This window comes from Misgurnus anguillicaudatus, chromosome 9, assembly GCF_027580225.2.
Source record: "Misgurnus anguillicaudatus chromosome 9, ASM2758022v2, whole genome shotgun sequence".
NCBI classification, from domain to species: Eukaryota; Metazoa; Chordata; class Actinopteri; order Cypriniformes; family Cobitidae; genus Misgurnus; species Misgurnus anguillicaudatus.
Genome location: NC_073345.2, coordinates 3,717,294 through 3,775,743, shown reverse-complemented (window position 1 = coordinate 3,775,743; position 58,450 = coordinate 3,717,294). Strand labels below are relative to the sequence as shown.

At 37.9% G+C, this 58,450-nt stretch overlaps 1 protein-coding gene across 4 annotated transcripts; it reads right to left on the bottom strand.

The window, feature by feature from the left end:
• Positions 1–4,198: 4,198 nt before the first annotated feature.
• Positions 4,199–57,522, bottom strand: sh3pxd2b (SH3 and PX domains 2B). Of its 4 annotated transcripts, XM_073871042.1 has the most exons (15): positions 57,249–57,522; positions 39,984–40,067; positions 28,237–28,312; positions 24,739–24,815; positions 16,813–16,904; positions 16,050–16,075; positions 15,811–15,846; positions 12,788–12,922; positions 12,607–12,707; positions 11,837–11,924; positions 8,151–8,268; positions 7,902–8,074; positions 7,655–7,701; positions 7,101–7,226; positions 4,199–7,018 (listed from the first exon to the last, which is right to left on the bottom strand). In XM_073871042.1, the coding sequence occupies exons 1-15, from the start codon at positions 57,315–57,317 to the stop codon at positions 5,540–5,542; spliced, it is 2,727 nt and encodes a 908-aa protein (XP_073727143.1). In that variant the 5' UTR covers positions 57,318–57,522; the 3' UTR covers positions 4,199–5,539. The 4 variants fall into 4 exon arrangements, with proteins under 4 accessions (XP_073727143.1, XP_073727144.1, XP_073727145.1 ...); XM_073871043.1 differs by lacking the exon at positions 15,811–15,846; XM_073871044.1 differs by lacking the exon at positions 11,837–11,924 and having other exon boundaries at positions 12,606–12,707; positions 57,249–57,521.
• Positions 57,523–58,450: the final 928 nt, after the last annotated feature.

Below are 58,450 nucleotides of genomic sequence, written 5' to 3'. Positions count from 1 at the left end.
TCTGGGAAGTGATATGAAAAGCATGCTGCACAGTTGAGATGGCCTGGGAGATGAGCAGCCCATTGAGAATTCAACACCTGCCGACTCCACAGGTGGACACGGCAGGCGAGCTGTCTTGTCTGTTAAAGCGCACCAATTATCCAATTTATGATTTTACATTTCCTTTGGTGTGTAGGTGTGTAAAAGGCCCTGTCCCAAATTGCACACTCCGGACTTGTGGTTCTCCCCAGAGTCCACACTTTTGATGACATAACGTAGTCCAGACTTTAGGGACCCTTGATGCGAGTCCACGTGGGTGCACCGGAGTCGTATTTTGGGACAGACTCGAGCATCACACTGGTATATAGGTAGAGAAGTTGCCCGTCCGTCGTCTGATTGCCCTTTTGCAAGGACTGGTAAAGTGCGCGAAGCCTGCTGCAGTGCGGGCTTCGCTGAAGACCGCATCAAGGGGGGAAAGCAGGCGCTGATGAGCACACTTCAAAGCTTAAAATTGACAGATGGGACACCCTACGGACTCGTAGACTAAGCGAGAACGCGCAATTTAAGGCCACGAGAACGAAAGTCCACATGAAGTGCGCCATTTGGGACAGGGCCTTAGTAAATGTTAATGATATGCAAAAGGTACAAATCCCAAAGTAAATGATGCAGCGAGTTTTTGTCTCCAATGTAAATCTCTTTTCTTGGCAACAAACATGGATTGTAGGCAACAGTTTACTTCCTGGGCCTGTTGACGCTTCTGACTCATACTTTTCTACGCTCACAAATACAGACATGGTTTCATGTTTTAGAATCCTTACCTTACCAATCCTTACCTGTCAATCTTTAATGGACAAGTTTGGTATTTTACACTTAAAGCCTCTTTTCAGATTGTTTATGATGAAATAGAACGGTTTTGACTGAAATTTGGACATATGATGCTGGCCTGAAAATTTTGGGGTGTTTGTTGTATCATCTCCCACCTCTACAATGGGTGTATAGGTGCATAGGAACAATCCTTCCTAAAATGCATTAAACTTTCGTTTACAAAGACGTGAAAATCACCGAGGGGTCAGGGGTGTTCACTGATATGCTCACACAAAAATCGCTGCAAAAGACGAATTCCAACAGGCTTTATCGTAGTTTTTGTCCAACTCCATTGACTTGTATTAGTTGTGCTGTGAGGTATTACTCCACGCCGGGAACTTTGTTTGTATTCTTGCAATTGGCAAAGGTGGATTATCGCCACCAACTGGGCTGGAGTGTCTATTATTCAAGCTCTCAGAGGAAGAATATACGGGTGTGAGGCGTTTGGAAAAATAGGTCCACAAGTTTACAACGAATGCTAAAACAGCTGTTGGAGAGCGTCTATTGCAGCGATTTTTGAGTGAGCATATCAGTGAACACCCCTGACCACTCAGTGAGTTTCACGTCTTTGTAAACGAAAGTTTAATGCATTTTAGGAAGGATTGTTCCTGTGCACCTATGCAGCCATTGTAGAGGTGGGCGATGATACAACAGAAACCGAAAATTCTCGGGCCAGCATCATATGTCCAAATTTCAGTCAAAACCGTTTTATTTCATCATAAACAATCTGAAAACAGGGCTTTAAGTGTAAAATACCCAACTTGTCCTTTAATGAATGACAATCACCATGTTGTCCATTCGAAATAATACACGTTTGCCCTGAATCAACAGCCTTAGCCTCCTCTGGGCAAGGTAGACTGTCAACAACACCAACCAATTGATGTACCACTGCAAGTTGTTGCCTCATGTTAGATGCATCCATCAAGACAACCGCACATTTTGAAACCTGCTCCAAGGGAAAACCGGCCTATAGAAAGATATATGCCTGAACGTTATGATCACGCCGCCATGCCCACCTCAGAATTTGATCTTGTAGCCAGTGCTGTAGTGGCCTCATATGCATCAATCCCAACGGGACTGCAGCCATACGTCCCTCTGAAAGTGCATGAGCGGGGCTGAACCCCGTCTGAAGTTCTTTAAACACCACAGCATTGACTTAGCTCACTTGTTGGAGGTCAAATCCCACTCCAGACTGAGAATAGAGATGCTCTGCTCAGGGGAGAGCTTGTATTTTCCCAAAAAGGTCTTGATTCTGGTCCCTGTGTGTGCATAATAAATGAGTTAGGATCAGCCATTTATTGGTAATTCATTATGTGATTGCCCCGCTCTTTTAGAGAAGCAAAAGCAGCCTCTATAACTTTTCTAAAGACGTGAGGTGACAGGCCCAGACCAGACAAGGGGGGACCTTGTACTGATATGCTCACCCCTCAAAAGCAAACAAAAGAAATGGTCTGTGTCAAGGAAGGATTGAAACATGAAATTATGCTTCCTTCAGCTTGATTGCCGCAAACCTATCCGGGTGATGCACCCATGAAAGGACGGGAGCTTGCGGAAGGCCCGGTCCAATCCCTTAAATTCAGAATTGGTCACAATCTGCCCCCCTTTCTTGAGTGAAATATAGTACTAGACCTGCTTTTTCTAAAGGGTGGTAGTCAGGGAAGCTCCTGTGTCCCCTGACAGTGCCACCTCAGTGGAAGACTCCAAGAGAGTGTTCATGTTGTGAACAGACTGAGTGCTGGGCAACATACACATTGCTGGGGAACTCAAGATAACCCTTCGCCCCTTTGCCGTCGAGGACAGTGAGGGAGGATGAGCCAACAAACCTGCTATCTGCCACGATGAGCACTGGCCATTATTTCATCAATTCGTCAAGTACTTTCAGAAAGAGCAACCCCAGCCTTGGACGCCAAGATGGTTTGTCTGCCTCTGAGAGTAGCAGTGGTTCAGTGTATTCTTAAGCCAACAAACAAACAGGTTGTTCTGTTTTCTGATTCTCTGTGTTTCTGTTCCAATATATCTGCTCTTGTATGTGTGGCCCCATAATTGTTGTGTATAGCTAATTTCTTTCTCTTTTGACATACGGCATCATTAATTTTATACCAGTATAAATAAAACAAAAAATCAATGCAGAGCATTGTTAAACTGGAATAAACAGAAGCCAGTAAAACGTCTCATTCCTATAACTATGTTTTCTTTTTACCATCAGTAAATAAATGCTTGTTTCTTACCTCATAATGAATCTCACAGACAGCTGACTGCCCTGCAAGCAAGCCTACAATGGCCCTTTATGGGCCCACTTAGGGCTAGCTTAAGGGCCCCGCACAGGTTTGCTCATTGGCAAAACGTTGCATGGGCAGCCCTCACTTAGCCATCCAGCAGTGTTCATTTAACTCTGGGGATTTTGCTGTATGAGGGCTTCCTGGGGTCTAAGTGAGGGCTGCCTATGCAGGGCCAGTGTTAAGGGGTCAACGTTTCGCCAGTGAGCAAACCTGCATGGGGCCCTAAGGCTGTGCCCATAAAGGGCCATCGTAGGCTTGTTTGCATGGTGATCATCTGATGCATTACATTGGAAACACTTTAGAAGTTCTGATTGGTTTAATTCTACAGGATTCAGATACGTGTGCGTGTGTCACGAACTGTGATTGGTTGTTTGACATGTCAGTCAGATGGGCGGTCTATGACCAACCAAAACAGCAGCAGACCTTCAGTCAGTCATCAGTCTGAGACCATCACAACCTTCAAGAAACCACTTGAGAAAATCTTCATCTGTATACACTTGACTAATCATTTAGATGCGGTTTTCCGGACAGGGTTTATCCCAGTCCCAGACTAAAGTGCATGTTTGAGCTGGCTTAATTTAAAAACATCTTGCACTGACATATTAACAAATATATGTGTGCCAAGATGCACACCAGCATTGTGTTTTTGTAAGATTTGTTTGTAAAAACGAACTAAATGTCCTAATATAACTAAGGCCATGGATTAATCTTAACCCTGTCCGCCCTACTGAAATAAACAATTAAACCATTACAGAAAATTCTAATGGTTTCCATTAAAATACCAATAGGAACCATTAGCTTTTACCATTAAAACCACTACACTGTAGTGTGTTTTGGCCATATTCCATTAGAACCAATAAAACTCCCAATAAAACCAAAATAATTTCTGTGATGTGTCTATTGGTTTTTTTTAGCAGGGCGGGAAGCCCCTTATTGTGAAACGTTGATCAAATATTTAGTGCTGTTCACGCCCAGCTTAAAAACTAAAGATAGTTTTGTGTTCTTTCCTTATGGCTGGCTCTTAAAGCATTCACCTATACATTAAATATTAGAGGCTTATAAATGTAATGAAACCATTTTTGTCAATTTGAAATGTTTATTTGGTTTACATCAAGTAAAAAAGATGAGTCAAAACATAAAATATAATCACGCAAAACAAGCGTCACAACTCAAATGCTTAAAAAATACATAGTCAACAGATCAGTCATCATTTCCTTTAACTTTTTGTTCACAAACAGAAAAACGTTTGAATATCCAATGTGAATTTCCTTATACACTTGCATACGATCCTCTTCTGTGTATGATTGCCGCGTTGTAAATACAGTGGATGAATGAATGAATGGCACACATTGATATATACCTGCAGTTATCCTCTCATAACCTTTCATTCATTCATTCATTCAGAGACACAGATGTGTTTGACTGCAACCAGGAGTTGATGTGTAAAACCAGAGAAAGAGTTCTGCTGCTCCCAGTATTGTCAACAAGTCCCACCAGGCACCTATTTAACACTGATTCACTATCCAGATTACCAAAGAAATGGACGACAAAAACACTTTAAAACACAAAGTAACAATGACTACACGTTTTTAATTGTAGCGTTAATAATAAACGCATCTATCGAAATCTAAGCTTGAAACCAGTCAAGCATGAAAACATTTGACTGTAAACTAAGCACCTTTGTCATGTAATGAAAATAGTTTTGGGCAATACTTGTATATAAAGTAATGAAGATATGATTGTGGTTCGGATGTAAACCCATACACTCTTATTTACAATTGGACACTGGTAGAGAAAAACAATGGGGTTCAGATTTTGAATGATTGTTGGCTAATGTTACCGTACTTTAAACCTTAAAGCCATTTTCTCATGTCTGTTACTTATTCGACACCTTCTCTTACCAACTCAATGTCTATGGCAAATCTGAAAAGTGCAAATGGACACAAAATCAATAGTCCTTATTTTATGCAAAGGCTGATAAATAAAGAAATAAAAGGATTTGTCAAGTTTGTAGTGTTAACACATAAAAGCATATAATAAAAGAAACACAAATGTTAGGACTACATGATTCCTAATAAAGTGTTAAAACTACAAGGTGTTAAAAAAAGTCTCTGGGTTTTGTTTCTGCTATTTGAGCTCTAATCTGATATTTGTAAGGATTTCTAGTACGAGTAATACAGAATTAAGCTGATATACCTGCTTGCAAAACGCTGCGAGTACTGAGCAGTGAAAGGTCAGTTATATATTGCTAGTCATTTAAACCCTCAGCGATACACACATACATATATATACTGTATATAGGTAAAGGTTTGGTTAACACAAGAACGGTTAGGTAACATAAAAAAAAGGATGGAATGTGATAAAAAAGGTACCCATAAATAAAAGCTGTTAATTAAATAAGGTTTGTGTCAGAGTACCTAAGGTTTCTTGGTCAGGTAATTTGAAGGGATCCAGCCCTCCATCATTGGCTCACGACTGACACTTTTACAAAACCACCAGCCACTGCCCTGCTTCTCCAGCACTTCAAAAACGGCGCCCTCTTTGAAGCCAGGCGTCTGCTCGTCTCCGTCAAAGTCGGCCACGGCCAGGAAGAGCTCCTCTTTGGCCGTCTCCTTGATGAGAGGTGGCAGTTTATCTTTTGGGGGTCCCGGTTTCTCGGTTTTAATAAGAGGCTTGGGTGGCACAGGCACAGGCACTTTGGGCTTGGCTTCATCCTTTAAAGCTGGAAGAGCGAAGGCTTTGGTTTTGGGCGGTGGGGGTCTGATTTGAGGAGGGGCGGTTGGTTTGGACTCCTGAAAGTCTTTCTCTGGAGTCCTGGTGTCCGTTGGACTGGCTGGTTCAGAACTCTTCTTCGGTGGAGGAGGTCTTCTAGGAGCCACAGAGGGCCTTAGTGGTGGCTCCTTCATTGGCGGTTTCGACATCGCTGACGGCTCGTGCCCGTTTTGTTGTTTCAATGGGAATTTTGCCTCTTCGTTCGATCGTCCATTGTTCGGGGGGATAGCGGGTGCATCGGATGAGGCGTCGTTCTGTTGACCGGGATCACTCTGGTTGCTGCCATGCTCCAAAGGCTTGGACGGGCGAAGTTTACTTCTCAGGTTTGTGATATCCAGCTCACTCTTGGCTAAAGGCTCCGGTTTGGCCGCAGGGGTAGGCTTCGGTCTGACGACCGGCTTCGGTTTTAGAAATGGGGCCGGAGCTGGGACGACACACTCCGGTTTCTCGTCGCGCGAATCTGGCTTGGGTTTGGGAGGCTGCTTCGGCACATGCTTCAGGTTAAACTTTTTCACCTCTTTGGCCGAAATTTTGTGGCCGCACTCCAAGCCCATCTCGTTGCGCAGGTACAGTTGCTTGTTCTTCTCCTCTTTCTTTAGCTCCGGGGGTTTGTCAGGTTTGACGGGAGGCGCTTTTGGTGCTACCAGTGGGACGATGACCCCTGGGGCTGGTGGTTTGGGTGGGAGAGGTTTGGCCAGGTCTAGGTTTGCTCTTGGTTTGTCCTCTAGTTCCAGACTCTTGTTGATGGATTCTCTCCTGGGCGGTAAGGCTGGCTTCTCTTCGGCCGTGGGTGAGGATGGAGGTGGGGGTAAGGGCCCAGAAAAAGGGGAGCTGCTCTTGACCGCATTGGACTTCCATTCTCTCGGCTTGGGGCGGCTTGAAAAATCTGAGTTGGATGAGGGTTCCTCTGGCAGGGGCTTGGACCAACTATCTTCCGAGTTGTCGTTATTGCTCACGGTGTCTTCAAGTTTAAGTTGAGCCATCTCACCAGGCAGCGGGGCCAAAAAGTTAGGCCTAGAGGCGTTACTGGTCTTCTTGTATTTATCTATGAACGTGACCGGAGCCCAGCCCTCCTTACTGTCTATCTGAATGTACCACCAACCGCTCGAGTTCTTTTCAATGACCTGGACGTATGGGAAAAAAATGTTGAGATCCATGTGTTGAAGATGGATGCATTCATCTGAAATGTGACTGAAATTCAATGACCTCAACTTTGACTCCGGCCTGGAAGCTAATACCGTCAGGGATGGTGGTCTGAAAGTCAGCTATAGTGTAATATTCCTCCTCTACTTGTGGGGGCACTGGAGGTTTAGGAAGATTCACTCCTCGTGGCTGTGCAAGCAATTAAAGACCATTAAGTTAAGCAAGATAAGCAAATAAAAGAGAGTTCCCAACATCAGATTCCTGATTCCTCATGTTGTTATTATAACTCTGAGAAAATTCTGATAGTTGTTGTTGTTCTCTTTGTACACCTGTAACTGTGTCATGCATGCATTTTACACAGAATAAAGTTGGTATGCTCCAAAGCACCTTAACCTGATTACAACAGCAGTAGTGGGAAGCAGGATGAATGTAAAGGCAGCACATGTCAGATCTTTAAGTAAACACTTTTTTTTGGCTGTATTTTTAATTTGCAGTGTCAATTTGCACAATTTAAAAGGTAATGAAAAGTTTTTTGTGTCAGATAATTTTTCACGAGTTTAAAACCCCCTGCTTCAGAAGAAAACCAATGCAATTGTTAAAAAAAGAATGAGTCTTACTATAGTGAGGTCTCGACGTGGTGGAGGTCTCTGTCGTGAGCCTGCTTCTGTCAAGAGATCAGTGAAGAGTTCAAACCTGCTTCTGATTGCTAAACACTGAATATCTTCCCTTTTACTTCATCACTTCTCTATATTGTTTCTTCTGAAATGTATTTTCTGTAAAGCTGTTTGTTTATAGAAATCAATCTTATTTCTCCATATTTAATGTCTTTATATTGATGTAAAAGTATGTTAAAGATGATCTTACTGTGTTTAGTCTCTGTTAGCGGTGTGAATCTGTCTCTCTGGTTGTGCTGTTTTCCAGCCGTGTCCAGATCATTAGCGCTGGCGTGAACCGGACCACCGGCTGACATCTTCTGACCCAACACGTCAGATTTCTTTAGATAGGACGCCGGCGCCCAGCCTTCTTTACCTTCATACCTGAGACAAGCAACAGAGATGATGTTCAGATATCGATTGTCTTTCATCTTTAGAGGATTTGTGTGTTAGTTTTTACCTGATTTTCCACCAGCCTTCTAAGTTTTTCTGAATGACTTCAACAGTCATGCCTCTCTCTAAATCGATCTCATCTTCATCACGTGCAGCGTATGGATAGATCGCTGTGTACTTCTCCTCTGTCAACATCAAAGATTCAGAATTAAATCAACCACTGGCGCATATGTAGCTGTATGTTTTATTTCTGTTTTTTTTTTCATTCGAGCATATAAATAAAAGATGATCTGTGCTTACAACAAACTCATGCAGTGGTAAATATAGTGTGATACAGTATTCATTGAAAGTGCTGCTGGTTTGATTTGATCTTTGGTTTTTATGAGGATCTGATGATAACTGTAACTCATACTGTATAAAGGTCTATACAAAATCACAATCTAAACCCATTACTGTATGTGGCAACAACAGCTTTAAATGCTTTGTTTAAGGGTTCCCACACCTAAGTTAACTTCAAATTCAGGGACCTTTCAAGGACTTTCCAGGTCCAATACCCTCAAATTCAAGGATTAAATGGGGGGACACATTGTATATAGTTCATTGTATCTATATAGTATAGATACACTGTTAAAGTTCCTTTTTCGAGGGAACTTGTGCTGCATCAGTGCGGTGACACTTTGGGGACGCCTCCAAGTGCGTCTGAATGTGTATATCAAATTCAACCAATGATGAGGCTTAATGACAAAGACAGGGTTGCCAAAGACGACGTTACAGGGACGCAGGTAGTAGAGACGCAGCGTTTCGTTCCCTTCTCAGTGAACAACAGTTACAAACGAGACGTTTTCATTTGTCAAACACAACTATACAAAAAAGCATTTTAGTATGAATCAACATTCGCATACAGAAGATGTAAGCATTTAAAGCGAACAGTTTAGCACGAGTGCTTAAAAATCTAGAATTTTTATGATATTATCCTACACTACACAGGGAATAATATGGATTTTTTTCTAGAAAACTTCTTGCATAAAATAGATTTCAAGCACTTTCAATGATCTGTATCTATGTATGTATATTTTCAAAAACTTTTCAGGGCCTTGAATTTTCCCCCAGATTCACAAACTTTCAAGGATTTCAAGGACCCGTGGGAACACTGTTGTTTGTTTGTTCATAGCAATTCTATGCCTGCAACAAACATTCATTTCATTTCATCAGATTCCTTTACAGATCTTCAGATAAACTTTACTGTAATATTCACTCACACAACACTGACAGACTCTTATGGGAATATTAACCAATTCAGTACTAGAATACATTTTTATGTCTAATGTGTAAAACGTATATGACATCATAAAAACGTTAGCATTAGCACTTTTGTCAGTTGCATTTAGTTTAATTTTCTAATATACTTTATAGAAGTGCACAGTCTTTCACAAACAACCATCAGACAGCTAAAGAAAGCACTGAAACAACAAGTCAACACATACATCTCCTCATCTTAATAATATGAAGGATTTTCAAGATGAATAATGTTCAGGACATGAAAGAGGGAAACATGCGTTATATAGCATCACACTCACTGAAGAATAAACTCTTTATGACATGTGCAGTTCTTTTCATAAACATAAAAATAAAAACATGCATACAATTCAACAAAAAGAAGACTGATTATTACACAGCGCTCTGGAATGCTTGATTCTGATTGGTCAGTGGTGACATTCCCAGATGTATTATTCCCAAACAACATCCATCTGAAGTTAATGACACAGCCTCATCTTGACAAGTGCAGTTAAATAAATGTGCAAAGTAAAATTAATAACATACATGAGATTTTATTAACAAACTGGATGATGGTCCTGGGGTGTGTTTCCCAAACAACGATGTAACTCACTGCTGAACCACCATATTAAGATCCATAGTTGGAGAAACAAACTACCTTGTCAAGACTACCTTCCCGAAAGCATAGTAACTTTGTCGCACATTCATCGTTTGAACCATGTTGGTTCGACAACATAGTTGATGATGGGAGGTGAAGTACTAATTAATCTGTGCAAATCAAATTAATGTCAGATTATTGCTGTAAATAACGTACATTGCATCAGAAGATTGATTTAGTTATTGTGATTTAGTTCTCTGCTGTTTTATTTCAAGATATTTAAGTCATGCGCAAGTTCCATCCTACATCATTCCTCCTAGGGATTCCTCAGGGTCTTAAAAAGTGGCAATTGTCTTTATTCCTTGTGGTGACGTATATCCGAGTAAAACCGCTTCTTAAATTAAATAAGGCAGGCCTGGACTTGAATTTGAGGAACTGATTGGATCGTTTGAAGTTGGGTTGTGTTGCTAATTGCTAGTCGCTGCAGTCTGTTCCCGGACACTGCCCACTTGCCATACCATATGACCAGAAGTAAAGAGAGATGGTTTTGAGGAGGGGAGGAGATTTACAGTTTTGATTAAAGATTATGAAGGTTTTAGCCTGGTTAAAACCAGACCATTCTCAGTAGTAACTGAGTTATGTTCTGGCAAAGCTTCATAGACAAATCATTTCCAAAGGGGCGTCACCAACAGATGTCGCTCAAATGCCTCTGTGTCCAATTGGATAGACCTAAAACCAATCACATCGATGAAGGAGATGACATATGCAGAGTTATATCAGACTTTTGCCGGATCCAGTCGGTAAGACAGCGATAACATCTTTTTTTTAGATATGAAGGCTTCGAGTGTTGTTCTTTGCTCTGCTTTTAACGAAAAGGAAAAGTTTAAATTGCTTGAAACAGATGTGATAGCTGATTCGAACGAGTGATGATCCACGACGGCATCCATCTTTGTATTGTACAAAATCTGCTTCACCGTCGCGTAAAGCCCGCCCCAACGTTTCTGATTGGTGCCACGATTTCGACGGATTAGAAATGGGCTTGAATGGTCTCTTTGCCAGACTACTTGCAGAGAGCAAATCTAAATTTGCCGGAAGTTGTCTGGGTTTTCCCAGGATATGAAAATAATAATAATCATTTGTAAAAAAATACCACAATATTACAAAACAAATTACAGTTTTTCATTTTAATTTCATTGCGACTTTAAAGCTTGTAGATCTGCGCACATGCACAGTTTTCAAATACAGCGCTTACTTCAGTTTACAAACTTAAAGACGTAAAATGGACTTTGTATATATGTAGAATGATGGATATAGAATGCACTACACGTTTTAGCTTATTTTGTTCAAAAGCATGATCAAGGTATGTCTAAATATTATAATAACAAAGAACTATGCTTCTAACCACACCAAACTGTCGTTGGGAAACACCAAAACGTTGAACTTTGTCAGTAACGACGAAACTTACGACAGTAGTTGGCTAACAATGCTTTTGGGAAGCCCACCCCTGTTTGAGCTTGACATGCCATGACTTGGCTTAAAGCCGTTAGGAAATGATTTCTCCTTGTGTAGGAAAAATCCACATTTGCTACTCAAATCTATCAAATCAATATTTTTCATACCTATTTTCACTGTGTTAGCATGATAGCATGTTACAGCTGTGTAATAAACATGATCATGCACAGCCAGCCGGTTGTTATTCTCTTCTTTGTGTCAGGATCATAACTCTATCAGGACTAATCCTGCAAAAACAAGCGGCTGGCTGTACATTATCCCTGAGGTATATAATGCAAAAGAGTCATGCTGTTGTCGTCATGCATACAGCAGATCATACGTGCGGGGTGAGTAAAGATCACAGTCATGAAACAGAGCGTCCTCTCCACCTCGACTGAAGCCCGTTGTGAACAGATCTCCTAAAGTACGTCTGCGAGTGACGCGTCTCGGCAGTGACCAGAATCTCCGGCACACTCCAGCGGAGAGCAAGCAGACACACATGTGTGAAAATAATCTTCAGGTCTATTTACAATGGATATCTAATGTTGTATACCATACCATCACAAACACACAAATTGCCTATGACAATGTGAATGTTAGTGATGTGGGAAAGCTACACCTAATACTGAAATCAAACCTTTTGACTGCTACCACATTAAAGTTTCTTGAAAGATAAAATGGCTCAACTCTGCAACAAGATGATTTCAACATTTTATGAAAATAACACATAAGATACTTGCCTGTCCAGCACAATGATAGTGCCGTTGTTTTTAACAACTGTATGTGATGTGATTTTTCATCTGTTGTTATTAAGGTTGCAAGGTGAGGAAAGTTTCTGGTAAATTTCCATGGGAACTTAATTTGGGGAATTTTTTAATCTAGGGTGTTTTTTTTCATATGTACAGTAATAGTGATGCTTGCCTTAAGCAAACACTGCCCTTATCTGTCACTGGTCAGACAAAGGGGTAAGCACTGCTTTAACCTGAGGTTGACATGTTGGGGTATTCAAATAAACCAACAGAACAATGTTTCTTTACACTCGTTAAGGAAATGGCTGAACGAGTATAGATGAATACATCAGCACTTTTTATTTTAAGCTGTTTTATGTATTTGATGTGATGAAGGTGAAAGAGGTTTGATGAAGAGCTGGATATTTACCTTCGTCCGCGGGCATTGAGAACTCATCGGGGTCATCTTGAGCTTCCAGACATGTGGCCGGTACCCAACCCTGAGCGTCCTCTGTACTTACAAACCACCAACCTGTGACGAAACCATTCACCAAACGCCTTCAATATCAGTCTACAGGTTTAGAGTCAGTGAGCATTGTGTTAAGATCTTACCGGACTCGTTCTTCTCAATCACCTCCACCACCTGGCCCACATACAGACTGATCTCAGAGCTTTCCTGTTTCTCATAGTCCGTGACAGCCACATACTGATCCAAGAGCAGCGGGTCAGCCGACGACGAGTCTCCTCCTGAAGTGACACAGTGGACATGTTACATCCAATCACCACAGGACAATCCAGAAGACAATAATACGCATTAATCAGTCCGCCGCCATGTTGATTTTGATGCTGTCTGGGCTGGACGTCCAGAGCGTGTGCTTTAAACCTATTGTTTGTACCAGGATGCCGGTCACCCAGCCATCAAAACACAGAAAACACATCATCCCACACATCTCCACAAAGAACCTCAGAAATCATGGACTGCTCAAACAAGAAGGGACATATGACCTAATTAGACCCAATATCACGCAAATACGTGACTATTTCACGTATGGACCAACGTGAAAATGTCACGTTTTGCCGGGTTTGAACGTGAGCATGTCACGTTTTCTGTTTGTGTCACTTTCACGTTTCACGTTGGTCCACACGTGAAACAGTCACGCATTTGCGCGATACAGGGTTGCCTAATTTGAGATGAGAACAGCACATTGTGTACATAATATCTGTTTTGGATATAAGCCTGCTGGCGAATCGCCAACTTCTCGTGTTGTAAGCATGCCCACCCCACCTCAAAACACCAATACAATATTTTATGACAACAACTATGTATACATTTTCAGTTTGTATAGATCATAAGAGTATGTCCCATGTATTTTCTCTGTTATATTTTTAAAGACTTATTAACTTGTGATTGACTTGGCTATGTGATAGTTCATTGTGCAAGTATTGTTAAATGTAAAACCCCATATGAAACCCCAAAGTTGTGTACAACAAATGTTATTTAGCTTGTGTTGATTCTAGTCAATGTGCATAAAAAACTAAACAGAGAAATGTATTCATGCCTTGCGTTTTTTGTAATCTGTATGAATTGGAGATATGAACTTAGTTATAGGACTATATTAGTGTTTTAAAGAAAAGTAGGCATGCTCCCAACATTAAAAATTTATGATTAGCCAACAGGCTAATTACAAAACAGATGGACGATTTTCACGAAATCCAGACTTAAAAGGTGTCCGGCATCAGATTTTTTTAAAAAGCCATTGAAGCCAATTTTTTGCACATATAAGATTAAGATCTGAACTTACTATAACCATTATTTTTAGAGGATTTAAAAAATATTTCTTATACAATTATTTACGTTTTTTAGATTATCATTATAAAAAATTATCATTACCGCAACATGATATTACATTAAATATATGCATTTACAAACTCATGTTTCGGTAATGAGAACTAAAACGTTTTCTAGGTACTATGACAAACAAAATTTCAACTTTTATCTGGAGAGAAAAAAAGGAACTCCTAACCTGGTGGCCATCTTGAGTGTCACAGTCAATTATGTCCCTTCCATCTTTTTTTTTTTTTTTGAAAATGTTAGTTCCTCGAGGGCTTAAACAAAGATTGAAAATTGTTGCGGAGGATGAGAAAATTGGTCTTGGAGACATTTATTTTCCTTATTATTGTCTCTACATTTATCAATGATCACCAAATACCACATGTTTCTTTACTGTAAATGTTTATAGTATAACATGCACTGAAGCTTTTATTTTTTAGATTTTTTAATTATAAATATTTCAATGTCAAAGAACCCAAATCCAGACACGTTATGGTAATGAAAATGTTCCCCTTAAAAACAAAATTGGTTTCTATGATGTCATTTGAAATCATGTGCATAATAGTACATGAAGAGATGTTTGTGACTGCATGCTTCTTATTTGGATACTCTTACTTTGCATTTACTTTTTTATCAAAAAGTTTCATGACACCTCATAAGTCTAATTTCGCGAGAATCACCCAGATACTATGTACACAATGTGCCATTCTCTTCCCAAAATTAGGTCACATGTCCCCTCTCACCTCAACAATCATGATTTCCGAGGTTCTTTGTACTGTAGAATATTGTAAAACGATGTATGACCAGCATCCTGATCCAAAACAATAAGGACGTCCATCCATCACAGCATCGTTTTGAATTCAACATGGCGGTGGACTGAATAAAGTGATTGATCTGAAGGGATGAAAGGCCACAACACTGCTACAGTAAATCATCTTATTAATTATACTACAAAGCACATTAAATATTAGAAGCTAAACCGTAGTTGATGGTATAAATCACACCGATGCAGCACACACGGATTAGTTTAGTGATCGCTAGGAAATCATTGAAGCGGCTTGTGCTCCAGCTAAACTCATATCTGCTGCTCACGTCTGTGAATGACTTCAACAGAGAATCATCATACATCTCCATACACATATACTGTATGAAGGTCTGAAAATTATTTATTATAATAATCTATGCAACTTAAAAGTAGAAATCACCCAAAAATATTCATTCAAAATGTCAAATTGAATAGGTCTGTCAGAATTGACAAGTACTGTATTGCTAACATTTCTGACTGTGTCCTACAGATAAAAGAAAGTCCTATGTATAAGAGTATTTTTATTTTGGGGTGAACGCATGTGGTTTACTATGACTGACAATGGAAACGCTGCTGAAATCATTCACAGACAAAGCGATTATATCTAGTCAAAACACACAGACAGGTAAGACACTGAGGATGCCGAAATGATTCTGTGTTCCTCAAACAATGATGTGAACATTTAAATCACAAGGTGAAAGAGAGCTCAGTATATTTATAGAGAAATATCTTTCTTTACTTTCACAATATCATGAACATATTGATTTGCTCTCTTTTACCTTGTGAAATAATATTCAGATTTGCTTTATAAGCACCATTATAATAATAATAATAATAAGTTAATGATGATGAAATGCTAGATGAAAACGTCTTGGTCCTCCTGTAACCCACCACCAGCACCAGCACACGGTCATCATGCACATCACACAGGACTTATATGAGCTTGACCATCTAATGAGCACACCCAGAGCATTGCTAAAACAAAGTGTCTGTCACTACCTCTCTTAATGAAAGAAGTCGCTCGCTCCACAATGCCTGATGAAAATGAGAGCAGGAGGATGTCAATGTTTAGAGACGAGAGCAATGAGGGCATCCACGGCACACAGCTGATATAATATCTCACGTGTCATGAAGGTCATGAACACCAGAGGGCGCACAATGAACACGGTCAACTAAAGCTCTGATCATCATGTGCCTTTCATTTCACTTTTATATAATGATCATCACGATGCTCTTACCTGACTTCTTCTTTCCACTGGGTTCCCTGCAAACATAAAGACGTACCAGTTAGATATTATTTCACTGAAGCTGTTTTCAGATAAAAGCATCTGCTGTTCAATGCTTTAATGTGAATACTTTTAACAAAAGTGAAGTGGTTTGAAACCATTTCAGGACCATTTATGCTTTTTAGTGCACAGCACAACACACGGCTGTACATTACTGAAGCAATAAATGTCACATTTCATCATCTAACAGATTCAGTTACAGAGTCCGAGCTGGATTGTGTCTGATAGGTTTGACATCAACCTCATCCTCGTGTGTTACTGACATACTGAAGGCTTTAGCTGATAAAATCATTTATAATCTCTGTAAGGATAATGGACCACAAACAAGCACTGCTGACATCATCATCATCATCATCATCATCATCATCATTTGCTTCGGCTCATATATGTCTCCCTCCTTATATATTCCTTATGACTATAATAATAAATAGCAAAGTGTCTTTCTGTCAGGCTGTAAAAGCTAATGGTGATTTTATTAAAGAGCTATGGTTGTATTTAGCAGTGATGAATTTAAAGGTCAGATGGACACAAGAGTGCCAACTCAAGCACGCTTGTGCAAACAAACAGATGGTTCACAGAGGGTGAACGGTTGGTTTTATATAAACCCAAAAACGAGTAGCTTCTGAAACAAACTCTTGTCATATACGACTGAATACTGAATCGCTGCGAAGATAAACCACTCATTCAGAAATGAATCATCAGTTTCTACACATACTCTTTGGGTGGGTTCAGGTCTTCGGGACGGGTCTCAAAAAACACACGGACCTCCTCACACTGAGAAATGTAGACCGGCAGCTGGATCAGAGCCTGACAGAGACATAAACACACACATATTCAGAAATACAAGCTGTCAGTATAAAACTTTCATGAATCATTTACAATTTACAAATTCTGTACACTGAATATAATGAATAACTTAAGGGTCGTTTACAATTTCACAATAACTATAACTTTACCGGACAAAAACAATATTTTATTAACTAATAAAATATTTTATACTAATATTGCTTTTGCAATTGTTTACATGTCATTGACTGCGTAAATATGCTGTTCTTGTTGCAGCTACAACAATAGTGCTGGATACCTGAAGTCATTTTATCTTATGGAAGATGAGCTTTCCAACAGTGTCATCTCTCATTTCATACACTCACCTAAAGGATTATTAGGAACACCATACTAATACTGTGTTTTACCCCCTTTCCTCTTCAGAACTGCTTTAATTCTACATGGCATTGATTCAACAAGGTGCTAAAAGCATTTTTTAGAAATGTTAGCCCATATTGATAGGATAGCATCTTGCAGTTGATGGAGATTTGTGGGATGCACATCCAGGGCACGAAGCTCCCGTTTCATCACATCCCAAAGATGCTCTATTGGTTTGAGATCTGGTGACTGTGGGGGCCATTTTAGTACAGTGAACTCATTGTCATGTTCAAGAAACCAATTTGAAATGATTCGAGCTTTGTGACATGGTGCATTATCCTGCTTGAAGTAGCCATCAGAGGATGTGTACATGGTGGTCATAAAGGGATGAACATGGTCAGAAACAATGCTCAGGTAGGCTGTGGAATTTAAACGATGCCCAACTGGCACTAAGGGGCCTAAATTGTGCCAAGAAAACATCCCCCACACCATTATTACACCACCACCAGCCTGCACAGTGGTAACATGGCATGATGGATTCATGTTCTCATTCTGTTTACGCCAAATTCTGACTCTACCATCTGAATGTTTCAACAGAAATCAAGACTCATCAGATTAGGCAACATTTGTCCAGTCTTCAACTGTCTAATTTTAGTGAGCTTGTGCAAATTGTAGGCTCTTTATCCTATTTGTAGTGGAGATGAGTGGTACCCGGTGGGGTCTTCTGCTGTTGTAGCCCATCCGCCTCAAGGATGTGCGTGTTGTGGCTTCACAAATGCTTTGCTGCATACCTCGGTTGTAACTAGTCAAAGTTGCTCTTTTATCAGCTTAAATCAGTCGGCCCCCCCAAAAAAATTGCTCCAAAGGTGATCCCAGCAATATCATTTGTTATATCTTTCATTATATTCATTCAGTATACACGGATCTATGAATATGCAAATCCCTGCCTCGCACAGCTCGGACCATAGATATAAATATCCCAATTAGCACATGGTTTGTCTTAAAGCATATTAAAAACACCACATAGGCATATAAACAATAAAAACTTTAAGCAAAAACTTAATATCTTGGGTCATTTTGATTCTCAAGTAAATACATCAAGATTTATTTTGGATACTCATACTGAAAAACAAGATTAAAACACTAAGAAATAATTTTCTTGCGGTGTATGATTTATTTACACTGGGTCACATATAATTTATATATATAAAGTATCTGAGACTCTTTATTGTCGCTCTAATATACATATTAAAGAAAATGTACACATTGTCACTGATTTATCTTTAAAGAGACGTAACAGAGTGTGCCTAATACACAGTCATGTGATACGTGAGAGTACAGCGACCTGATGACCTCCAGTCAGTCACTTTATTGCTATTATGACATCAGGAGGCGTTCCTATTTCTGTTTGTCATGGTAACGGTTGTGAACATCAAAAAACAAACCATGCGACTGACTTCAGTCCCATTGGAAAGTCGTGCATCATTTGCATAATTAAACTTTTCTCTCATCACTGGATACGCCCACTATCCGTCACCAACGATTACAGTCGATCATGTCACCAGAAGCTCATATCATGCTGCTGATGCTGGTCACCGGCAATGTAAATGTATGAAGACTTTAAATATGTGCTGACGGGGAAAACTGTTTAGAGGTGTCCGCCTTAAAAACTGAAAGGGTCTTTGAGCATCTGCTGGTCTAGACTTTGTGGCGTGTCCTGCATAGTCAGGAGATTTTCAGCTTGAATCAGCGGCTGTTGCATGAGAAATAAAAAAACAGACTTAAGCTATAGGAATCTGTCTGCGGTGGTGAGTGAGATGGTAAACAAGTGCAGCTTTGTTTATGGTTTGTATGACCACAGTTTGATAACTACAGACTACTGACACCTGCTGGTACAGAAGCGTTATTTCCTCTCATGCAGACGTGCTGATTGGCTGTTAGCTGAAGTCTTTGTGATGTGTCCAAGCTGAAATGTTTGGAGCGGACACGGGTGACATGAGGTGACACCACAGGCTGTTTGGTGCATCGTGGCCTTTAATCACTCAAATGTGTTTTTCTCTGTCAGCTAACACAGAATGTTCCTCTCGTACTCTTGTTTATTTTGGCAGAGGAGCATTTATACTAATAAAGCTGAGTGCTTACTTCATGTCCTTCAGAAGGAGGTCACAGCACAGAATTTTAATAGAGGAGGTTTAACTGCTCAAGGTGCCTTTAAAATAGCAGCATTGCAGTCTAGAGCCAATTATTCACATCTAGTTTTGACTCATCAATAGACACGTCACTGACCTGCACTCAGTTTTCTTCATGAAATGAGTGTTTTTATTCTTGCTTGTTTTGTTAAGACGAGATGAATGCTGTCTGTTCTAGCTCTTAGTATTGGATTTGTGTAATGATGGATGGATATGGATCTTATTCACGGACACAACATGACGTCTGAGACACAGCAGCTGATCTCCTCACTCATTAGTATTCCCTGAAGACACGCAGGACAATTTCGGCTAATGCACTTTATTACTGCTCTCTACTGACCTCCATTACCTTGATTGTTTTATGTGTGTCTATGTAAGAGCGAGCGAGCGAGCAGCACACACACAGAGAGAGAGAGAGAGAGTTGGATGTATGTCCTCCACAGTAAATAATGGCCTATGTACTTAAGCTATAAGCTATTTTTAGAAATATTATATGAAACAGAAAACAAATTAAATAAAAATTAAACACAAGCAAGTATCATACATACATACATGTAACTTAAAGACCTCCTCACCATTTCAATAGAAGGTAAAGTCATTATGGTGATGCCCAGCTAGAAAAGAAAACATTTAGGGGTGTGCAAGAAATATTTTTTGCAATAATATTGTTGTTGTTGCTTTAATGATGTGCAAAATTATATAATCAAGTCTATCACTTGCTTTTTTTTTAAAAAGAAGCCTTCAGTGCCCACAAAATCAATTTGCATGCGAATTCAGAGCATGATGCAGCAACGCACTTGGCTGCATTGTATGTATGGCTTGTAATAATCAAGGTCATAATAATTGTTAATACTTCAACCAATCAAATGCTGTGTTTGATGAAAGTTTGCATTTTCTGACTTACAATGTTATTTTTTCGTTAAGTACGCTACTGTTTAGTACTATTTCAAACATAAAGACCTTTCTGTTTGGTTAATATCACCAACATTAACCTCAATCATATTAATATGTTGTAGGAGGGAGCTTGAATAACATACGTCTTTTAAAAACACAGTTTTGAAGGAATTTTAAAAAAGTTGTCTGTTATCGTTATTGGCAAAATCCTAGGTATTACCCAGATATGATTTTTTTTCAAAACCCTATTTACATACGCCTGATAGATCTGATTTCTTGTCTTAAAGTGTTTTTGATCTTTAACCCCAGACTCTAGCACATGAAGAGCTCAGTCACTATAGTACTGTATTTTCCGGACTATAAGCCGCACCGGAGTTTAAGCCGCATCATTCAAAAATGCATCATTAAGACTAAATAACATATATAGACGGTTTCATCAGGCGCACGTGTGGTGACACGATAAGCGTCTGGTCCGAACTTTACTTACGTTTTCTGTTTGTTTAATGGTCTGACTAGTTGCTGAAACTGAACTCTTAAACAAATACCTCGTCGAAAATAACAAATGTTTTGGGTTCCTATGTAATCTACGTGTTGTTTATTTTGCTTGTTATATAAATAAACTACTTTAAAAGGACTTTGTTGTTATTTATTCTTTGCGGAGTTTACCGGAAGTTACGTGAAGACCACGAAAGCCACGTGTTTATGTTGTTACTGCTGAAACCGTCTATAAGTCACAGTGGACTATACGTCGCGTTTATTTAGAAAAGTATTTCACAGAATCCAAGCCGAAGAACAGACATTTAATCTGGAAAGCAAGTTATTTAACTAAACAATAGCACACAGTACAGCAGGCAGAATAGATGTCTGTACGTTAAAGTAATATTATCATTATCAGTTATTAAAACAATAAATACCTGGAAGGTTGAATAGTCTAAATTAACCAAACAAGCCAAATAGTGTGAAGTTTGCATACTCATCATTCCACATTACTGAATTCATTGAATTACATAAATACAGAAGCAGCATATGGCGGACTCTCGCGGCTGTAGATGGTAATGTTGTCTCTTGCCTCATAAATGTCAAAATTAATTCATACTGACTTACAAGCACCTGACTATAAGATGCAGCACCAGCCAAGTTATAAAAAAACGCGGCTTATAGACAGAAAAATACGGTATAAGTGATGTGAGTTTATGAAAGACAACAGTCACGTATAAGAGCCATTCATTTAATTTGGTTTATTATAAGACTTCTAAATGTATCGTGATACATTTAAGTTGAAACTATATACTTATTTTATATTAAAGGGGACATTCCATGAAAATCAGACTTTTTCCATGTTTTAGTGCTATAATCGGTTCCCCAGTGCTTCTACCAACCCAGAAAACATGAAAAATAGCAACCCTGTAACTTTGTTTTGGTAAGGCTCTTTCTGCAAGTATGTGAATAAATAGGTCATTCGGATTTCGCTCCCCCCATGACGTAGTAAGGGGATCTTCTTATAATGATACCGCCCCTTCATCTGCGCTATCCAACCATGACGCGGCCTCACGAGTGTGATAGACAGAGAGAAAGAATGACTGACAGCACGACGCGTTTGTATTCCATCAAACACAAACAGGAGCCTACAATCTTATAACTTGTAGTTTTAATGGTCTTTCTAAAGGTTGAAGATGAGGATTAACGTTACCTTAGTGAGTGAGAGAGAGCGAGTGAGCGAACAAATGAGAGAGAGAGCAAAGCGACGGTTCACTTTCATCAATACATGTTGTTTAATATGTTTCTCTGAAGTTTATATGAATGAACACGAGACAGAGTGAGAGAACAACATGTGTTCACTATCATACACAATAAGTAAATATGTTGTTTAATGTTTCTCTCAAGTTTCAAATGAATACGAGAAGTTACAAGATTGTGAGAGACTGACAGAAACGCGAATGTGTTCAATATGTGTACACGATAAACTTAAACATGTCATTTGATCTGTTTCTCTAAAGTTTAAGCATTAGACGTGTTGTTTTATTACAAATCATTTAAATGTGCTCGTGTGGTTTGGTCAAAAAGTAAACTTCTGAGTGTTTGTGGACGTGTATTTTATTGTAACATGCTGAAAATCATTGTGCCTGTTTAAAACACTATGAGACCTAAAAGTCTTTATTTTTATTCCACAATGTTCCCCATCTGCTGATTAACATGTATTTAGTATGCATAAAACAGATGATTGACTTTTTAAACTTGTTCAAATATATAATGCTGAACATCGTTACTAACTTCTTTCGTGAGAGAATGCAATGCCTTGTCTACAGCGCAATCGCTTGAGACTCTGCCCACCTAAGCAGCTCATTTGGATTTAAAGGGATACACACAAAAACGGTGCATTTTGCTCAGACCCATAAAGTGCCTATTTTAACATGCCACAATAAATTACCTATATGGTATTTTGAGCAAAAACTTCAAATATGTATCCTGGGGACATCAAAGATTTATTTGACATATTTAAAAAGTCTTGTGAAATGTCTCCTTTAATTATCCTGAATTTGTGTTGTGTTAGTGTGCATGGGTTTCCCTCTATAGAGGGAATGTATATGACATCACCGTCTGCGAGAGGGACTGCGGTTACGCACACACTGAGTGGCAAAAGACAGAGCGGCAGCAGTTGAATACAGCGTGACTTCGGCGAAAACACGGTGAAAACGCGTCAAAATGAAAAAAAAAGCTGTTGTGCGATAGACTGTACTAACAGATTAACAAGTATTCAGAGCTATCGTTTTACAGACTGCCAAAAAATACAGAAAGGAGGAATACATAGAGCGTCCATGCCACGTCCACAGACCACAGGTGGATTAATAAGTTGCTAGGGTCACTATCAAGAAGAGGTTTTACTTTCTACTTAAAAGTATTTTTCAAGTATTTGTATTTTATCCGTGTTTTTTTCTGGAAAACATATATTCCAAAACATATTATCATAATTTTTATTCTATTACATTTCATAAATACATGTGTTTGTTTTAGGTTTAAGTACATTAACCTACTTTTACTCAAGTAAGAGTACACAATTTTAATGTAACTAGGAATTAAATAAATGTTAATATGCAATATTAAAGAATACACAGTATGATTATATGCTTTAGAATGTAGTGAAGTAAAACTTTTCCCAATACAAACATCCTAATAAAGCACAGATGCTTGGAAAATGTAACTCATGTAACTAAGTATTGTCCACCTCTGCTATCAAGTCCAACTAAATTTAATTTAAGCTGATAATAGTCAGTTTTACTGGCATTTTCGCAGCAGCCCCTATAAAAACCAGCCATTTTGTTGCACTTTTTGCCACTCAACCGGGCGAGCTCTCGCGTGGTCACATGGAAAAGTGACGTCAATGCATACCCTCTATTGGAAGCAGTCATATTATCTATTTAAGGTGGTGCAGTGACGCATACCTGGAAGCGTAGCGGGTGTATGCGGAAACAGTCATTGACCGTGTCACCACCGGGTCACCGGGTCAACATGTCAATGGGGCGCGTCTAGCCATGACTTGGGACAAAGAACTATAATTTTCAAGGACTCTTTATAAGTTGCAGTATTATATTTCATTTCATTCTGGAAATAAATCCACTTATCAAGAGGAAAGAAATAACGTATTTCATCATCTTCATTTAAACACACGTCAGACACCAGCTAAACACCAGCTATACTCAAGGAAGTAAACAAATATTGGGAGAGTTTAATGGTATTAGAAACACAGGAAACACAAAAACTTGTCAAGGAGTCTGAGGAGTGTAATGTGATGAACGACTGCAACCTCAATGACTTTAACTTGTAATTTTTGGATTGAAAATCCGCACAGAAAGGTCTCAGATCCTTCACGCCCACTCGCACATGTACAAAATACTTCAAGCTCCTTAAAAGTGGTTTTCTAGAGAAACATGCCTTTAAAGAGTCAACCTACGCCGTGATGTGCTGACACAAGCTAACTCAGCACAGCTTCAAACCCCAGCCCTAAAACACACATGACACTGCCAAAATATAAATGCCAGCTTTTTCCCTTTTAACCCTTTGGTGGTACAAAACATTTCAGGCCACACAGAGAAAAACCTTCACAAAATCAATACGGAAGTTTAGGAAAAATCCAAGTGCAGCTCGTATAAATGGGAATTTGTTCATCTGAGCATTTATAAGGCATTCCTACTGTATCTCATCTGAGACTAAAACATCACATCAGGTCTTTAAATGAGACACAAGGACCAATGTCATCTAATGTCTGACATGAATGAGACTGAAGAGGAAAGGTTTTATACTGTTAAGCTTTAGAGAGCACTTCAAATATAAAAGGCGTTTATGTTTTTGTTTGTTTGTTTCATCCATGTTAAGCTCTTGGTCTTTCACACAGAAGAAGATGAGATGATGAGACTTACCCCGCAGTACTCATTGATGGGTTTCAGGCGTTTCATGGCCACATCTCTGATGTGACTTCTTCTGAACAGAATCTTGCCTGTAAAGAAATGAAATGACATGATTATGATAAACATATGTCACCTCCTTCAGTTCATCAGCATTTCTCAGTGTTATTCAAGAGAAGTTTGGGAAAGTTTTGGGAATGTCCCTTCATGTTTAAATCACGTTAAAAGACCACAAGCATGACATTTAGCAAACATTGGTAAGTTTGTGCGTGTGGCCCATAACACAAACCAAACGGCACTCAAACATGGTTTAATGACTCATATCCTGCTGCTTGCTGACCATACAGTCCAGTCTATTGTAGCTGGTGCAGTAGTAAAGTAAAGTAAAACAACTATCATACACATAACCCACCCAAAGTCTAGGATGTTTTAGGAAGATAAACAGTTCATGTTATTGTCTCATGTGCTTTTGTCTCATCCACACACCTTTTGACAGCTTCTTATATCATTACATGTATACATTTGATCCAAAGTGAAAGCAAACTTGCTAGCACTATGAGTGGATCTACAGGAACTATGATCAAAGCCTTTGACCTTTGACCTGCTATTATACAGATACACATCTGTCTCAGGTCAAGCGTATCTCACATCTGCTACTTCTATGGGGCGCTTTATATTTGCACAGCGTAAGTAGACGGTCCTTAGATGGATTTGTAATTCTGAATGTGGTAAAAAGGTTGAATGCTGATTAAACTCTGAACTCTAGTTCACTCTCCACTGAAAGACAAATTACTCGTTCAAATCAATGCTTCACAAACACTAGTCCCAAAGTATGGTACTAGTCCCAAATACACGATAGCATTAGTCATTTAGGTTGAAGGTTTTCAGGATCAAACAGACAGGACTGCTGATAATACATGAGGAATGACTGCTGTGTTTACTACAGGGCTTTCTTTCAACTATTCAATGGTTGTAACATTCATTTATTCACCTTCAAGCCATCCTTGCTTTCTTTAACTGAACACAATCAAAAGTTAGTTTAAATAAGAGTTGCCTTTGTAATGCCATTAAATGATCTCCAACTTGCTGAAGCTTCAAAATGCACATACAACCATCCATCATCATTAAAGTGCATCTATTTCATTGCTAAAAAACAACATTATTTTGTGTATTTGTCATAATACAATGTGTTCGCTTGGTTTATGGTTAAAAAACACATTATTTTCCACAAACCATACATTTTTGTAGCTCCAGATATACTGCTTTCCATGAACGCATTGATTTTGTACAAAACGTATCGATTTGGCAATACCTGTGATGTCAGCTGAAAATGTGGCGCTCCTTACCATGTTTGAAAGATTTGCTCACAATGCAATGCTAACAGGAGTTAACTTACAGGCTGTGAGTCAGAATCGGGATGAATTATGATAAAGACGGTCTTGTCTACATCACCAATCCCAGGAAGTAAACTGTTGTCTACAATCCGTGTGTTTGTTGCAGTCCAAGAAAAGAGATTTAAGCTGGAGACGATAAATCGTGTCATCGTTTACTTTGGGATTTGTACCTTTTGCATATCGTTAACACGTAATAATACACACTTACACACCAAAGGAAATGTCAAATCGTGAATCGGACCATTGGTGCTCATTAAAATAATCCATTAAACTAATATATTAATATATGACTTATGAAGTGAAACGATCACAAGAAAATAAATAAATATTGTGGTGTGTATTTGTGTAAGTAAATTGTTTCAGTGTAAGCCTAGTTTGTGACCAGTGATTTGTTTGTTAGCTATAATCACAGTAGTTTTATGGACATCAGAGATTTCATCAGAGTGGACCGTTGCCAAAAGACAGATCTCTATAGTTTAAGTAGGTTTTTACACAAACCAATTGTTCCACTTCATTTAGTTATTAACCCACTGGACTAAAGATTAGTTTCATGATGGATGTTTGTTCAATATGGAGCATCATCAAGTTTAAAGATGGCCAACTGTTATTAAAAATATTTCATTTCAAATGTGTTCATTTGAAGAAAAGAAGTCATACATCTGTAATGGCATGAGAATTGATGGCACATGTGTGTTAGTTCTTTTCAGAAAGTGTTTTTATAGCAGAAAACTGCTGATGAGCAGCATGTGTTTGTATAGACCTCCACTATAGACTTTAAAGTGACACCATGTAATTTTTCAACCTTCATAATAAATTTTCAAGACCCTTGTGGTAGTACATCGACTTTAAATAGGTTGAATGACATGTCTACCATAGCCTGACGGGGTCTGTATCACTTTTACTCGTATTTTAAAACTTAGGGTTTCTGGTAGTAACCAGAGCACCAAAAAAAAACTACAAAATTCGACTGCTTTACGGCATACGTCACTTCCTCCACACAATTTGTTTTTAACGTGAATTTTGCTGGAGGCTACTTAAGGAGTGTAGAGAGCAACTTATAGCATGTGACTCCGTGGCACAGTTTTAGTGTCACGGACCTATAACACGGGCGGCCCGGGTTCGATTCCCCTTTAAGGCAATTTTTTTATATAAACTCACGATCTTGATTCATACATAAATGCGATGTTCTTTATAAATGACGGCGATTATCTTGCTTATAGTTCCCTGTATTCAGATGCTGTGTTCACGTATTTACCTTTCTTTTACTGTGTCTACGGTATTTACATTACAATCCAGGATGCTACAGCAGTCAAACTTGCTCACAGTGTAAAACCAAACCCTATTAATTCACCAATCAGATCCAAGCGTTTCTCTCTTCTCTCTTCCTCATTTGCTGCGTTCCGCTGTCACTCGCGTGACGTATTACAAAGCGGCAGACTTTAGGTCTGCTTGGATCACATCGGTTTACTTGGATTTGGAGCGACAATTTTCACACAAAAGAGAGAAAAAACGAGCGCCATTGCGGAAAATCCTGGTGGCGAGGGAGGGAGAGATGATGCAACAATATTTGTTTGGAAAAGGGCAAGGAAATATTTCTGGTCGTTTCACAATTGGAAGGCTGCAGCCTCCGGAGGTCAAATATGCAGGCTGCATACGTCATCAAGCCTGGTTTATTAAGGTAAACTGAGCATTACATTCGCAAGTCATAAGCATACTGCAACAATTTACGATTAACTAAGTATAATAGTCAACTTTGTAATTGTTAATATTGTAAAATAAGACAGTCTTGATGACGTATGCAGCTTAGAAATACGACATTCGGAGGCTGCAACCTTCAGATTGAGAAATGGCTTCTGCCACGACGAGTTCCTCATCAGAAAGTTGTAACATGACTGCGTTTCTCCCTGTTGTCTCAAAATGTTGATCGTTTAGCGTTTTAAATGTTTAGTTTTTAGTTTAGTTTTAAGGTTGGCCAGTTCCTTTCCTTTGCGACAGTGCTGCGGCACTTGTGGCCTCTAGGGGCGCTATGCGTGAAAAATACATGTCTAGCACCCCCTAGTGGCCAAAAAGTTTCATGGTGTGCCTTTAATGCAGAGAACTGTTGGGAAATGATGTTTACCTGGCAAAAAGGGGATGATCCTGCGCTTTGGGTCCTTCTGTCCTCCCTCCACAGGGAATTTATCCAGAAGCTCCATCTAGAAAACAAAAGATCTTTATTTACTGTAATGTCAAGCATTTTCAAGTGAAACCAAATATATACTAATGAGATGAGTACAGTGAAGAGATGTGATGATGGTGAAATATTTGATAGTTGTGTCAGAATGTGTTCAGGAGTGAATATGAGATTACAGCAGATGGTTTAGGATCAATTATGTAATGCAAGCTTGCAAGGGTGGACGATATACCGCTATGAAAGTGATTATGGACCATGAAATGAATTCTACAATACCGCTGATACTGTTACATATTCACAAATTATATTTTTGCATTTATATTGTTTGCTCAATTTGGTCCGCTTTGCAGCTTCTAACATTACCAGGGTTCGTACATTTACAAACCACTGTCATCAGGGCAGGAGTGGGACTCATTTTCAGCCCTGGAGTTTCATGCCTTAGACCGGCCCACTTTAGTTCACAACTGACTATTTAAATAATATCTTTAAACCCTCAGTAGTATAAGTCTGCAGTAGTGCACTGTTCTCTGCAGCCTTGCAATTCACTGTATTTTTCAAATATATAATTTCATATTCCGTGCAAATGCAGTAAACAATTATAATTTTTGCCATAATCATGCAGCCCTACCATAAGACCATAATATTACTAAAGTAAACTTATTCAAAAACTAAAGGAAACAAACGTGTTTGTGTTTTCCTCTATATTTCCATTTCTAAAAAATGGTGAGTCTTGAGATTAACTGTTGGGTTGATAACGTTTGGAAACCCCTGATATACAATACACAAGCAAGATTTATCAAGTATGCATTGGAAACAAATGGAAAAAAATCTGTATCTTTTTTTTAGTACTTAGATCATGTCTATTGCTAAATAACATAGGCCTATTGTGTTAAAAGAAACATCATGGATATACTTTTGAAACTACTTTTTTCAAATAAACTAATGAGTTTTGCATCAAATAGATTTTTCTTCCTCTTGCAATAAACGATGAATAATGACTATTCATAGAGAATTCATCTATGACTTGGATAAAAAAATACGTTTTGTAAATTATTTTCCTTTTGGCCAGACCGTTTGTATTAAGACGCTTAAGTTTATTTAAAATATAATAGACGCGCGGCCGGCAAGCGCACTCAAAAGACGCGCTCAAGTTTATTTAAAATATAGACGCGCGGCCGGCAAGCACACTCAAAAGACGCGCTCAAGTTTATTTAAAATATAATAGACGCGCGGCCGGCAAGCACACTCAAAAGACGCGCTCAAGTTTATTTAAAATATAGACGCGCGGCCGGCAAGCGCACTCAAAAGACGCGCTCAAGTTTATTTAAAATATACCCTTACGAAAATTAACCATGGTTTTATTGTGGTAAAAGTGTAGTAACCATGGTTTTATATTGATTACTATCAGCAAAACCATGGTTTTACTACAGTAACCATGGTTAAACTATGTTTTTTGAAAACCATGGTTGTCAAAACCATGGTTATTTTGTGGTTACCATGGTTTTACTACAGTAACCATGGTTTTTTGGTTTTAACTGTAGTAAAACCATGGTTAATTTTCGTAAGGGTAGACGCGCGGCCGGCAAGCGCACTCAAAAGACGCGCTCAAGTTTATTTAAAATATAGACGCGCGGCCGGCAAGCGCACTCAAAAGACGCGCTCAAGTTTATTTAAAATATAGACACGCGGCCGGCAAGCGCACTCAATATAGACGCGTCTGAAACAAAACTCGTGTTCAAGTAAGCGCTTTGAAAACCAGAAGACAGCGGCACGTCCAGCGTTTCCCATGCGTTTTAAATGTCAATGAACCCTAATGCAAGAATTCTTCCAATAAATGGTCGGGACTGGGGACACAATCAACTTGTGCATAAAGCGGCGGGGACATCTCTCACCCGCAAATACGCGTCTTCCCGGTGGCATGACAACACCGGCCCTCGTGGCCAAAAAAAAAACAGACCGGCCCACCGGGAATCCTCCCGGTTCTCCCTATGGCCAATCCGGGCCTGACTGTCATCCATCTCTTATGTCACCATGTACAGATTAACTAAGTGCACATGAAACAATTGATGTGTCATGCAAAATGAGAGGTAAAACACCGTCATGGCTGTAATTAGTTTCTTTTTCACAGGTGCCCTGTGCCGACCCCCACAAAATGCCACCCTGAGCAGCCGCCCATGTGAGAAAAATATTGATATGATTGGAAATATGTATCTTTTTAGTAATGTTGCAGAGTGTGAATATGATGTTAAAGTGGACTAAAAGGAAAATCCAGAAGTTCACTTTATTTGAAAAATTCACTTTGTTGACATCTTTATAAAAGCATCACTTATATTCTGTATGTGTTTATGTGTTGAATTATGAAATAAATACAGTGTTTGTTCCATTTCATGTAAAGTAGCTGTTTTAAAGACACAAGATTTAAATCCGACAGTGACAATATGCATAATATTCATAACAAGATGAATCCGCCCATCCATACAGTGGAACTTTTTGAGGAAAAAAATGGGAAAAGAAAAATAATTAATGTCTATGACCAATCCCTCACTTTTTCTAGTTTAAAAATACATATTTTGCCAGTAATTTGACTAAGGTTTACTACAATGTGATTCCAAAAAGTTTTTTTCTCATATGGCAATATACTCTAATACCAGTTTACAGGCTGGAGAGTACAAAATACCGTAATATGAATTTTAGCTCATGTTGCCCATCCCTCAAGCGTGGTATTTCAGTCCAATCAAAATCACAGCTTGCACGTCTTGTAAACATGGCCCTGAAAATTATGGGTTTGAGTATGAATATAAATCACTTTAATCTGTTGTTGGTTTTTAAAGGGGACATATCATGAAAATCAGACTTTTTCCATGTTTAAGTGCTATAATTGGGTCCCAGGTGCTTCTACCAACCTACAAAATGTGAGAAAGATCAACCCAGTAACTTAGTTTTGGTAAACCATTCTCTGCAAGCATGTGAAAAATATGTAATTGAAATTTGTCTCCCCTTGTGATGTCAGAAGGGGATAATACCGCCCTTTAATCTGATGCCCTCTAATCTGGCACTATCCAACTTTTGAGTTAAGTTTTAGCTCAAAATACCATATAGATAATTTATTATAGCATGTTAAAATTGACACTTTGCAGGTGTGAACAAAAATGTGCAGTTTTTGGGTGTGTCCTTTAAAACGCAAATGAGCTGATCTCTGAACTAAATGGCAGTGCTGTGGTTGAATAGTGCAGATTAAGGGGCGGTATTATCCCCTTCTGACATCACATGGGGAGCCGAATTTCAATCAGCTATTTTTCACATGCTTGCAGAGAATGGTTTACCAAAACTAGATAGATTTTTTCCCCCTTTTTTAGGTTGATAGAAGCACTGGGGACCCAGTTATAGCACTTAAACATGAAAAAGTCAGATTTTCATGATATGTCCCCTTTAAGACTTCAGCCTTATATCTTACTTGGGTAAAAGTTTGTACTCTTATAGTGTAATCTATTCAACAGATGGTATAATCTCTTTCCTTTGCTTTGATCTACACAGACCCACTGACATAGTGGAACATATTAATGCGCTAAAAGTCCCTTCATTTATTCTTAAATCCAGGATGAGCTATAGGTTATTTTCCCCGCTGGCAGTGATGAACATTTTCCTCTCATCTGTAGAGTTTTTACGCTTTGATTACAGGCCTCAATACAAACCAAAAACAGCTGTAGACCAATGAAATCACACCTGTACTCTGCCAGACAGTGCGTAGGTTCACATTTCACACATTCATTCACTAATGACAATAGCAGACTGAGTCAGCAGGAACGTTTTCCTAATTACCCATAAGGCAATACTGAGACAGACACACGTCACACAGGATAATTACGTGTGATGTGTACCATGAAACTGCATTTTGTAATGTATGTAATGTGGATGTGCATGGGGAAATTATGCTTCTATCATCATCTACTGGAATAAACAAATTGAGTAAAAGTAAAATAGAGCCTACGATTGGTACATCTGTCTTAAACATCACTAAAGAAATGTGCTGTCACATGTGTTTCTCACAGTAATGACTGAGCTAAAGAGAGACAGTGACTGGAGCAAGCACAGCTTTCACTGTGCTGCTATAATTCATCAAACTGAGGAACAATGAGTTCTCCTGTGACCCAATAACACATTTATGATAAACACCACACCTATAACAGCTTTACCAGTCAATCTCACAAAAACATGTCCAGGTTATATGTCATCCAAATATCAAAATAAGACATTATATGTGGCATAAATAAAAGAGAAAAGAGAGAAAGGTAAGAGGTGAAGATGGTTTGGATGAGCTGTGCTTGATGACAAAAAGCTGTTTCACCAACATTAAAATGAAGGCGTTAGAGTGTCAGTCCAATGTTGTTAAAATTGTCGTTAAAATTACAGTATTAAAAGACAATTATCATGCAAAATATGATTTCTTTTCATTTTAAGTTGGAATATATAACCTAACCTGGACATGTTTAACCCCTAACATTACTATATACATGTATACACACACATACACTGCAAAAATAAGGTCCCGTACACACTGCATATTAATTCGGTTGTCAGTTCACCTTTAAATCTTGTTTTGTACACACACAATTCAGTAATTTAGGGACTGACAACCGCATTCTACAACCGAATTAACTCCCGCAAAATGCAGGTAGTGACAACCGCATTTACAGAAACTCTGCATAGTGTGTACATAACCCAACTGAACAACTAGTAGTTAATAAAGTGTTTAAACGGACATCATGGACATGACAGGTCTCTCTTCTGAAAAAATAAATGCCTAGAAGGGGAAAAAGTCTTCTGTATGCACGGTGCAGAAAATGACAGAGGCACGAGCGTTTGCTGACTAGTGTTGCCAGATCTTGCACGGAAAAAACAGCGAACAAAAAAATCCAATAATAAACCGAAATAAATCCAAATGCTTTATCTCAAAGATCAACATATTGGGGCCGGCAATTTCACACTTTAATAACACTAAAAACTGTATCGCTTCATGAGCCTAAAGCCTTAACGGTTATGTGCCAAAACGGTATGTACCGTATTTTCCGGACTATAAGTCACGTTTTTTTCATAGTTTGGCTGGTGCAGCGTCTTATCATCAGGTGCGCCTTGTAAGTCAGTATGAATAAATTTTGACATATATGAACCAAGAGACAACATTACCGTCTACAGCCGCGAGAGTCTGTCATATGCTGCTCCTGTATTTATGTAATTCAATGGATGTGATGTGGAATGACGAGCCTGTGAACTTGATGCGTGTTGGCTTGTTCTGTTCATTTAGCCTATTCAACCTTCCAGGTAAGTTCTGTATGCTATTGTGTATCGTATAAATAACTGATAATGTTACGTTAACGTACAGACATCTATTCAGCCTGTGTTCTGTCTGCTATTGTTTAGTTGAATAATTTATCTTTTTAGATTAAATGTCTGTTCTTCGGCACGGATTTTGTGACGTATAGTCCACTGCGACTTATATATGTTTTTTCCTCTTCATGACGCATTTTTGATTGATACTCCGGAGCAACTTATAGTCCGGAAATACGTTACGTACAAAAAAGACGAGGACCTGGCAACACTGCAAGTGGAGCAGCCTTAAAAAATGTGTACAATGCACAACGCCAAGACGGAGGTTTATTGCAAAACATAATGCTGTTAAATTATTTTGGTCAAAGCTGTGAGTGATAAGCACGCGAAATGGCAGAACATTCCTATGGTTATCTCTGTGTCAATCATCACATTGGGAGTGAGTCTTGTTCCGTACAGACTTGAAACGAACATTTAGGGGATTCACTCCAGCATTTTAATGCGGTTGTCACTCCCAAAACTTTGCAGTGTGTACAAGGCCTAAATATCCTCACAAATATAATGCTAATGACTTTGTAAAATGTGTGTAAAGTTCAGTGTGTTTGTGAGATGTTAACAGGTCATAAAGGGACTTTTATTATGCATCCATCAAAATGGTTTTGGTCTGAATACTGGTAAATATAAACTTATATTAACAAGGAAAAACTTGTCCATCATCTCACAGCTTTAGGCACAATGAACCATGTATGAAGAGTTTCGTTGCGAAACGAGATAAATCCGTTTATAATCCATCTTTATCATTATGTTATCATGTTATTATTTTGTTTTATGGTGCTACTTAGCTGTATTTTTTAAGTTATGAAGGTTTAAATCAAAACAAACCAACTGCAGTTGCATTGATATTAATTGGAATGCACAACCAAAAAACGAGATTTCTGAAAAAAGTTATCTCGTTTTGCAACGAAACTCTTCATATGTTAACAGAACTGCATCAACTATTCAGAGTCTTTCTTCATCATCATGAACTGACTCGGTTATTTTTTAGGAAGTGGTGAGGGTTTCTGACTATTGACATAAATTGTTTCAGCTGTACCCAGTATGTCTATTAATAGTGGGTGTGCAAATTTCTGCCCACTGTAGTACTGAGAGGTTTATTTAGCAGAATTTATTTCACTGAATCAGATGAAATTATTTCTCCTTTGTTGGGAAGTTCAGGAAGTTACCCAAAATTAACTTTACAGCATTAGCATTTATTTTTATTTAACACAAAAACAGGTCTTTTCACATTGTGTTTAACCCCGCTCCAGGTTAACCAGGTTACGAAGCCACTTTTAATCCTGGTTATGGAGTGTTTCATACCAGTATTTTAGACACAGGGTTATTTACGAAATTAACCTATGGTTATAAAACCCTGCTCTAAAGTAGGTTTGCTTTTGTGGGGTTAATCCCGCATTCTGGTGCTGAATATGTATGGTGTAAAAACGAAATGGGTTTGCGACTGTTATGACTCAATGCTTAGCAACAGACAGCCAATCAGAAACTATCTCTCATATCACAATCTGTGTATACAGTCATAGAAACTCTGCATGTGGTGTAAAACAATCATTTCACTATTTAAGGGAAACGTAAAAAATACCACGAAAGCTGAGGAAATACTTCCGAATGTGGTAAAAAAAATGCCCCAGAAGCTATAAAAAGATTTGTGTGGCAGCCTGTTTTGTCAATGATGCAGAAATGCAAAACAGTTATTTAAAACAGCAGCTTTAGTCTGTCTGACACAGCTCTGTTTATCCAATCATAACAGTTGACACAGCAAATATGCAAATCAGAACAATAACCCAGAGTTTAGTGATGTACAGTGTGAAACTTCAGATTAGGAATACTCACTCAGGGTTATCTCTTAACGCCTGCTACAGTATAAACAGTGTAAAATGGGTTAGAAGCCCTATATTTAGTCAATATTTACTCTCGTGTTGGTCAAGCTAGTGTATTTTTTATTTATACAACAGTTCTTTCTGGTTCTCGAATCTGATTGGCTAAGAGCCATACGATATTGTGCTGATAACAGCACTGTAGCCGCTTCACCTTTAGTATTATTCCGCCACCTAGTGAATGGAGGTCCTAAGCAGGCTCATCTCTGAATGGAAAAACACAGACGCGCTGTTTTGAATAACTCTCCGTGTGTCATTATTTTACTAGCTCATAAATCAGTCTGTGAATCCCCAATCGGAAGTTATTATTCCGTCAAAGATCAGCGCTCTTGGATGTTACGTTAAAGTTAATGGGAGAAATCTCTTGTCACATCGTGTGGACGATTAACACGTGGAAAGAGGAATATAAACACTCGTTTTTTTTTCTGGAGCTATATTTCTTATCAGAACGCGAAAACACCGTGAAACAGCAGGTAAGCACCGCAGCTTTTAAATGTGGACATTTATCATTTACTTTATCGTGACCTGACTATTAAAGCGTGTTATGAGATATCGCCACTGGTATATTTATAAGCAGCATGCAAAAACATCTCTCTGACACTTATAAAAAACAGTTTTATATAGTACTGACAAGAACAAAGTTTAATAATAATAATCGAGTGCTCGTATCACGTTAAGAATAAATGAGAAAGCAATAGTAACGTTATACAAATAGTTTTATTAACTTTTACCTCGCGCCAAAACAATAACAACACAAAAGACACTAAATATGAATTAAAAAACAAGTAATAGTTTGATCATGACACCAAATACTGCTGATTTGATCTCATTTTGACGATCATAAACAAACAAGGCCAACATGAGAGCCAGGGAATCCCTTTCAGACATGTAGCCCAGAGAGGGCGGTGGTCAGCGGGGCGAGTGAACACTGATGTCCGCTCATGCTTTGGTTCTCATTCGTACCGAATCTCACTAAGCAAACGTTCAAACAGGCGCTATCTTTACTAATCGACTGCAGATTTAAATATAATACATATACATTCTCGACTGAACTAATCTTAAAACTACACTTTGTGACCAAGAAACGGTAATATAAAGTAACGGCTTTTCCGTCCATTGAGTTGTTATGAGCTTCAAAGCAGCCGAAAGTTTTACCTGTCATTCTGGCCGCCCTCAAATCCGTGGCGGAAGAAGTAGTTCTCAAACAAAGAGGCTTTTAAAATAACTCCGTTGTTGTTTTCTAGTTTTCGTTTTTCAAACGTGTGCCGTCGAACTGTTGTATAAAAGCAATATCGCTCTCGGAGTCGTGTGATATAGCTCTATATCATCACGGCTGTGATTGCCTCCGGCACTCGGCCTGCGGCCTCGTGCCTCTGGCCTAATCACAGCAGTGATGATATAGAGCTATATCACACTCCTACTCGAGCGATATTGCTTAAATATCTGAATATATTATCAGTAAACTTCTATATTACCATCAATGACTTTGTATTTTACAGACATTTTTAATCAGTCAGATTATAATGGCATCCTAACATAGCTGTAAGATCTGATCACTAACAAACACGGGCAAATCATAGCAACTAAAACTAAACCTGTAGATGATCTCATTTCTAGTACTCCAGGAACACTGCACTAAGCAGTCTGGCTTTAGAAATATACAGGCATGTATTTAATATTGTTCAAGAAAAGTAAGTGATAAAATGTGACCCATGCTGGCAAATGGAGTCGGAATGAGCAAGTTTTCAAAAATAAGTTATTTATAGTTTGACATTCTCTATAAAAAGAGCTTCAAAACGATGTATGATTTGTTGGAATCTGACAACAAATGACAAAGCTACACCTGCTTTTGAACTTGACAAGAACAGCTAAATAAATTTTGAGAAAAATTAGAGTTTTGTGATTTTTGAAGATGTTTGAAAGTCTTTTTAAAAGCAAAATCACTGCATCCATACCTTAGAATCACTGGTAAAGTAATAGATGTGGCACACACAAAGTCAAAACCAATATCTTTAGGCAAAATACTGTATATGTTCAACTTTTTTTCTTTATTGTTTGATTGACATTGAGACAGCTTTAAGATCTACTGTAATGCAAGGATGTAATATAATGTTACACATCAGATCCCCAACAGTTAACCAAACATTCACTTTAAGGGCTGTTCACATTACAACAATAACTATAACTTTACCAAATATACACTGTAAAAAATTATCTGAAAATGACTGAAATGTTCGTTTAACTTTGAACAAACTGTTGCCAGTAAGTAACATAAATGTAAAATCTACAGTAAGTTATTGGCAACCAGCTGCCAGAAACACTGTAATTTCTACCATATTTTTTAACAGTGTAGTTTAAAAAATTATATTAAAGAGAATAGTAGTTCACATCACAACTATAACAATAAAGATACAATGAATGATATCTCACTTTCTGAGCCATTTTCTTTTCTTACTGATGAATGAGAAACCAATGACAGCCAATCAAATCAATGTTCAGAATTTAGTAAAATTATTAGTATTATTATTATCTATTTATTGTACATTGAATAAGCAGTGTTGTAACAGTTGTGTTTTTGCCATTCATTTATTAGCTTTTGGGGTAACTTGTAGAAATATTAAAAATTACTGTAAGTTAGTTTTAAACTTTTTTCAAAGCAGTTTTACAAAGATTAGGCATTATATTTGTCTCTCATTTAATTTTTCTATATCTATGAATAGGTGTATAGACAGTTTCATCGGACGCATGTGATACACGTCTGGATCCGAACCTTACTTCCGGTTTCGTTTTTTTTAAGGTCTGACTATTTGCTAAACTGATCTCTTGAACAAATGCCTCGTCGAAAATAACAAATGTTTTGGTTTCATAATCTATGTGTTGTTTTTTTGTGCTTGTTATATAAATAAACTACGTTTAAAGAACTTTGTTGTTATTTATTCTTAGCGGAGTTTACCGGAAGTTACGTGCGGACCGCGACAGCTGCTTGTTTATGTTGTTACTGCTGAAACCGTCTATAAACATGCAGTCAGACTTAATACTATTAAATAGAAATCAGATTTTAATGTGACAGCTATAGTTTGAAGTAGCTCTGTATCTCTTCTCTAGACGTACACTTTTCACAAGCAGTACTGTTTTATAAGAGAGTGGCTAATAAAGCCCTTTGCAGTAGTATAAGTAGGCTAAGATATCTGCGCTTTCATACTGAACTCATTGATTTTAAATATGCATGCGCGTGTGAGAGAAAGAGAGAGAGAGAGAGAGAGAGAGAGAGAGAGAGAGAGAGAGAGAGAGAGAGAGAGAGAGAGAGAGAGAGAGAGAGAGAGAGAGAGAGTGAGTGGCGCACAAGTTGTGCAGACGCATGCGCCCACGAGACGGACACAGAAAGTGAAAATATACCCCGCTACCTTTAACTCTACGTACTCCGAGTCACATGCATTCTTTTCATATGGATCACGGATCAAAAGATTCGTCACGCTACTTTCAAAAGTGCATCCGAATCGATACAGAAGGTGCTGTATCGATGTGCGCATCGTCAGGCGTTCGTGACGATGTATCGTCGTATCGATATTTTGAACACAGCACTAGTGTAGACGAAAATATAGTTATTGTTATAGTTATCGTTAAAATATGAATGGCCCTTAAGACATAACAGATTATATCTGCATGAATTCTTGTTGAAACAGATATTCTTAAAACTGTTATTCTGTGTAAATGTGTATATATTGGGGTCTGTGCATGCTTCAGATGTGTCGGTCAGTGCGAGGAAGATCGTTTTTGAGTTTTATCTCCATTAACCAATGGCTTAAGAAGAAACAAATCATCTGAGAGAAACACACAGACCTTCAGTTTCACATGTGTCTGAATGTTAAATCAATGCTTTGACTGTAATAAAAAGAAATGAAGATCACTCATGATGCGAAATGCGAAACATTGAAGGAGAAGAGAATGATGATGTGATTTAAGATTTGCGTTTGTTTGTAACTAGATGAAGTGCCTTTAAAGAAAACCCTTAAACTTAAGCATTTACTTGTGCACAGATTGTCAATTAACCTTCGCTGATACATGAAAGCAGTCAGGGAAGCTCTCATCTTACTGGACACATATACAGTTAGGGTGTAGGGCTCTGCTTTTTCAAGTATGACTTAAATGTGTATATTTGCAAGAGAGTTAACAATTGTGAAAATAGGTATAAAGCTCTTTAAAAGAGGGTTAAATCAGCATTGTTTAATCTGATAACAGATCAGTTCTAGTCATTGTGGACTGTATCTTATCTACACACTAGCACATCTACTTTAATTTAATTCTGACCACTTCAAGTGCAAAGTATGACATGACTAACTCAGTGTTTAAAGGAAAAGAACAGCGACACAACAACGGTAGAGTGCAAAACCACATTTATGTTTGGTATTATATTGAAAAACTAGTTTAAAAACTCACCTGAAGATCAAAGAATTTACTGTAGCGCCTGAAAATGATCTCATTGCTCCCATCAGTCCAAGAAACTTTGATGACGTAAACATAGAGTAAAAAAGAGAGAGAGACTGATTGTTAACCCAGTTAACCTAAAAACTAACTCTTTTTTGCATTAACAAATTATCAGTGCCAGCAGCATTGCACAGGTATAATTAACTCATTCACCGCCAGCCTTTTTGAGAAAAGTTGCCCACCTGCATTTTTGTGATTTTAACAAAAGTTTCACAAAATTCCTTGCAGGAAAAATTATCTTCTATATATATACAAACATACAAATTATATCAAATTAAAGAACACACCCTCTGCTTTCAAACAAACAATAAACAAACAAACAAAATGGGGAAAAAACGTTTAATTTAACCACTGAAATATGGATATTTCTCTTCAAAAATACAACATTTTGAGCAAAAAGCTTAAAAAATTGCGTTTTTGTAAAGGAATTTATGTTAGAGATCAGACTCAGGATGACTATCAAACATAAAGGCAGTTAAAATAAATCATTAAATCTTTTTAACTTCCGTTTTTGATCAATTCGGTTTGGCGGTAAAAGCAGTATTACACTTTCACTTTGAAATTCGTCCAGAAAGGCTTATTTATTAGTTAAATATTAACTCATAATTGACGAGATAACTCGTCAATGGCGGTGAATGAGTTAAACCTGTTGTTTTCACATATTTAATGTTAGCTGGTGTCTCATCGAGAACACAATACTGAAGATACTGCACATGACAGCAGCTTGGTGGGCTTTATTGAAGATGATACCATTAAGTATTTTTGCATAAATGGCTGCCTGAGGAAGCCATCTTCCCATTGAGGCGGTTCCCTCACTAGGGTCCATTACTTGATCTGAACCAGACATCCCTAAAGCCCCCTTGACATCTGTTTCACATTATACTGCTGGAGTCTGTATAGAGTACTGTCATGAGCATTACCAGAAGCTGACCACCATAAGATAAAAACTCGGGATGAGGAGCTGACACCTTTCATTTTTATCAGAAAACTTCACGGGACAGCTTGTAAAGAATGCAGTACAGCTGGGTTTTGTGACCAATTTGTCAATTTGATTTGATTCTTCTTTATATGTTTTTTATTTCAATTGAATATCGATGTCACGTTAAAACTGAAAGTGTGTCTTCTGTGTGGACGCAGATTACTTCCCGTAATTGATTCTGGGATCACTTATGGGATTTACGAAATGAGTCCTGTGTGAAAGTGAGGATGCGTGCATCGTCACAACAACAAAGTTATCATTCAGCTTTTTGACATGGGATTTAAATGCAGATCAACAAAAAAAAAAATGAAGCAGAGATCAGGAAGCTCGTCACTATCCTCACTGAAACTGAGATCATTCACCAGCATAACAGAGCGGTACATGATTTGCTAGTTTATGATCAAATCAGAAAAAATGCACACGCATGGTTTCTCAAGAAAGAAATCACAAATAGTAAGCAAACAAAATACACAAAGTGCATAATTACAAAAACACGTTACGTGTCTTTATGGGATCTTTATGTGATGTGTGTGAATGCATGGACAGATTCCAGAAAATCACTGGCAGTGGGAATGAACAAAAATCAAACAATCCTCAGACACACTGGCTTTTACGTAACTTGTGTTAGGGTTTTTAGAATGTTTAAAACTGGCTCATAAAGCCCTCGTCTGGTCATCTTTACCGTCATTACATTGCTGGCTTTAGTTGACTACCATAACCATCTGAATGATTGTTTTTGTTTGATTGTTTTAATCTTAAAGAAATATTCAATTTTCTTAAAAGAAAAATCCAGATAATTTACTCACCACCATGTCATCCAAAATGTTGATGTCTTTCTTTGTTCAGTCGAGAAGAAATTATGTTTATTGAGGAAAACATTGCAGGATTTTTCTCATTTTAATGGACTTTAATAGAGCCCAACATTTAATACTTAACTCAACACTTAACAGTTTTTTTAACGGAGTTTCAAATGACTATAAACGATTCCAAACCAGGCATAAGGGTCCTATCTAGTGAAACGATTGTCATTTTACGGTTTACGGTTGTCATTTTAATTAGTATCAGTTGACATACAACAATGTCGGTACGGTCCTCTTTTAACACATTTGTAAACACTGGGGCGGAGTTTCACGTTCGTCCTCTGTGACCTCTTGACGTCATGACGTATTGCGTGGGGTCACGCTGACGCATCACGACTGGATCTAGACGAGAAGTTGTGGTTTATAAGTGGATTTTTTTTTTTCTTGTCAAAAATGACAATCGTTTCGCTGGATGGGACCCTTATGCCTCGTTTGGGATCGTTTGTAGTCATTTGAGGCTCCGTTGAAGGAGGCTGTTAAGTGTTGAGTTGGGTATTGGATGTTGGGCTCTATTGGAGTCCATTAAAATTAGAAAAATCCTGCAATGTTTCCTTAAAAAACATAATTTCTTCTTGACTGAACAAAGAAAGACATCAACATTTTGGATGACATGGTGGTGAGTAAATTATCTGGATTTTTCTTTTAAGAAAATTGAATATTCCTTTAAGGATGAGATGCAAAGTATACAGATAATATTCACATCCTCTGAAGCAAGGCATGCACGTTAAGAATCCATTCAGGGATTTTTTGAGTCAATACTCTTTCGATGAGAATCAGAGAATTTTACCCAACCCTATAGGATGCATCCAGCTCTGTGACTTTTCTTTCAGAGACTAACATCATTAAGAAATGCTTCACAGTAAAAAAACGGGAACAAAGACACACGCGCTGTAACTCTTTAAGGTAAAAAAGGGCACAAAGATACACAAACTGTAACTCTACAAAGTTAAGACAGAAAGAAACCCTACCAATCATAATCCAGACCATCTCTTCAAGCTGACTTGAGTACAGATAACTGGCATACATTTGAGTACATTTGAGAGACATCTGCCGTCAAACACTTGGGTGTAAACCAAACACTTGTTAAGCGTCCAGAAAAGTTTGTTCTGAACCAGGCCATCTGCTCCATTTCTTTATTATTTTACTAAATATACTTCACCAGACCTGTCTGTCACCATATCAAACTTTTACTACACGGTTATTGTGCCCAAAAGAACTCATGAGAATTATATTTAGGGGCCAAGCCCGCAGGGCGGCAGGCCACTATTGCGTTTGATGGTTTTCTTATTATTATTATTATTATTATTATTATTATTATTATTAGGGGTCAAGCACCGAAGGTGCTGTGACACCTATTGGAATTGTTAGTATTATTATTATTATTCTGCGTCTTCTTCTTCTTAGCCATAGGCGTCTATGGCAGCCCTATGAACCGTACATAGGAAAATGATGAAATTTGGCACAGTTGCAGTGGTGGTCTTAAAAAGTCATGTGACCAAAAATGGGGTCTCTAGTACTAACTCTATAGCGCCACCAGCAGTGCAAAAATTCAATGTTCAAATGGTTATAACTGCTGATCCGCTTGATCTATGAAAATTCTACTTAGTACACGTGATTGCTCTCATCCTGCTTATTGAATTTGATACTTTACAGTAAAACTCCACCCATTACAGTAGCGGCCATTTTGAAATGTACAGTATTTCGTTTTTTCGCTACTCCTCCTTTAAATGTGGTTCAATTCTTATGAGATTTGGCACAGGTGATCTTTGGAGTGAGCCGCACAGAAATGACCGAACAGAATTTTGATATTTATCTTTGTTCAAAAGTAATAAATGCGCAAACTTAACGAGGTTGACGCAAAAATGGTTTTGAAGCTGTAACTCAGTCATTCTTTGATCAATTGAAATGAAATTTAGTACACTTCATGTGGACCATGAACTTGGGGTCCATGCCAAATTTGGTGACAGCGCCACCTATGGGTCATGAGATAATAAAATAGGCTATTTTTGCCCATAACTTCTGAACTGTTTGTCAGAAAATTATGATCTTGATGTCTATGGATTGCTTACATCATGCCGCATCTGTCGATGTGTATTATGCCGGGTTTGAACGAACCGCCTGTCCGCCATTTTGAAATTTCAGATAATTTGTTATATTTTTTTAACTATTGGACATATCCGCGCAAAAATTAGTAGGGAGCTTCGACATGATGTCCTGAAGGTACCTGGGAACTCAGAGTACAGCGCCACCTAGGGGTTATAAACTATAACAGTTCTTATGGAACTGCTTATAACTTCTGAATACTTTGTCTGATATTAATTTCTTTGTGAAATTGTATTCACTGGTTTATGCCGATTGCAACGATACCTCGTTTGTCATTTTCCAACATTCTGTTCATGTGTTATTGTAAAGCATATGGTAGATGATTTTTTCGCTACTCTTTTTACAAATTTTGTTTATTTTGCGCCAAGTACTGCTCGTATAATGTTTGGAGCAATCCGCACAGAAATGACTGAACAGATTTTTGATATTCTGTTCTCTTTCTTAGAAATACCACTCCAAAGTTGACCGTGCCTGTAACATTGTCTATTTGTCATAGTAAATTAATGTGACTGTATATTACATTGTATAGCATTACTATACAGAATGATCTTCTTGTCTTCAATCTCACTTGAGCTTTTTGATTCTCATATACATTGTATTTCTGTTAGTTCTGCTCTGCACTGTCAGTTCTGCATCAGTGATGATTGGCATATGGCAATCCTTGCAGCACCTAAGCTGTTTTTTGCTTCCCCTTGAGCTGTGTTAACTGAGTTGTGCATCTGGTTAACCACTTGCCATGAGATTCTTATGTCATGGGTTCGAATCCCATGTGCCGTCATTTTTTGTCTTAACTTTTTTCTCACTTAAGTTTTGTGATTTTCATACTATACATTGTATTTCAGTTATTTGTGCTCTCTGTTGTCATTTCTGCACTTTTGGTAATTGCTGGATATCAATGTTTACAGCTCTAAATCTCTATTCTATAGCTTGGACACACCAACTCAGTGGTTCAATCGTTTGCTCAGTGGCGCATGCGTTAACTGCTGTGCTTCGGGAGCATGAGTTCATGGGTTCGAATCCCATGTGCGGTGGTTTTTGTCTTCACTTTTTTTCTCACTTAAGTTTTGTGATTTTCATACAATACATTGTATTTCAGTTATTTGTGCTCTCTGTTGATATTTCTTTACGTTTGGTAATTGCTGGATATCAATGTTTACAGCTCTAAATCTCTATTCTATAGCTTGGACACACCAACTCAGTAATTTAATTGTTTTCTCAGTGGCGCATGCGGTAAGTGCTGTGCTTTGGGAACCTGAGGTCATGGGTTCGAATCCCAGCTCTTACTTTCACTTATTGAGATTTCCTTTTGCGTTTCCTTTAACACGTTCTTCTCGACCTGTCTGGTTTTCCACACGTGTTATATTTTTGCCATCTTTACTGTTGTTGCTCCGCACTGCAGTGATCCTGCTCTGCATTTGCTTTGCTTCGGGTTCGGGCTCTGTATTGCGCGCTTTCTGCGCTTTGCACATTTGCTGCGTCGTGTGGTTTTTGCTGTGCTTTGCGTGCTCATTGCGCTGAAGGTGCTTGACCCCGCAATTGCTGCTTGCAGCTATATTTATATTTCTTCTTCCCCAATGGGAGTCTATGGCAGCCCTATGAACCGTACATAGGAAAATGAAACAAATTTGGCACACTTGTAGTGGTGGTCCTAAATAGTCATGTGACCAACTATGGGGTCTCTAGCATTAACTCTATAGCGCCACCAACACTTCAAAAATTCAATATTCAAATGGTTATAACTGTAGAATCATTTGGTCAACAAAAACTCTACCTACTACATCTGAATCCTCTCCTCACGCTCATTACAATGACCACCTTACATTAAGACTCCACCCATTACAGTAGCGGCCATTTTGAAAAGTACAGTATTTCGTTTTTTCGCTACTACTTTTGCAGCGTTCATTGCATTGTTACGCAATTTGGCACAGAGAATCTTTGGACCGAGCCGCAGAGAAATGACCGAACAGAATTTTGATTTTTATCTTTGTTCAAAAGTAATAATTGCGTACATTTATTGATGTCGACCCAAAATTCGTTCTGAGTCATTATCTCGGTCATTCTTTGATCAATTGAAATGAAACTTGGTACCCTTCATTAGGACCATGAACGGTGGTACCATGCCAAATTTGAGGACAGCGCCACCTATGGGTCATGAGATATGAAAAATGGATAATTTTGCCCATAACTATTGAAATGTTTGATAGAAAATTATGATCTTAGTGTCTATGGATTCCTTGGCTCATGACCAATCTGTCGATATATATTTTGCCGGAAATGACCAAACCGCCTGTCCACTATTTTGAATTTTGCTTTAAATTGGGATAACTATTATTCTATATAATGTATCGGCACAAAAATCGGTAGGAAGCATCGGTATGATGTCCTGAAGGTACTTGGGAAATCTGAAGACAGCGCCACCTAGGGTTCATAAACTATATAAAACAGCCCATAACTTCTGAAAACTTTGTCTGATATTCATTTTCTTTGTGAATTTATATTCACTGGTTTAAGTCGATTGCAACGATGTCTCATTTGTCAGTTTTCAACATTCTGTTCATATCTTATTTCATAGCATATGTGAAGTAGTTTTTTCGCTACTACTTTTGCAAATTAAGTCTATTTTATGCCAGGCTCTGCTCACATAAACTTTGGAGCAATCCGCACAGAAATGACCAAACACATTTTTTATATTCTCTGCCATTCCCGAGAAATACCTGTCCAAAGTTGACTGTCCCTGTGACATTGTCTCTTCGTCATATTAAATTATTATGACTGCATTATAACATGTTGTGCATTCCTATACAACATGTTTTTCTTGACTTAAACTTTAACTCTTCTCACTTAAACTATCTGATTCTCATATAAATTGTAATTTTGTTATTTCTGCTCTGCAATGTCATGTCTGCACCTTCCTTCCTCCATTTGAATGCTTGCAGCTCTGAAAACCTTGGCTAGCTACACTGCCTGTGTAGCTCAGTCTATTAAATCGCATGCATCAAAACTCAGAGGTTAAGGGTTCGAATCCCGTCTGATGCATGTGTTATGTTTTTCTATTAATATTTGTTGTTTTGAGTTTATTTTCACCTATTATTCTCAACCAGTCTGTTTTCCATGTTCTGCACGGCTTGCAATTTGGTGGCCAAGCATCATCACCAGTTCAAAAATGCAGTAGCGGCCATTTTGAAAAGTACAGTAATCAGTTTTTTTGCTACTACTTTTGCAGTGTTTGTTGAATTGTTACACAATTTGGCTCAGATTATCTTTGGACCGAGCCACATAGAAATGACCAAACAGAATTTTGATATTTATCTTTGTTCAAAAGAAATAATTGCGTACATTTATCGATGTCAACCCAAAATTCGTTCTGAGTCATTATCTCTGTCATTCTTTGATCAATTGAAATGAAACTTGGTACCCTTCATAAGGACCATGAACTGGGGTACCATGCCAAATTTGAGGACAGCGCCACCTATGGGTCATGAGATATGAAAAATGGCCATTTTTGCCCATAACTATTAAAATGTTTGATAGAAAATTATGATCTTAGTGTCTATGGATTCCTTGGCTCATAACCAATCTGTCGATATATATTATGCCGGAAATGACCAAACCGCCTGTCCACTATTTTGAATTTTGTATTAAATTGTGATTATTATTATTCTATATATTGTATCGGCACAAAAATCTGTAGGAATCATCAGGTATGATGTACTGTAGGTACTTGGGAAATCTGAAGACAGCGCCACCTAGGGTTTATAAACTATATAAAACAGCCCATAACTTCTGAAAACTTTGTCTGATATTCATTTTCTTTGTGAATTTTTATTCACTGGTTTATGTCGATTGCAACGATATCTCATTTGTCAGTTTTCAACATTCTGTTCATATCTTATTTCATAGCATATGTGAAGTAGTTTTTTCGCTACTACTTTTGCAAATTAAGTCTATTTTATGTCAGGCTCTGCTCACATAAACTTTGGAGCAATCCGCACAGAAATGACCAAACACATTTTTTATATTCTCTGCCATTCCCGAGAAATACCTGTCCAAAGTTGACTGTCCCTGTGACATTGTCTCTTCGTCATATTAAATTATTATGACTGCATTATAACATGTTGTGCATTCCTATACAACATGTTTTTCTTGACTTAAACTTTAACTCTTCTCACTTAAACTATCTGATTCTCATATAAATTGTAATTTTGTTATTTCTGCTCTGCAATGTCATGTCTGCACCTTCCTTCCTCCATTTGATTGCTTGCAGCTCTGAAAACCTTGGCTAGCTACACTGCATGTGTAGCTCAGTCTATTATTAAATCGCATGCATCAAAACTCAGAGGTTAAGGGTTCGAATCCCGTCTGATGCATGTGTTATGTTTTTCTATTTATATTTGTTTTGAGTTTATTCTCACCTTTTATTCTCAACCAGTCTGTTTTCCATGTTCTGCACGGCTTGCAATTTGTTGGCCAAGCATCATCACCGGTTCAAAAATGCAGTAGCGGCCATTTTGAAAAGTACAGTATTCAGTTTTTTTGCTACTACTTTTGCAGTGTTTGTTGAATTGTTACACAATTTGGCTCAGATTATCTTTGGACCAAGCCACATAGAAATGACCAAACAGAATTTTGATATTTATCTTTGTTCAAAAGTAATACATTTGTCAATAGGAATAACTTTTAAACCATTTAATCAACTAAACTTCTATGGAGAATATTTGATGGGGTAATCTATGCCTTCCCAGTAGCTCAACCAAATGCGTGATGGGCATGAAATCCAGAGGTTGCGGGTTCAAATCCAGCGTAGGGCAGCAATTAGTATGGTTCATACAAATGATATATCATGTAGAGTTAAATGTTTGAACAGGTTTGACTACCCACAGGGGATTTAAAAAAATATTCTGTTCTTGAGAAAAATCTCTCCAAACTTGAACATACACATTGTCACTACAGCAATCTAGCTTAAGCAGCTGTCTGTATGTATGTCTCCCCTGTAGCTCAACCAGATGAGTGACAGGCATGAAACCTGGAGATCATGGGTTCAAGTCCTGGCTAGGGCAGAAATTGAAGTCTCTTACTTTAGAGTCAAAAGCTTCAATTCATTATTTTTATTTTACTTTATTATTTTTACAGGTATTATTTCGTTTGTGCTCTTTTGGTTTAAGTCTCATGTGTAACATGTATGATGCTTTGGTGGTTCAATTGTTTTCTAGGTCAGCATTGGACTAATCGGTCCTTCTTTCAGCATGCAATAAAATATTATACTTCAAAATTTTTATTTTTTCATTATGTTCATTCTCATCTCTGAGTCCTGTGTGCTGATAGTTCCCATACGTATCTGCTACATTGCATTCTTCAATTGCATGTCCTTTCAGCTTCGTTGCGTGTTGCAGGACCATTGTTGCTTGGCCCCGTATCGCTGTCTACAGCTATATTTTCATAATATCTTTTTATAAACAATATACTATTAATTACATCGTTTTATTCCTTTTTTGAGCAATAACTGATACTGAAATAAAAAAAGGGGTATAAAGCAGGAAGAGAGTTTATAACCAGTGTGGCTCTTTAAGCTCAATTTTTAATGTCTTCCCAATTGTTGATGATATTATTATTAGGGGGGTGGGTTTTTTGTTGTTGTTGTTTTGTTTCTGTGATCTCTGTTAGGTGACAGGAGAAATAAGAAACACCTGTTTCAAGTCGGGAGGCGGAAATAAAAGTGTTCTTAAGAAATCATGGTGGGCAATAAGGGGAAGTGACATCATCTCCTACTGCCTGCTTGTGCCTCGCTTCGTTTTTGGATCTGTCCTCTGACGTAAACTTACTGATGTGCTAACTTTAAATGTAAACCCCTAGAGTTATGAAATTAAACTTTTCTTTATTATACGTTCTTGGTTTGCTCTCCGTCTTTTTTGATGCAGTTCTGAGCCAACCGTAACATTATCATCATATTAACACAATATCAATAATGATGGTGTTTAATTAAGGTTGCAAAATTCTGGGAACTTGCAAGGCTGGAAACTTTCCATAGGAATATATGGGAATATAAGGGAATTAACAGGAATTTAAAAAATCTCCATCTTTGTGTGTATTCACATAAATTACATACATTTGTTTTAAAAAAAAAAAACTGCTGTGTATAAGCTAGTGTGCAACAACATTATATCATAGTAAAGACAAATACACTGACTGAGAAAACATTTAGGTGAGATAATTAAAAAAGCAGTGTCTAAAAATACCCCCCACACACACACACACACATAAAACCCACACACTACCCCTGAAATAAAATTAAATCCTCCATATATCAGGTAAGAGGGAATTTCCCCTCTATTTTCCAGGCCTTGGCTACCACAGAAACCACACTTGCTGCTTTTTAAAGCTACCGTTTCTCATGATCTGATTTTTCAAACTTTAGTTAGTGTTGCTGTTAGAGCATAAATAATACCTCTAAAATGATAAAGCTCAAAGTTCACTGCCAGGTGATATATTTTCTTAAACAGAATTCCCCTTTCAAAGTCTACAGCGAATGCCCGGTTTGGACTACAGCCCTCTACTTCCTGGTTGAATGATGTCAATATAAGGGGTTGTGTACACCAAAACGTTTATGCTGCGTTTACACCAACCGCGGTAGAGGCGTGAAGCGCGAGTGATTTCAATGTTAAGTCAATGTGAAGATGCGTTGTTGCGCGTCAGGAGGTCCCGCGGCGCGGAAGAGGCGTTCGGCGCGGAAGACGCGTTTCCGCCTCATTCGCAATTGAAGCTAGAGCGAAAGTGATTTGAGTGTTGTGCGCGGTACACGCAAATGGTGCTTTGGTGCATTTTGCGGTTCACGCGAAAGTGCAGCTGACCTTCTTCAGCCGAGCGCTTTGGTAGCTCTGATACGTCAGCTGTGAGACGGTTGGCTGCTGTGATACTTGTCCCGCCCCTCCTCCACTGTGACTGGACGGCCGTGTGAGAACTGACATTAACGAGTGGAGCATTTTACCCAAAGTTGAATATTTTTCAACTCTCAACCGCTAGCTGCTGGTAAATTTGAAAAACACCAAGCTTCCATTGGAAACAATTGAAAACATGTGCCAGCGCCGGGCGTAAAAGTTTTGGTGTGCACGCCCCCTAAGAGTTTCTCACTAAACTCTGTCCACAGAAATACGTCAGTCAGCTCAAACAGCTCTGCTAAACTAAGATGCTGTCGAATCACAACACACTAAACAAACTACACAATCAGAACTCGTTAGAACAAGGAAGACATCAGCCTGTTTTTAGGACAGTGAAAACAGCGCTATACAGATACCGGTAAGTAAATTGTGTGGAAAAATACTTTTTTTCCACATGAAACATGAACACGTTATATTGCACACAACATTGTAAACACAATCAAAGCTTCAAAAACACAGGAACAACTGTAACTTTAACAGTTTAACTAGCAAATACCTAAATGTTTTATACAGTAGCTAGCTACTATAAATTAGATATCTAAATGTAAACTAGCACTATTATAATAACTATAATAATGTTTATTATGCTTTTGTGTTTCTCAATGAAAGAATCAATTAAAATTCTACTTACAATTAAATCAGGTAAGACGACTTATTTAAAATTTGCATGCCTATGACCAAACAAAATTTCCCTATAGACCTTTTGCGTGTTTCCAAACAGAGATGACGTTTTTTGTGGGCGGAGCCCAACTGGTGGCAGAAAATGAATGTTTCTCAATAGCTGTGTGAAGTGTTTTAGCGTTAAACTGTGATTTTTATGGATCCGGTGTTCTGTAGAAGTCTGTTTCCTCTATATTTCTCTGAAGTGTAATGTTTCTTATAACGTTTTCACCAAGTTACGTTTATTTTTTAAATAAATTAAAAGTTTAAATGGCTTGGCTACTGATATGTGTGCATGTATGTAATGTATATGTATTATTCTTTATTGGTAAATCAATTATTTTTACAGTATGAATCGCTGAAGTACTTATAAGAGCAATACTATCATGTATTCTGTATAATATCATTTATTATATTTCATAATTTTCCTGTTTTCAATTTCTTCCTTATATGTATGGCCTGTTTATATATTATTAACACTTTACATTGTGTGTGTGTGTACTATGTTTATATATTTATTAGTAAACATCATAATTTAGAACAAACAGGACGACGACATAGGCTAAGATAGAAGGTAAAAAGAAGTAATAGAAAACAAAAAAAATATGAAAACTTTAATAAATGTTAATATTATTGATATTATGAACTCATTCAAATTTTTAATCTTTCTAAATAAATTATAAACGTAACGTGATGAAAACGCTATAAGAAACACATAGAGGGATCAGACCTCGACAGAACTACGGATATCTTCTCTAATTATTTTCTATTCAAATTATTAAAAGATTTTCAGATGATTTCATCACTTCAGTCTGTCTGGTTGAGGGCTTTTATTGCAACCATAAACACCAACGTTTATCTTCAAATGGTGTCTTCAACGACGGTATACTATAAAAATGAAGGTCATCTATTTTGGCATTCCTATTCTGACACTCAACAGCACAACAAGACATTTTCTAGTGAGTTATATTGTTCGTTTCACTCGTGTCTCATTCATTTCCACTGTTTTTCTGCCACCACGTTGCACGCGTGACGTAACTGTGACGTCGACTCGCAAAAGGTCTATATTTTCAAATAATTTCCATAAATTCCTGTTAAGTTTCCAATTTGGAATATTTCTAAAATTCCCCAGATTAAGTTCCCATGGAAAGTTTCCGGACCTAATACAATATCAGAGAAACATTGCTGCCATCATTTGGTGCAGTTACTCTATTCAGAGGCTTGTATCATGAGTGCTTAAAACTCTATGATAAACTACAAATAGTTCAAAGAAAGTTTATCATGAGTTCTCAGTGTTTCATTAATCCAGCAGGTTTCAAGGTATCACTGCCTGTATCACTAATGTGTGTGGAGTCGACAATACTAAGTTATATTCAAAATGTCTAACCTAACAGCAAACACCAGACCAAAATAATACTTAAAGCTTTCTTGTTATTAAACATCTGAAGTCATGGCTGTTAAACAGTTAAAGGGTACTCATTATGCCCCTTTTTTTCTATGTCTTGATGATATTGTTTTTGTGGTGAACTAGTAGGGTTTCATGGTTGATTGTTAAAAAAAACACATTATTATTCACATATTTTACATTATTGTTGTGCTTCTCTTACAGTCTGTCTGAAACGCTCTGTTACTTCTGGACTTTATGAAATCCCTCCTTTTGAAACGTTTTGATCGTTCAAGCTTGCCCAGTCTGATGTGATTGGTTCAGTCTGTTGTCACTCACTTAAGAGTGTGTATCAGAAATGTCCCGCCTCTTACTGGGAGGCACGCGCTATAGTTTCTCTAAGCTGTAAACAATGGCATCAGTCCAACACACAGAGCCATATTCACGCTGAGCAGATCGGGATTTAAAGACGCTCTAAGCGAATCTATGAGATGTCACTTTTTGTTGATGTTTGAACTGTTTTCAAACAAATGGAGCGTAGCTTACTCCTCCCCCCTTCCTTCCGTGCTTTCATGAACGCACCCAACCCCCACCCCAAATCCTTCTTGTCGTTTATTGGCTGGAACACTTTGTTATGTTTCGTGGTGCTAGGTTTGGCCACTGTGTTTTTATTGCAGTTTGTGGAGATTGGGCTGTCCACAGAGATCACGTTTTTTTACAGTTTGATCAGCGGACAGGCAGCAAGCAGATAGTGAGGAGATGTTTGCTGTATGTAACAAAAAAAATGTATGGTCTTAAACGCATGAATTCGCTTGAGCACCTTTAATCTGTTAACATCATTACATCATGTTACATGACAGAGCTATGTTTTCATTTTATACATGTGAAGTGATTATCAGGGAATAGGGCTGAACATAATGAAATGCAATGTTAGTTATCTCAACACAGAGCTGGGGGTGTAGAAGAATTGCGAGGGCTGAACAGAGACTTATAAACAAGAAACAAGTGAGCCCACAGCAAATACTACATAAGCATTTAGTTAGCGGCGGGCATGTGTAGGGCTGCACGATTATGACAATAATCAAACTTGCAGATTATTCACCTTCACTCTAAAAACAAACGGTGCTATATAGCACCAAAAGTGGTTCTTTGCTCGTAATCATAGAAGAACCGTTTTTAGTGCCATATAGCACCGGTGAAGCACCAGTGAAGCACCTGTGTGGAACCAGATAGTGCTATGTAGAACCATATTTGGTGCTGGTTCTGTGTGGCCCCTGTGTGGTTCTGCGCGGGTGCTTCACTGGTGCTTCACCGGTGCTACACGGCACCAAAAACGGTTCTTCTATGACCACGATCCAAAGCAACAGTTTTGGTTCTATACAGCACCGCTTGTTTTTTTAGAGTGTTGATATTGTAATATTGTAAGATTTTACATTAAAGTTTTTAAATGTTTTATATCAAGCAGCAGCTGCAAGGTAAATTTTAAACATTCAAAACTAAATAATGTGTTAGTAACAAATAATCATGGGAGTCAGGGGCGTCATGCTCCAAATTTTTTAAGGGGGCAGCTCACAGAAATGTATGCATACACAGACATCAAACAAAATATTATAGAGCTTTCAGTTTTTCCATGCCACTTACATTTCTCACAATCTGAACACCACTGCTTTCATGCAAAAACTTCCAAAATAAAAGTGTTGACTAACTTTTATATCAAATACTATTCTATCGGAATAATGACATATTGGCATCATATTCACATCTAAAAACGGCATGTTTAGTTTATTTACGTTTTGTTGTTTAATTGTCATTAATGCATTTTGCACAACAACTGCATTATCCTATAAAATTAATGTAATTTTAAATCCATAAAGTATATAAACAACGAAAATGACATAAGCTATAGCCACGTGATTGAGTTTAATGTTCAATAATGACAAAACAATGTTTAGATAAAATTATTAGGGGAACGCATTATTGCATTAAATTTTACCTCATATGTGAGCATGTGTGAGTCCGCACCCCCGTGAACTCTGGCGAACTTTGGCGTTGTACCAAGAAGATGAATCTAGAAATCTCTACTAATATAACGTTGAAACGGTCACATTTTAAACCATACATTTTCTACACATAGGAGGTTAACTGCACATTACCGTAGTGGGGTTTGGAAATGTTGTGAGCGCTTCTTACACATTTTAATTCCTCAGATAGCAAAATGCAACAGCAAAGAGCTCATGAGCGTGCTCATACGCTGATGACATCTGCGACTGCGCTGACTGCAGCGCCTAGCTGCCACCAGAATAAAGTAATGTAACACTATCAAAACACTATCAAAATGGCAAAAATCTCTGAAAAGTGACAAGGATGCAGCACAGAATTAATAATATTTCGCATATTAAACAGATTAAAAGACAAGTAACAGATTAATGGATGCTTCTTTGATTTTAAGGTTGCATGCAAAATCCATTGGGCCCAAAAAACCAAGGGGGCTGGTGCCCCCTAAGTTTGAATGGGCATGATGCCTCTGATGGGAGTTATGTTGTTAGTAAAAAATCCAAAATAAATGGCTAAAGGACATGTTAACTTAGCAATTTTAAAATCTCTGATTCACCACTGTATTTGGTGCCAGAACATACTGGCAAAACGCACAGAAATAAGCAAAAAAAAATTCACTGTATACATTTAAACAATGCAAATTTAAGGCGCATTTCATGCAAACAACATAATTGAGGCTTTTGGCAATTATGTAATTGTTTCACCTTTAATTGTTATCCTGATTAGTTTTTGGATTAATTATGCATGTGTCGCACCAACACCTTACTGAACTAACAGTTACAAACCAAGCATTCACTGTAGTACAAGAAAAGTGATTTCTATTCGAGGCGATAACTCGCTTTAGTGAGGACTTTGGGATTTGAAACTTTGCAGAACCTTTACACACACACTTACACACTAAAGCAAATTTAAAATCAGGAAAAGCATTTAATACAGGCTCTTTAAAACCTTTTCTTACTATCGCTCTGCTTTATTAATCCTTCAATCTGTTCTCATAGTAAAGGAGATGGAACGTTTTTTTCATCAATCTGTCTGTATGTATAACAATACTGTACTTAATTTTTCAATAAATTAACTGTTGAATAACCCACACATAACAAATCATGGGTCTTACAGTGTTTAATGAGGCAGATGTCCACTTTCAATGCTATACTGTATTCTTCTGGACAAACAGCAGCTCAGGATATTCTTATTAAATAAATGATCTCATTATATCAGGCATGTAAACCTGGATCAGATGTTTATAGTGGTGTCCTTCACACATCAAACTGATCTGAGGTCATCCACTTTTACCTCGGGACAAACAACACTGTGGCATGTGATGTTTTGATCTACTATAAAAAAACCTGATTGCTTCATAATATTAACCATTAACACATCAACTCATATTAACAGGAAATTAAGTCATAAAAATGCAGAACAGAAAACAGCAGCATATGGTGTCTAAGTTTTTGTTTGGTATTATGTTACCAGAAGAAAAAAAAACACTGAAAAAATGTAATTTAATATCCTGTCATGGGTTTATCAAATAACATCATTATTAGAGCTGGACAAAAACCTCTTAACACTATTACACAGTAAATGACTGTCATGCTGAAGCTCGTTTTATACATCAGTTTCTGCAAAGACTAGTTATCTTTAGTTAGATACAAATCATTATAACCATTTAACTGATCTCAGGCCTGTGGAGTGAAGTGGGGTTGGGGTGTCCAGGACTTTTCAGGGTGTGGTAAAAAAGGACAAAAGGCCTCGAAAAACACTCAGCTTAGATCCGAGAGTACACAGTTATACTAGTTTAACAAACACTTAAAAACTTTACACGAACACACACACGCGCGCGCACGCACACACACACGGTGTCTGCCCGTATGTCATATCATATCATAATGTGTCTTTATAAACGCATGCTAAGTGTTTAGTGAACTCACAAGAGTCTTTGTTATATTTTTGCAGATGTGGAAACATCTGGAATGACATTATAGGCCCTGAACACCAGTACAGAAGTCATTGCTGTATATGCACCGTTACCGTTATTTTACAGTAAGACACAATAAAGCAGATAGATAGACAGATAAACAAATAAATACAACTGTTTACTGTAACATGATCGCATCTCCAGTGTCTTTGTTCAGACAAACTAGCGTTACAGTCACAAAAAACACCGACAAACACTTTCATTATGACAAAAACACTCAGCAAAGTAGTTTAAAAATCTTTATGGTAAAAAATAAAAAAACTCACATAATGTTTGTTGGGGTTTCGTCTCTTCTGCACGTCTTCAACTGTAACTTCTTGTACATTCCGCCGAGGCATGTTGGAAAAATCTCGGTCGAAAAACAGAAAACACAAAAACAACGTTCAGCGTTCACAGCAGTAAATCTGTTTGACAGTCACTCAGTCATCCGTCGATCTTTGTCGGTGTCTGGGGCTTTTTTCACTCCACGTCGTGTTTCCTGCAGTCTGGACCGAGCGGAACTCCAGCCTGTCCCAGCTCACCATCTCATCATTACAGCCCAGCTCATTCGCAATCTTTACTATGAAGAAGGCTTGACTCATGAATATTAATCACGTACGCTTTAACTGATTGGCAGACAGGCAGACATTGGTATGTGGGCGTTTGCAATAAATACAAGTAAAGGGTTGGGCTATGAATATTAATTAGGCTACGAGACAGGAAGTTTACTGCGCTAAACCTTCGCCATAGTAGCCTACTGTGCGTGTTTACGTACCTTAGAATAAAGCGAACGTACATTATAAATCAAGTCCATAACCCACCTGTATGCCACATTATTTATACATTTTAGTTAATTATATTGCACCATAAATGCTTTAAAAATGTCATTAAAATTGATTAGGAAGTTATTCGGCTGAAGAGTTGAATTACAACCGCACATTTGGGGTTGATGCGATTGAAAATTGTTGCTGTACATAAAGACACGTTGGTCAGGGTTTAAGTCAGCTGGTAAAGTGTAATAAAACTAATGTTACAGACTGTAGCAGTAAGTGAGTGTTATTTATTATTTATCAATCATTTAATATATTTTTGTTTTAATATTTTATTCATGAATAATGCAAAATACATAATCTTTAAATGTGCAAAACGAAAAATTATAATTGAGGTTAATATTTATGAAACATGGTGACTATAAAATACAGTTCAACAGTAATCTTAAAACACTGGTTACAGAACTAAGATATCGACTTTAACCAAACAAAGCATGTGCTGCCATCTTGTGGTATTTTATTTATCATGTGACAGTGCATTGTAAACTGCCCGTCAAAAAAAGTCACACAGTAGCCAAAAAAAGTCACACAGTAGCTCTTTTCACACAGAGATTACGTAAATACATGGAAAATGTGTCTGGGTTTTTTCCGGGAATCGTTTGATTTTGGTTCATTTACACTGGCAGGCAGTACACTTAATAAATACAATCTTCTAACAGTTC

Excerpts from the sequence above, each read along its gene's own strand:
- sh3pxd2b (XM_073871042.1), bottom strand. The coding sequence starts at position 57,317 with ATGCCTCGGCGGAATGTACAAGAAGTTACAGTTGAAGACGTGCAGAAG. Across the intron at positions 28,313-39,983 it reads GTAAATTCTTTGATCTTCAG|ATGGAGCTTCTGGATAAATT; the intron begins GTGAGTTTTTAA and ends TTTGTTTTCTAG. Across the intron at positions 16,076-16,812 it reads GACCTGAACCCACCCAAAGA|GGAACCCAGTGGAAAGAAGA; the intron begins GTATGTGTAGAA and ends TTATGTTTGCAG.